The sequence below is a fragment of the Benincasa hispida genome, chromosome 9 (assembly GCF_027475165.1).
Source record: "Benincasa hispida cultivar pf3 chromosome 9, pf3_genome.v1.1, whole genome shotgun sequence".
NCBI lineage: Eukaryota > Viridiplantae > Streptophyta > Magnoliopsida > Cucurbitales > Cucurbitaceae > Benincasa > Benincasa hispida.
Genome location: NC_143486.1, coordinates 45,649,238 through 45,721,326, shown reverse-complemented (window position 1 = coordinate 45,721,326; position 72,089 = coordinate 45,649,238). Strand labels below are relative to the sequence as shown.

At 35.6% G+C, this 72,089-nt stretch overlaps 3 protein-coding genes across 3 annotated transcripts; 2 read left to right on the top strand and 1 right to left on the bottom strand.

Moving 5' to 3' along the window:
- The first annotated feature begins 15,596 nt into the window (after nucleotides 1-15,596).
- LOC120086068 (Homeodomain-like transcriptional regulator) lies at nucleotides 15,597-38,720 on the top strand. The gene is made up of 16 exons (XM_039042496.2): nucleotides 15,597-15,870; nucleotides 16,411-16,559; nucleotides 16,659-16,904; nucleotides 17,035-17,091; nucleotides 17,192-17,408; nucleotides 18,290-18,390; nucleotides 20,942-21,028; nucleotides 21,145-21,276; nucleotides 21,458-21,598; nucleotides 22,393-22,515; nucleotides 22,612-23,058; nucleotides 23,460-23,879; nucleotides 23,963-24,583; nucleotides 26,722-26,826; nucleotides 26,969-27,180; nucleotides 38,185-38,720. The coding sequence occupies exons 2-15, from the start codon at nucleotides 16,530-16,532 to the stop codon at nucleotides 27,152-27,154; spliced, it is 2,913 nt and encodes a 970-aa protein (XP_038898424.1). The 5' UTR covers nucleotides 15,597-15,870; nucleotides 16,411-16,529; the 3' UTR covers nucleotides 27,155-27,180; nucleotides 38,185-38,720.
- Nucleotides 38,721-45,733: 7,013 nt separating this feature from the next.
- On the top strand, nucleotides 45,734-54,867 carry LOC120087203 (DEA(D/H)-box RNA helicase family protein). Its single transcript, XM_039044111.2, has 19 exons — nucleotides 45,734-46,246; nucleotides 46,322-46,501; nucleotides 46,594-46,662; nucleotides 46,868-46,974; nucleotides 49,348-49,426; nucleotides 49,698-49,871; nucleotides 49,976-50,124; nucleotides 50,271-50,366; nucleotides 50,589-50,691; nucleotides 50,783-50,845; nucleotides 50,971-51,032; nucleotides 51,727-51,823; nucleotides 52,329-52,447; nucleotides 52,528-52,570; nucleotides 52,732-52,833; nucleotides 53,238-53,336; nucleotides 53,443-53,526; nucleotides 54,158-54,438; nucleotides 54,540-54,867. The coding sequence occupies exons 1-19, from the start codon at nucleotides 45,914-45,916 to the stop codon at nucleotides 54,553-54,555; spliced, it is 2,256 nt and encodes a 751-aa protein (XP_038900039.2). The 5' UTR covers nucleotides 45,734-45,913; the 3' UTR covers nucleotides 54,556-54,867.
- Nucleotides 54,868-56,323: 1,456 nt separating this feature from the next.
- Nucleotides 56,324-67,436, bottom strand: LOC120086212 (DNAJ heat shock N-terminal domain-containing protein). The gene is made up of 12 exons (XM_039042747.2): nucleotides 67,186-67,436; nucleotides 66,606-67,102; nucleotides 64,312-64,646; nucleotides 63,508-63,585; nucleotides 63,292-63,394; nucleotides 60,021-60,109; nucleotides 59,658-59,769; nucleotides 58,698-58,751; nucleotides 58,571-58,619; nucleotides 57,620-57,726; nucleotides 56,961-57,073; nucleotides 56,324-56,862 (listed from the first exon to the last, which is right to left on the bottom strand). The coding sequence occupies exons 2-12, from the start codon at nucleotides 67,017-67,019 to the stop codon at nucleotides 56,523-56,525; spliced, it is 1,794 nt and encodes a 597-aa protein (XP_038898675.1). The 5' UTR covers nucleotides 67,020-67,102; nucleotides 67,186-67,436; the 3' UTR covers nucleotides 56,324-56,522.
- Between the last annotated feature and the right edge of the window lie 4,653 nt (nucleotides 67,437-72,089).

Here is a 72,089-nt window from a genome sequence, read left to right as displayed (position 1 = left end):
AGCCATCTGTGAAAGGTTGTCACACTGCTCATTGGTTAAGATGGACACACAATATATTTGTAGTAAGGAGAGTTCAGCTGTCAATCTTTAGTGGAGTGCCTGGAAGTTAACGAATGGTAGATCCCGTGACTAAAGAGTTTAGTCAGTTATTCACGTATCGTTGGAACTTCGAGCTACAGGTCCATGAGGTTCCTTTGGTAGCTCAATGGATTCAGTTGAGGATCAGTTCTTGGTGTTGATTTGAAATGTTCAAATTGACAAGAAGTATTTTGATTATATATGATATAATCGGTATGATGTATAAGATACATCTAGTAGAGGATTGATGTAAATGAGATTTACATTAAGTACCATGGAATAGAAAAAGAACTATGGTTTATATGTTTCATGAGATGAAATATTAAAACTATAGGTTATAAATATAATATGATAAGTTGGTTATCATTTATATTTATAATAATATTAATTATTGGATAATTAATTCTTTTTATTTAATAACCAAACGAGTGGGTGGTTATTGGAATCATGGTAACCGTGAGTTTAAAAGGAAAGTGGTTTTCCTATTTTGAAAAAGAAGTTTTACAAACAATTGAAAAAGTTTTGAGTATTCTCTCTCGCACAAAAGAAACTCATGTAGTCGTCAAGTAAATACGGATTTACTAAACGACGGTTGGGCGAGCTAAACGATCATACAATGGCGAGCTAAAAGATTGTGCAATATTTACTAAACGATCGCATAGTTTTGCTAGACGATCGCTTGCCCAAAGTAAACGATCGTGTAGAGTCTATAGGCGACAGACCGAGCTAAACAATTGCATAGCTTTTGCTAGACGATCGCTTAGCTTTATCTAAACGATTGGGCATCGACCTATACGATAGGTCTCCACCATCTCCCACTTGCCCAGTCATGTACACGATCTTTGTTTCCTCCTTCGTTTGCCTCATTCCAAGTCCGAACAGAGCCCACCCTATGGATTCTCACACTGAGAATACCAAGGTAGCCTTGTTGGTGGTGTCAGACTCAACTCGATACCGTCATGGTTTTCTGGAGGCCGTTCGTGGTGCTGTGAAGGCCGTTCGTATTGCGGAAGAGCTCGTGGCCGAGGTGATCATTGAGGACGAGCGCGAAGTGTTCGTGTTGTGTTGCGGTCATGTAGATCGAGCGTTCGTGGTTGTTGATTGTTTGAGCGGTCGCGCAACGGAGTGTGGAGACGCATCTGCAAATGTTCGTAGGTTTTTCCTTTTGTGCATTTGTAGATATTCATGCTGTAATTTCTGTATGAATTGTATAACCATTTGTTTGAAGTCGACTGTAAATGTTTTGTTCATTCATGATTGTGATTTGGAATAATCTTGTTTCGCTGTTCATGGAAATCTCAGATTCGATTTCCTTCATCGGGATCGTAAGAACAAAAGGTTAGCGTTGTCTCAGGCATCGTACATCAATCAAGTGTTGATCAGATATAGGATGCAGGATTCCAAGTGGGGTTTATTACCCTTCAGGCATGTAATCGTTCTGTCTAAGGATCAATATCCTAAGAGATCTCAAGAGGTTGAGGAAATGAGACGGATTCCCTATGCTTCAACTATAGGAAGCTTAATGTATGCAATGTTGTGTACCAGACCCAACATTTGCTATGCAGTAGGGATTGTTAGTCGGTATCAGTCCAATCCAGGATTTGATCACTAGACGGCAATCAAGATGATTCTCAAGTATCTTCAGAGAACGAGGGGCTACAAGCTCGTGCATGGAGATACGTATCTGATCCTTACACAGACTCTGACTTTTAGACCAATAGAGATTCTCATAAATCAACATCGAGGTTAGTGTTCAATCTGAATGGAGGGGTTGTAGTGTGGCGAAGTATCAAGCAAGGATGCATCGCAGACTCTACTATGGAAGCCGAATACATAGCGGCTTGTGAAGCAGCTAAAGAGGTTATTTGGTTGAGGAAATTTCTTTCAGATTTCGAAGTTGTTCCAAATATGGATTTGTCTATCACTCTTTATTGTGATAACAGCGGGGCTGTGGCAAATTTGAAGAAGCCTTGGAGTCATCATCGGGGCAAGCATATCGAGCGGAAATACCACTCGATCAAGGAGATTGTGTATCGCGATGATGTGATAGTCATGAAGATCGCGTCAGAGCACAACATTGCTGATCCCTTTACAAAGACTCTCACGGCTAAAGTATTTGCGGGTCACCTGAAGAGTATGGGTCTGTGGGACATGCGGCATCTTGTCTAGGGCAAGTAAGAGATGATACTGGGGTATACCCTAGTTTATTGTATATTGTACATGTTTTTTCTTGTATTGTACATTAGTCTCCCGAGGCATTAGGACAAGTGGAAAATTGTTGAGATTGGTGTCTTAATTCTCCCAGAGTCTCGTTGTTTGTAATTATACACATTGCTTATGAATAAAATAATTGTTATTTCATTCTGACATTTACTCATATCCAATAAACAAAGCTCCATAGTTATCTTATGTAAACTTAAGCATGTATATGAGATATACAAATGGATCATGTCTTAAGTGATAACCTAAATAGGTCTGTAGTACAAGGATTAAGGAAGGATTCCTGATCCTGGTGACACTACGGATATAGCCCGCTTTGTTGGAGTTTGCAAGTGTTGTAAACTACTAAAGATGGTAGATCCTGACCATTCATGTGGAGACATGCGAGCAGGAGTGTCCTATACAAAGAGTTTGTATAAGACTAGACCATGAGATGACTAGACTCTGTATATAACACCGTTGATACTGGAGACTTACATCTCCCTTAAACGACCAGAGGTGACACGACATCAATCCTGAGTGTTTTGGGAACTCCTACCTTTGAGAGCGGTCCTTTGATTAGTATGGGTGAGAGCGGCCAAATTGCCAACTCAACATGTCTACCTTTTTGGAGACTTGTCTGATTTAAGAATTGGGAACTCAATACACAAGATGGAATTCACTCCTTCCCCAAAGCAAGGTAAGTGGATAGATTGCTCTCTTAAGAGCTAATTTCGGGGCTTGAACATAGTGGCCAAAGCTTCTCTTTAGAAGAGAGAACTCAGTCATAGTAGGACTATGACTTATGTTCATTAGAGGGGTCAATGGCACTTAAGGAGTTAGATGTAACTATAGGGGCATAACAGTTATTGGTCGAGTTGTACTTACGAGCGATCTGTGAAGGGTTGTCGCACTATTGATTGGTTAAGATGGACACATAATATATCTGTAGTAAGAAGAGTTCAGCTGTCGGTCTTTAATGGAGTGTCTAGCAGTTAACGGGTGATGGATCCCGTGACTAAAGAGTTTAGTCGGTTATTCACGTACCATTGGAGCTTCAAGTTGCAAGTCCAAAAGGTCCCCTTGGTAGTTGAATGGATTCAAGTTGAGGATCAGTTCTTGGTGTTGATTTGAAATGTTCAAATTGACAAGAGGTAATTCAGTTATGTATGATTGATCGGTGTAGTGTATGAGATACATTTAATGAAGGATTAATGTAAATGAGATTTACATTAAGAGCCATGGAATAGAAAAAGAGTTATGGTTTGTATGTTTCATGAGATGAAACATTAAAACTATAGGTTATAAATATAGTATGATAAGTTGGTTATCATTTATATTTATAATAATATTACTTACTAGATAATTATCTCTTTTTCTCTATTAACCAATTGAGTGGGAGGTTATTGGTGGTTTCATGGTAACCGTGAGATAAAAGGAAAAATGTTTTCCTAATTTTAGTAGGATTTGTAAAGTTGTTATTTTGAGATTTGCAATCTCTGAAATTACTCACGGATAGTTCTCAAGTAAATCAGATTTACTAAGCGACAGCTTGGAGTTAACTAAACGATCGTGGAGTGGTTTTATACGATAGACACTTAGCTAGACAATAAGCTAAACGATCGCATAACTTTTGCTATGATGAGTTAAACGATCGCATAGCTTTTTCTAGACGATCGCATAACTTTCACTAAACAATTGGGCATCGACCTATACGATAGGTTGTTTCATCTCCCACTTGCTCAATGTTTACATAATTGTTCTTCCTCCGGTTTTTGCCTCTAACCAAGTCCACACAGAGCCCACCCTTTGGATTCTCACACTGAGAATACTGAGGTAACCTTCTTTGTGGTGTCATACTCAACTCGACACAGTCGAGGGTCTGTGGAGGCCGTTCGCAATGTTTGGGGTGTTCATGACCTTGGAATCACTTAGTTCGAGTTCGCTGTGATCGTGCAGTGTAGCAATCGTGTTGGATGAACGTTCGTGTGTTGCTATGTTGTTATGATCGAGCATTCATGCTCAAGGAACTTGAAGATGAGTCTTCAAAGGTTTGTTAATTCCTTTTCTTGATCTTGTATAAAATATGCTGTAATTTCTGTTTTATGCATAACCGTATATTTCCGTTTGTGATTGTAATTGTAATGTTCATATACGATTGAAATTTGGAAAGATCCTTCTGCTGCTCATGGAAATCCTCATGTCCAATTTCCTTCATCATATGCATCAGGAATATTTCGTATTGCATCAGGGGCTAAGACTGGAGGATATTCCCCAATTAAGATGAAACTTAGGTTGTCAACCACAAAAATAGTTTCAAGTAAATTTTTCTATATTATATAATTATCTTTGGTCAACTTTATAGAGGCTAACATTGAAAGAACATTACTTGACATATTGCTAAAATAAAACAAATTGATCTATATTAGATTTTAGTATAACTCTTATAAATCCAATCAAGTTTACCAAAATTTTAATGAACCCTTTTACATCTAATTTTGAGATAATGCTTTACTGATTTGGGATAAAAGCCACCGAAGGGTGGTCAATCACCCCTTCACTGAACTAAGACACGCTCAACCAATTATTATACCAAAATACCTCTTACTCCTATAATAACTAGTCACCATTGATTTGAACAAAAAATTATTAACTTGTTTAATAATTTTCTTAAGTGTGACCCTCCATTTTAGATCCTAGAGTCTTGCCCCAATGAGTCTAACGAATGGAAAAATCAATTGGTGCAAAAACTAAAGTGATCCTATCTATTTTTGGAGTTCGTCTTGATATTGACATAATATACAAACCATCCGAAGGGGGACATCCCAAGGCGCCTCGAGGCCATGCAAATAGATCTCACCATGCAAACCAATGAAGGAGACCGTAGGACATGTTGACATACATCCTTCTTCCCCTTATTATAAATACTTTCTCCATTCACCTTGATATTGACCCATGCAAACACCATCTGAAAGGGGACACTCCCAGGGCACCTCGAAGCCAAGCATGAGTCTCACGGTGTGAGCTTTAAGAGAGAACGTGAGTGAAAAAACGACATATCATATACATATTTTTCCTCCCACTAAATATTTTAACACCTAGGGTTTATTACATAGGTAAATCTGACTAATAAATTTATCTAAGTCCATTGTTAAATTGACCCAATATAACTTTTATATTGGATAGTTTAACAACATATGATTACAATTTATTGAACTCTTTAATAAATTTAATCATGTATTGCATGCTTATAAAATATTTGTCTAATTCACCTTCGAGGTCGGTTCCCAGGTAGGGGTATTCCATTTCCATCAAGTTAAATACACCAACCTTAAACAGAACCGTCCTTAGACAAAGGTCCCTTATAGATAATTATTTTGTAAATTTAATATTTTATTATTCAAATTAATCCTATTAAAAGAAAAAAAAATAACCTATTTCTAATCATATTATAAATATTTTTAACATAAGCCTATGTGAATTAATTTTAAACCATTTAAAATTAATCAAGAGCTATGTTTGCATGCAGCTCTTTATTATAGATTTTAATCTAATTCATAAACTTATAACAATTATAAAATAACGAAAAAATAATACCTATAATCATGCATTTAATGATATTAATTTAAATATAACATTTATATTTACTAAGTAACGCCATGCTCAATGCAATTCATTTTCATCATATAATATAACATTTATATTATTCACTAATGAAAATGAAACAAATCCATCATTCAACCATATAATATAACATTTATACTATAGTATGATACATAGATATGCTTAATGATACATGATATCATATAATATAACATTTATATTCATGCTTATAATATCATGCAACTATATAATATAACATTTATATTAAATATGATGCATGATAAATGTTTATCCTAAGGTGAGATTTTTAAAACTATATGGCATACATTATGCAACATATAATTTAATCATACATCACATGTAAAATTAAATAAACAACAAAATTAGACCGAGTTTTGGCACTCTAAAAATTAGTTAAATCAATATAATCATATTAATTTAATTTAATTAATTAAAATCATAGATAATTACATATAATTCGAAAATACAAATAAAATTGCTACTGAAAACTGCTCCTAGGCTCGAACCTACAACCTCCAACTGTCTAGAAGGTGCGCGCTTGATGCTCAGAGCATTGCAACATTGGCCTTCTGTGTTGCAGTATAAAGGCCAGCGTTGCAACATTGTCCTTTTACGTTCTAGTACAGAATACTTGATTCTACTTCGTTCTAAGCCTGTTCTTGCTCCAATTTGCACAGATCTCTTCAGCAACACTTGCTCCATAATGGATGCGGACCTACAGACTCGATAGCAAGAATTAAATACTAAAAAACAACGGGTCCTTACAACTTTAAACAACTTTAAAGCAGTAAACTAAATGTTGATATTCAAAATTGTCCAATTTTTCAAACCAATATTCATAATGCAAAACACCCACCTTTTCTTTGAATTTCTTTTCAAAATTGAAAAATAAATGCGCGATCTAGCTCTGATACCAATTAAAAGAATTGAATTCCTCACGAAAGCATGTGAATGTCGTGCATTTGGAGTTCAAATTTGAAAACATGAAATATAAAGAAATTAAACATAATAAACATGTTAAGCAACTACCAAGAAGGAGAAAAGAGATCTTAAAGAACTTACCCTTGAAGACTCCTTGTCACGGTAATTTCTCTCCAAGTCATGAACAGCCACGAACGAAATTTCCCACCGAACTCTACGTACATCAATTCTCCCCTTGAATAGGTTAATACAATGATGAACTTCCTGCGACATAACCACTCGGAGCTTTTGCTATTCTCGTGATAAGAGATGAAGACATGTGGGCTTTTATAGTGTTCTTGGGAGTAGGGAAATGTAGATAGAATTGAGAAAGATTGAGAGAGAAATCCTTGTGGATTTTCACGTTATTTTCTTTTTCATTTGGTTATGTATTCTCAATTCAGGATATGCAGAGAGAGATGAAGGAGTTAATTAACTTCTAAGTGAAAACAACCCAAATAACTCTCCTAGGGAAATGTTGTTTTATAATAATATATAATTAATTAACTAACCCTTAGTTAATTAACTAACCCTTAGTTAATTAACTATATAATATGCATTTTAATCACATTAAAATGCAATTCTCTCTTATAACCTATAGTTTTAACATGAATCTCATTAATATTAATTTTAACCTATAGTATTTATATGAATCATATTCATATATTATATAATATTATAAATCATATTTATAATTAACTATAATGCATCAATATATAATATATTAATTTGAGTCTTATTCAAATTAATATGTTTGTCTATCTTATTAATTATGAATCATATTCATAATTGACTATGATGTATCAATATACATTATACTAATTCCCTTATCCATTAATCATAAATCGCATTCATAATTAACTATAATATATCAATATACACTATACTTTATATTAATCATATTAATAAAAAAAATTCTTAAATAATTTGAATAATTCAAATTATTCCAAAAAGCAATTATCCCTTGTTTTTATACTTAGTGAGCCAGCAAGAGAATCTTATGGACCTACAAATTAAAAGCTCCAGTGATACGCTTTAATTAATTAACTAACATTCATTAATTGTTGGTCACTCCACTAAAGACTGACAATTGCACTCTTCACACTGTAAATATATTTCTGTGTCCACATATATAACAAATCAATAGTAAGTCGACCCTTTACGAATTGCTCATAACTATAACTGGGTTAAATTATCATTTTACTCGTATAGTTACATCTAGCTTCTTAAGTACCACTAATCCCTCTAATGAACAATTAGTTATAGTCTAACTATAAACTAGACCTCTATCTGGCTAAAGAGGGTGAGGTCCCTCATTGTTCAAGACCTGAAATCAGCCCTTAAAGGAGCAATTCATCTACTTACCCTGGAACCGAGAATGAGTGAATTTCATCTTGTGTAGTTATGTTCCCAGCTCCCTAATTGGACAAATTCCCAAAATGGTAGGCATATTGAGTCGGCGAAACTGGTCACTCTCACCCATACAGATCAAAGGATTGCCCTCATAGATAGGAGTTCACAATTCACTCAAGATTAAGGTCGAGTCACCTATAGTCATCCTATTGAAATGCTAATCTCTTCAAGTAACGATGTTATAAAGAGAGGCTAATCATTTCGCGGTCCGATCTTATACAAACTGTTTGTGTAGAATACCCCCACTTACATGTCTCCACATGAATGATTAGGATCCAATCGTTTATAACGCTTTACAACAACTGTAACAATTACAAAGTGGGCTATATTCATAATGTTACCAGGATAAGGCACTCAACCTTATCCATATACTATAGACCATTTAGGTTATTCCCTAAACATGATCCATGTGTATGTCAACCACATACATGTTTAAATTTCATACATTAACATTGGATCTTAGTTTATTGGATTAAGTTAATGAACAAACAAAATAACCTTTATTTTATTAACAACAATTTTTTTATACAAGTTTACAAACTACAATAATGAAGAGATTTAAGACAACAATCCCAACAGTCCTTAGCTGTCGCGTGACTCTATGCGCGATGCCTACCCCTCATGGGAGTTTCCTAGCCCGTACCTTTCTAATGGAAATTCTCATGCATACCATTTTGGATGGGAAGATCAACCTTGGATGAGCTATGGAGGCCAAGTTAAGTAGCAGATCCCTCAAACTTCGAGCCAAGGTATGACACTTGATCAAATTATTTATGAAATTGCTAATGCCTTTTCTCAACTTCAGCGGGATTTCCTCCATATCATAGAAAAGAATCTCTAGTTGCACAGGAGAATCCTTAATTTTGGTGAGAAGTCCAAGTTGAGTTTCAAAGCATGGCTGACTTTGTCGCCAAGCTGACTGACTCAGTGCTTAGGTTGGAGAGAGAGCAAGAACGAAGTAATGTCTATACCAGTAAGGCCAAGTTCCTTAAGTAATTCTACCCTCCCACAGACGACGATGTTGACTACATCTGCCTTGTTCAGAACCAATATGTGAGGTTAAGTATGAGCCCGAGCTTCATCTTGAGGAGCCCTAGGTGAAAGAGTTAGAGTCTTCAAAGCCTTGTCTTATTCTTCCCTCAGGCATATTTTTTATTTTCTAATATTGCTCACCTCATCCTCACGAGTCTATCAAGTCTTTATTTCATGTTGAGTCAATCCTTGAGTCTTTTATTTTATTTCTTTTTTCTTTTAAAAAGACCAATTTGGTGCCTTTCAAATGCAGGAGTTCTTGCTGGGTTGAAGGCTCTATCGACTCAAGTAAGAAAAGACCAGAGAATCATGAGAATTTCTACGTGCCTTGACAGACGAATATGGCCAAACAAGTGACCTTAAAAATTACGCTACCTGGAGGCAACCAGGACTTTAAATTTACTTGCTTTCTGTTTAGCTGTTTTAAATTAGCTTTTTCTTTTCTCTTTCTTAGGTTTTGGAGGAAAAAGAAAAGCTTTTCAGGAGAAATCAACCACCATTATCTCGTGCGCTTCAATTTTCAAGGAAGTTCTTCTGTTTCTCTATGTTTTGTCATTGTTTTTCATTGTTTTATACATTGAGAATAATGTATACTTATAAGTTGGGGGTGACTGGTAAGGTTAGGGTTGGATATTTTGTGATCTAGTTGAGTCCTTAAGCATCTAAGCTCGGACTATATGTGCATGAACTACTTATTCGCTTTGGTTGTTTGATGCATGATTGTTTGTGAGTGTTTGCTTATTGGGAAGTTTGCAGCATATTCGTGATTCTGAGCCTTTTTTTTTAAAAAAAAAAAAAAATCTAGCCTCTCATACATGTTTAAGTCCTTTTCCCCTCTATCTTAGGTCATTTTAAGCTTAGAACTGAGTTATATAGCCTATATTTTTGTTGTCACTCTAAAAGACCCCATTGGCTAGAGAGCCTCATGCATGATAGGATGTAATGTAAAATTGAGGAAGAAAATGAGTGATATATGAATGTTAAAAAAAATTGAGCTAAAAAATGAATGAAAAAATGAAAAGGACGTAATGTGTATGCATGATTAGGGGTAAAAAGAGTTGTCCTCGCTATGATCAGTTAGAACACCCGCGAGAAAAGAATGAGTATGATTCCCTACAGTGAGTGTGTGAAAGCTAGTGCTCCTAGATAAAAGGAATGCAATTTTAGGGCTCTTGGAGTTTAATTTCCAGGCGCCTTAGTTGAAATATTACTGTTTTGAGTGTTTTGGTACTTGCTAGTTGGTGTTTGAGCCAAAGTGGGGGAAAAACAAATAGGGGGTCGTATAAAGCTTTTTCGGGTTTATTATGGTTTAAGAAGAAGGGCTTTGCATTTAATCTTTGCATGAATAGGTTAAGAATGTTTGTTAAATTGTCTTATTGAATGAATATGCTTGTGTGACTTTCTTGCTTACAAATAATGTTCTTGTGATGATGCATTGAGACTAAAGTCATGAATCGTGCAATTGAGCAAACATTTTGATTTGATTTATACTTTTGTCTTACTCGAGGACGATCAAGAATTAAGTCGGGGGTGTTTGATAGCAACTTAAAATTGTTATTTTCCTTAGCTTAATTCAGGATCTTTTTGCTATTTAATATATTGAATATATTATTTTGTAGATATCGAGCACCCAAGAGATAGAACCAAGCGTTAAAGAGGTAACAGAGCTGAAATGGGCCAAACGAAGCTCTAAAGAAGCAACTAGGTCAAACAAAAGAGAAAAAGCATAATGTCTATACCAGTAAGACTAAAATGCCTTTAATACTTGCTGCACCTAGCGCCCAAAGGCGGAGAGCACGAATTTGGGGAGCATAAAGGCGCTGCCTTGGAACATAGTGGTGCTCCATAAATTAACGGAAGAAGAAGTGTGTTTCATGTGCGTATTTGAGGGCAGAGTGTAACTACGCTCTGCGATGCACTACGACAAAGGTCGTGACATAACGACACTCTCCCTAAGCGTAGCGACCCTCCGACTTACTACAAATCTGATTTTCCTATTTTTAGGCAATTATCTCTCATGCTTTCAGCCCTTATTCTGATTTTCTCTTCTTCTCTTCTCATTCCCTCTGTAATTATTGCTTTTTAGGAGTATTTTATGGTTGTAAAACTTATATTGGACTGGATATAAGGCTAAGGTAAGTATGCTAGCTTAGGGCTAGGTGAAACCCATTGTTTTATTTTGAGGGTTAATGCTTAATTTCTAGTTTCTCATGGAATTTCTATGGTTCTTGGAATTGTTTTATGTGCAACGCTTAGAACGTATGCTCGATTTGGCCAATCTCCATGTATTCTTTGCTAAGTTAGAGTTTGATGCATGTTGTGCTTCATGTTATTGTGTTAATCTCGAGTAGTTAATCCAAGTATTTGGGTGTGTTTTAATTTCTTTTATGCTAAGGATTAATGCATAATATGTTTGTATGAATGTTTTGATTACGAGTAGCGATTCTAAGCATGCTTGTGAGTAATTTGAGGTAGTCTAGGATAGCCCATTTGCTACATTGCAGTGCTAGGATAGTCCAAAAACACAATCGATTCGTAATTTAAGGACTTCTCGGGTTATTAATCATCCTAGTGAAATCTCCTAGGCTTAATGCGAATGTCTTGGTATTTATGAACGCTATTGAACCCAGTTTATCGAGCATCCAATTTAATTAAGAAATTAATTAATGCATTAGGGTACTTGATTTAGTCTTCGAACAAGTATGCTATGCATATTAATTTATGAGAACTCTTTTATGGAAATCTGATGATTAAATCAAATAATTGGGTGAATTCTATTCTCTAAACTAGGCTTGTTTACTTTCTTGCACTTTAATTTTTCGTAATTTAAATTTCCACATTTTATTTTCGTCGCTTTTAACGCTCAATCCATTCCAACTCACTTTAGCTAAAAATCGTAATTAACTTGAAACTACATTCGAGCTTCCCTATGATTCGGCCCCGGACTTTTCGCTCGTGCTACTCAGTAGTATAATTAGTTCGTCTGGTGAATTATAATTTGTATTTGATTTTCGAAAGAGGTTTACGACGCGCATTCTTTCGTTGATCATGGATACATATTAAAACTGTAGGTTATGAAAGGAAAACACATTTGAATATGATTAATGAATATTAATTAAATATATGATATTTAATTAATTAAGGTTTAATTAATTGGATAAACTAATACTTATTAAATTAAATTAAATTTAAGTTAATTTAATATTAAATTAAATAATAACTCCTTTGCAGTTACAAGGGAGTTGAAGGGAGTTGGGTGAGGGGAGTTAACTCCCCCCTCTCTCATTATATAGAGAACTCTCTACATTTTGTGGGAGGAAGAAATTCTACTGACTCTTAGATCTCTCTCAATCTCTCATCACTCGCATGCAACGGTGGAAAAGTTTCTCTGTAAAATTTCTTCCCTTAGTCTTCCAAAAAGTTGGTTCCCACAAACCAAATCTTTGCCGGAGAATAGCCGGAAAAGCTTAGCGGTGGTGTCTAGTTCACAATTGAAGAATTCATGAAATAAGTGAAGAATTGGAGAAGGTTTGAAGAAGTAGTCTTCAAAGGTAATTTTCTGTATTTTTGTAATTCCAAAACATACGTTAAAGGTATAGGTGATCAATTTCTTCCGCGGGGAATTCGATCGCTTATGCACCGTAGGACATGTTGCGTCCATGAATATAATCCTTACACATAAGTCAATCCATCACGAGTTGTTCGTAATTACAATTGGGTCAAATGTCTTTTTTATCTCTATAATTACCTCTATATCCTTAAGTACTACTGATCCTCTAATGAACACTTTGTTTATGGTCCAACCATAAACCAAATTTCTCTCGAGCCAATGAAAAAATGGGGCCCCATAGTTCAAGTACTGAAGTCAACACTTAAGGGAACTACTCATGTACTTACCCTATACGAGAAGGAATGAATTCCATCTTGTGAAATTACTTTCTCAGTTCCTTATTAGGACAAATCCCCAAAATGATAGACATATTGAGTCGGTGGCTCGGGCCACTCTCACCCATACAAATCAAAGGACAAGCTCTAATAGACAGGAGTTCATAATTCACTCATGATTACATATAATCATCCTATGAAATAGTACTATCCTCAATTAACGGAGTTACAAAGAGAAATTAATTATTTCATGGTCTAGTCTTATACAAACTCTTTGTATAGGATACCCCCAATCACATATCTCCACATGAACAATTTGGATTACATCATTTGTAACAATTATAAAGTGGGTCGTGTCCATAGTGTTAGCAGGATAAGGTATCAAACCTCATCCATATACTGTAGACTCTTTAGGTTATTACTTAAATATAATCCACAATATATCAACTATATATTGTTCAAGCCTCATATAAGTAACCTTAGATTTTGCTTTATCGAATAGAGTTATGGAAATTCAAGAAACAAAATAAATAATAAAAAATTATTTTATTAATAATCAATAAATTATTTATTTATTTACAAAACACGAGTTTAGGGCCTAAAACTCAACACCTTTATGCTACTCCACTGCAAAAGTCCAAGGTTAAAGGAAAAAAAATACAAATCTAGGCAAAAATCCACCTCTTTGGAAAGCTATATAAAGCACATAAATTCACAATTTTGAGGGGAACATGATTCTCGGTAAAAATCATACCTACAATTGAAATAACCACTCTAACACTTCAAGAATAAAAGTTCCTCTGAAGTTTTAGCTTAGATTAGCTCCCACTAATGAATTAGAGTTATGAGGCTATATTCTCCTTAAAAGATATTGAATTGGGTAAGGAGAGAGAGAACATTTTGAGTATGTAAATTGTTATGAGGATTGTGGATCACTATTTTTCTAGATTTTCACTTTTTGTTTCTATCTCTTCTTGTTGTTATATTTCAACTTTGACAATCTTATACTAATGAATTCTATTTTGTGAAGGATTATTTTGTTTATTCTCGATGAGCTAAATTTTCTAAGGGATTTGATCTAGGGGATGCCCTAGAATGAGTCATCTTGACAAATATAGTTTGTATTGTCACCATGTATTTATGTTATTTCCTTTATTGATCAATTTAATGATTAACTTGTTAATTTGAATTGAATACTTAAATTATAACATGCAAGTTGCATCTTAATGTTCAGAAGGGTAGAACAACATCAAAGATTTCATAAAGAAATATGAGACTAAGGATTTATGAATAGGATATCATGCAACTTTATGAATAGGGCACTCTATATGACCAAAGGGAACAACGAATGATTTTGAAGATTGAATAGAACGAAAAAGAATATTAAGAAAGATTTAAAAAAACATTTATGATTTTTATGTTCAATATGTGTGATTTTAAACATAAATTTCAAATAAATCATTCGATAGTTTCATAAAAGTTTTTTGTTTCTTAGCCTATATCTGGTTAGTTCTATAAAATTTAACATTTGAATATGCTATATTGTAGGAAATTCAGCTTGAGAGGTCATTCTAATAGTTTCAGTGAAATTCGAGCTAAAGTGGAGTACTTATGGGTCAATTAGAGCAATTAAACTAAGAAATACATATAGTGACCGGATTGGCACTTGGGAAGAGCATTACAAGGCTAGGCAATGGTTTGAAGCAATGTTGCAAAGTAGTAGCACAACGCCGTGACACTAGCATGCAACGTTTCAATGCTATGAAGATGAAGGATGCTTAGTGTTGCTCGACATTGTGGTGCATTGGGGGCTTGACACTTGTAATGTCATAATGTTCTCGGCTTTAATATATATAGTTTTTTTTTTATAGGGTTGAAAGAGAGAGGAGTTTCACCTTGTCTCTAGAGCCACTTTCTTAGTAAATTCTTAGTGTTGCTCGACATTGTGTGTGTATTGTCTTTCACGACTTTCCCTGAGACACGTAGCTTGTATGAAATATAGGATTAAAAAAGAAATCAATTAATTAGCTAGAATTTTCTAATAATTTAGTCATCACAGTATTCTCCTAGACTTGAATGTGAGGATTAGATTAACGTAAAATGTTTCTAATTTCTGGTCCGTTTAACTCTTAATTTAATTAAAGTGCGAGCCTTAATTGATAAAATTGGATTAATTTGACATTATTGTGATTTTAATGGATTTAATCATATATCTATTTACCAAACACAAAAGACGTTTACGATAATCACTTTAATCCTATCCAAATCAACTTCAAACCCACCTTAAATAACCCAAAAAATTAAAACTAGTTTTGAAAAAATATGCAGGGTATTTTAGTCCAAACGTGGATAAAGTTATGATATTTCTTTAATCCGTTGAAATTACCGGGCAGAACGGGCAGAACGGGCAGAACGGGCAGAACGGGCTTAAAGCATAGAGATATTTCTTCTTGTAAAACCCAAAACCCTACTTCCTTCTTCTCTCTCTCTTCCACTCTTGTTACCCTGTTATCTCATACTATTCACTTTCTCAAAATTCTCCTACTCTGTTCTTTCTTCATCACACACGCACACTCTTCATTTCTCAACCGCTTCAATTCGACCATTCAGAGTGGAAACTCACTGAATTCAACCAACCTTAATCATGTGAGGAACCACTGTTGCACTTCTGTTTCAGAGGTAATTTTCATAATTCCTTTTCTTTATGCTTCTGGATTCTTGCTTGATAATGGACTGGAGCCGACACTGGAGTTGAGGCGAGGGACGCCAGCGTGAAACTGAGGTCGGCACTGTGAAATGACTGAGTTGCCAGCATATGGAATTATGATTTTATTCTGTTATTTTTTTTTGGAGAATATGCACATTGTGTGTATGGAGTTGCTGAAGAGTCTGATTTTTTATTTTATTGATTGTGTCCGGCTGCGTTGCCTTTTGATTTCCTTTGCTTGGGAATGTTTTTCTTCTTTGCTGTGTTCTATTTTTGGATGTATTGTCTGTCATAATATGCAGATGGTGGTGTGGATTTAATAAAAGTTGGTTTTGATTGTACTTACTTTGACCTGAATGTTTTCGCTAGCCTCAAGGAATGCTATAAACTCCAAATTTTCAACTTCCATTTGTTTTGACTTTGTTACTTTCTCTACAATGGTTGGATTGTATTTATTAATTAACACTCAGTTCTAGTCTTTTTGGTTGGTTGGCCTTTTGATTTCCTTGCAGAATCCACCTAGAGAAATGGAATTTAGGGGGACAATGTCTCATTGGCTTCTAGCCCTAAAATTATACTGTACATGATTTTCGTGGGAGCTGACCAAAGAAATTGATGTTTTACCTTCAAAATGAATCAAAGAGACACCAAAATGAGAAAGGTATTCAAAATGTTTATGATAATTGACCTTGCTCCGGCTTTTTTCTGCCATCTTTCATACCCTTATTTTTTTCACATCTTTTGTGCGGTAAAATTTTAGGTTTCTAAGCAAGCTAGTTCAGTCACTACAAATTGCTGTGGGAAGATAGCTGCTCCGATTAAAACTCATGGTATTGGAAAAGGTCTGATGACAGTGTGGCAGGCAACAAATCCTGATGCTGGGGATTTTCCCGCCGGTACAATTTTTGGTCGCCGAAAATTTATGGATGTATCTCCAGTTTCAACTTCTTCATCTGAACAATCATTGCAGCAAAGAAAATGGCCACCACGACAAGCTAAAGTGAAGGTAACTTGAGTAGTTCTTAATCCTGGTTTTTGTTTTTACTTCAGTATATCGAATTTAGAATATTACAATACTTGTAATGTAACCTGAAATAAAAATGGTTGCTGATGGGAAGTTTACTACTTATAATCAGGGAAGGCTGGGATCCAAAGTACAGGGAAAGAGAAAGCCACTAATAAAAACCAGACGGGTAAATTTGTATAGTACATATATTATTCATTTATTTCTGTTTGCTGGGATCCTTAGCAATTTTTCATCCTCTGTTTGCTTGGGTTCTTGTTGTCTTTCAGGTGGAACACAATGGAGAAAAGAGTCAAGAGCAATTATGCCATGAAAATTGTGAACTTGCTTGGGAAGGAGTGAAATCTCAAGGATGCATAGACCAATTTGCTATACTGGTAGATGATGAAGAGTTGGAGCTGAGAGAGTTGCAAGCAGGAAAACATATTATGGGTTCTTGTGATCACTTCATGACAAATGGTGTCAATAGCTGCTCACTTTGTAAAGGTCTTGGAAGAATCTGACAATATTTATCTATTACATTTTTAGACTTTTCTTTCAATGGCATCTTTGAGTAAAAGACTGAAGCTGAGGATAATTCTCGAAGAGTCCATCTCTATGGTTTTAATCTGCAAACTTGTGTGATTTTGAAAATTACTGAGAGAACCTCATTCAATTTTTGGACACCTTCTAGTAGAGCTTTTTGGGAGAAAATTCCTACAGATACTTGGCTTCCACTAGGTGCTTCCTGGTTCCGTTGGCCATCTTTTTTGTTAATTCATTAGTGTTCCCAAGCCCACGGGAGAATTTACTCTTAGTCCAGCTGGTTTTTAGTTTTTCCTTTTTTGGAACCTGAGGAAATTTAGGAGAATTTTTTAAGATTATGAAAGACGAGATTTGTGGTAAACTAACCTTAATGGTTGCTAACTTGCTTAGTAAGACATACTGAAAACAATCTAGCAGACTTCGTTTCTGGGAAGTTGGTGAATAATTGAGAAGTTCTAAGAATTTCTGTGTTGTCAGAAGAGGTAGATTGACTTTAGATTTAATCTTTTTTTGACATGCCACTATTATAATTCCTCACGAACTAATGGTGTTGTATCACTGGAAAGTTTGCAAGTCCTTTTGATTTTTAATATTTTTCTTTTACTGTTAATTTATGATAGCCACTCACCTGACAATCAATATTTAATTTGACTTTTGGTCCTTTTTTATGAGCTGTTTGCTACTCGGGTGAACTTCTTGTCCACCTGTTGTTGCATTTTTGTTCCTTTTCTAAGTTAATGACAATGAATGAAATATCTATTGATTTTGGAAGGAAAAAGTTGTTTCTATTTAAATACGAAGCTCTTTGGAATACCATCTCTAATAATATTTTATATTTTCAGATATGCTGGCCAAGTTTCCTCCAAATTCTGTGAAGATGAAACAGCCATTTGGCATGCAACCTTGGGATTCATCTGTAGACATCGTGAAGAAACTATTCAAGGTTCATACTAAAATTTATGGGGTTGATTCTTGTCTGTTTAGTTCATTGAATAAGCAGTAGGTGTCTCCAGTATGCCCCATTCTCTCCTCAATCGGAAATGTTTTAGTTTGCTAGCATTGATACTAATTTGGTTTTTTTTTTTGCCTTGGACCCATTGGGATGCAATCCTTTTAATCCTTGCCCAGTAATTATTTTTTTTATTTTGCTTTCACTTATTAAGATAAAAATATATAGGGTTTAGGGTTTATTAAGATAAGAATGTTAGCAATGTTATTTATTATATAGGCTAAATTATACAAAATACCCCTAAACTTTGTACTCTATTTCAAAAATGTTTTTGAACTTTCAAAAGTTCAAAAAATATGCTTAAACTTTCAAAAATAGTTCAAAAGTACCCTTGTCGTTAGTTTTGGATGGAAATCATTAGTGTTTTGTTTAAAAAATACCCTTGAATTTTCAAAAAGTTAAATAAATACCCTTACTGTTAGTATATGAATACAAATCATTAATACTCGTTTCAAATATCCTTGAACTTTTCAAAGTTGTATTAATACTCTTAGCCTTGCAAAAAAAAGGGTTTAAAAATGCACCTAACATTAGTATAATAATCAATTTCTTTGAAGTTTTCTTGAGTTCGAAAAGATCTAAGTTCGAAACAAATTATATAGGTATCATCCTTTTTCATATAGATACTCTAATTTTTCTCTTTTTGTTCAATTTTTACACCAATTTTTTCACAACAAAATTTAAACTATAACTTCAAGTTAAAGCATAAAATCCCACAAAACTCCAAAAATAATAATCTCCCCTTAAAACTTACCAAAACTATAAATAGCCAGAATCAAATACAAAAATTTGTATTTGGCTATTAAAACACACTCATCAACTACTAACGTATAATCTTATTTAAACATACTCAACAATTACTAACGTATAATCTTGTTAAAACATATAAGTCCTAAGATCCCCTTGGTACTTCCATTATCCTCTTTCTTTTTGTTATAATTTATATACCTTAACTAAATGGGGAAATTGTTTTTAATGAGATAAACCAATGGTTAAATAGTTAACAAGAAGGAGAGTAAGAGGGGAGGAAAAGACAGAGAAAATAAAGAAGTGATAGGCCATAGATTGAAGTAGAGGAGAGAAAGAAAATGGAAGAGGTGTTGAGGTGTAGATAAACGGCAAGGGCATTTTTAACTTTTCTTTTAAGTAAGGGTATATGCAACTTCTAAAAGTTTATAGGTATTTATGCAACGAAGTATTGATGGTTTCTGGTTATATATTAACAGTAAGGGTCTTTTTTTAACTTTCCTTTAAGTTCAAGGGTATTTGATACAAAACACTAACAGTCTCCATCAAAAACAATGGTAAGGGTGTTTTTGAACTATTTTTTTCCAAGTTTAAGGGTAGTTTTAAAACTTTTGAAAGTTCAAGGATATTTTTTACACGAAGTACAAAGCTCAGGGCATTTTGTATAATTTAGCCTATTATATGTATGTATATTTTGCTTCCTGTTGCAGTTTTTCACAACCTCCATGATTTTCTTCTTCATGGTATTTTCTAATCGTTAATTTCCTTTGCAACAGGATGTATTGTCCATAAAGTACCTGTCAGTCTTGGTCTTTCTTTTTTTTTTTTTTTTTTTTTGAAAGATGAGTCTTGGTCATTTCCATGTTTAGAAAAGTAGCATTTCTAACCCAACTTAGAGAGAATGAGTTGAAGTCATGATGGTCACCTATATACGATTTAACATCCTATAAGTTTTCTAGACAACTAAATATAGTAAGATGATTGGTCAGTGAGAATAGTTGAGCTGTGTGCAAGCTCTCTCAAACACTCACGAATGTCAATACAAAAAAGAAGAAAGGAAAAGTAGCATTTCTTGTACTTTCCATAAAGCTAAGCATCCCTAACATAATTTTGATTGGGTAGTGTTTTTATTTGTTCTATTGTTATTATCTTTTGAATATAAGAAACAAATTTCATTGAATGACTAATAAACAAGAAACCAAAAGCATTATAAAAAGTTACTCCAGTTAGCACAAATAATTACAAAGAGTTATTGTAACGGTTTTTCCTCTCGTTTCATATTTCTAAATAGAATGTGCTTTTGTACTTACTTGAGAATTTTTATTTTATCTTATTATATTATTTTTATATATCAATGAAATTTTTGTTTCTTATTGAAAAACGAGAATAATAATAATAATAATAAAAGCATGTGCGACTGCATTTGGAAGTTTTTCAAGTCAGTTGAAACGATTCTTCCTCTTGTTTCTAATTAGAATGTGTTTTTGTATGTCCTTAAGAATTTTTATTTTATTTTGTTATTATTATTGTAACGATTCTCCTCTTGCTTCCAATTAAAATTGTTCTTCCTTGAGTTTTATTTATTTATTTATTTTTGCTTTTGTGTATCAATGAATTTTTTGTTTCTTTATAAAAAAAACAACAGAATAAAAATAAAAGCTTGATGCTGATTGCATTTGGAAGTTAATCCAGTCAGTTGAAATGCGAAGATTAACATTTTGGTTTTTAATATTTTTAGGTCTTCAGTTTTCTTTGTACGTACGCTGTGACATTAGGCACGTGCACCTTCACCCTTGATGAGTTTGCTCAAGCATTGCATGACAAGGTTAAATATTCTATTTGATCTAGTCCTTTCCTATAAGAATGCTTCCTGGTTGGGTTTTTAAATTTGTGTCTTGACATTTACACCTTTTTGTGGTTTGGTTTTTCTTGCAACTGCAGAATTCATTCTTACTTGGAAAGATTCACGTGGCCCTTCTCAAACTACTATTTTGTGATATTGAGGCAGAACTTAGCAATGCATATTTGACTCCTCTGAGCAAGTCTTGCAAATTTCTTGCTTTAGTTCATTCGGTCAGTATTCATGATTGAATTTAGGCCACTTTGACAAAGAGGGCAACTTTTATTGAGAACAAATGAAACAGCTGACATTTGGTTATTAGCATGTTTCCTTAGTGCACTATGAATTTAGATTGCTTTTATGAATATGAAGAAAGCACATGTGCTTATATCTCTCATTTTCATCATTCTGAAGCTTGGAAGTCAAGAATTTGCTCTTGAGGTGTGGAAGAAATCATTGAACCCTTTAACATGGACAGAAATACTACGTCAAGTGTTGGTTGCAGCTGGTTTTTGTTCTAAGCAAGGTGCATTGCAGAAAGAAACACTTTCTAAGGTATTCAGTTTTCATACTTTTCTGCTTCAATGTCACCAGATGTTCCATATATTTTCATAGGAACCTATGGAACTTAGTTTCAAATGGTTGGAGTACTTCACAATTTTACTATTCTCAATATTTAGGTATCTTGTTCTTGTCAGTGATGAAAGTTCGGTTTGTTCATGTCCTATGTGATGCTTGTTCATGCATTGTTTTGTAACCATGCTTTTTCAATGAAGTTTTTAGATTTAGTATTGATATAGTCATATAGGTTGTATACTTATCTACAATTTAAAAGATATTGGACATTGGATAGGTTATGTAGGAGAGTCAGAGTCATCTTCACCCAGTTACTCCTGAAGTAAATTACCCATAAAGTGGCCACGAAGATTTGAATATTGGTTATATAATGCTGTTGTGTGGCTTTGGCAGTACATAATACCCAGGGATAAAATGCTTTTTATTTTGTAGCTTGACTTTATCCTAAATGCCTCGATTAGAACCTTGGAAGGATGGAGGTTCCATTTAGCTTTCTATCATATTTGATTTGATAGATGTGCAAAGATTGGAAAATATGCTCTTGGATCGATACAATTTTTAATCCAATCGAAATAATCCTACAGCTTAAAAATAAGGTCAAGCAGAGAACCTAAGAAATACGGCCCGACTGGAGATCCAGAACCTGAACCACTCTTATCCTTTTGTTCTGTTTTTTATAAACTTATGTCGGCAAGTTTGATTTTGTGAATGGTTCACGTGTTCTGTTTTATTGTAAACCTTCTTGAGTATCCTTCATACTTGTTCTTTTCTAGGAAAGGGACCTTATGTCTAAATATGGTGTGCAACGTGGAACTTTGAAGGGTGAATTATTTATAATTTTATCAGAGAAAGGAAACAATGGGATCAAAGTTTCTGATTTGACAAGGGAGTCAAAGGTATATAACAATTTTGAGACAAATGTGGATCACTTCATTGTCATTATTATTATACTTGTTAAAAAAGTGGAATTTGACATCGCTCTTGTCTTGAAGATTGTTGATCTGAATGTTGCTGGCACTACTGAAGAACTGGAGCGTCAAATATGTTCCACTTTGTCCAGTGATATAACTTTATTTGAAAAGATATCTTCATCTGCATACCGTCTCCGGCCTAGTTCTGCTTCAATGGATGTTGATGAATGTCAGTCGGACACTGATTTTGGAAGTGTAGATGATATAGCAGCTAGTACATCAATATGCAGCAGTAGTTATGATTCTGAATGTGATTCAGAAAAATTGTGTTCTCAAAGATTTAAGATTCAGAAATCCAAAAACGAAAATCCGACTGTTTCCACAGAGATTGATGTAAGCCATCCAGGTGAAGCATGGCTGTTAGGACTGATGGAAGATGAATATTCAGGATTAAGCGTTGAAGAGAAGTTGAATGCATTGGTGGCTTTAATTGATCTTCTTTCTTACGGATCAAGTATTAGGCCAAAGGTACATTATTCTATCTTGTAAGGGTCTTTTTTCCTAGTATTTTCATGTTTACATCATAATTTTGTGATATTTGGTAAATTGTGAAAGATATTGATGAGTGTTTGTATTTATATCCTAAGTTCAAAATCTGTTTTTACCTTCGTGAGATTTTTCTCTAAGAATCTTTCTGATATTTAGAAAATTAAAGAACATCTACTCTGCCTCCTATATGAAAATTTATTTTTATCTGGGAGAAGAAGTTATTCATTGCAGCCTGCAGGGACAGTTTTCGAGGCTACTTTATTCTATTATACCTTGGTGCTTGTGGGCAGTGATACTTAGAAGCCTATCTTTTTTATATTTCTTTGGTATGTTGTTTCATAGTTTAAGGTGTTGTACTCTAAGACTTTTCAATATGATAGGGTACATCTACATCCTGTGGCATTGTTGATTATGCTTCCAACACTCGACATTATGGTTCTGGAGCAAAAATAAAGAAGTCTTCTGTCAGGGGACACAACCTGTCCAGGTCATTCTTGACTAGTTCAGGACAGTTGTATGGTGCAAGTGTCAGATACGCTTCATTGGAACATCATCCTATCGATTCGGCAACAGCAATCTCAAAGTTTCAAGAGAATTCAGCAGGTCAAGGAACGGGTGCAGACAAGATGAAAAATGCTATTTACTTGCATCCAATGCAATCTATCTTTTTAGGTTCTGATCGTAGGTACAACAGATACTGGCTTTTTCTTGGTCCTTGTAATGCATCTGATCCTGGTCATAGGAGGGTTTATTTTGAATCTTCAGAGGATGGCCATTGGGAAGTGATTGATACAAAAGAGGTAATATCCTGACAATTTTATGTCAAGTTTCCCTATCATAGATTCAATATTAATTATTGTTCTGTTTTCTATTCCTAATGTAGGCTTTGTGTGCCTTGTTATCTGTGTTGGATGATAGAGGTAAGCGGGAAGCTTTCCTCATTGAATCTCTAGAGAACCGTATGGCATTTCTATGTGAAGCCATGAAAAATAATAGCACTAGGAATCTTGTGAGCAGGAGCTTTACACAGTCTGAACAATCCGATACGGATAGGATTAGAGAAAGCAGTTATTCTCCTGTGTCTGATGTCGACAATAGCCTAAATCAAGCTGAGATTACTGGTGATCCGTTGCGTTTAAGTAGTGCTATAGTTCTTGAAGCTAAAAGAAAGGGAGAAGCAGAAGAGCAAAGCTGGAGTCGTCTCCAGGCATTTGATTCATGGGTGTGGAATTTCTTCTACCATGCACTTTATGCTGTAAGGCATGGTAGAAGGTCTTATCATGATTCACTTGCTAGATGTGAAAGTTGCCATGATTTGTATTGGAGGGATGAGAAACATTGTAAAGTTTGCCATATTACCTTTGAGCTTGACCTCAACGTGGAGGAAAGATATACCATTCATAGGGCAACTTGTCGAGTAAAAGAGGATGATGATGTATTTCCAAAGCATAAAGTTTTATCATCACAGTTCCAAGCATTGAAAGCTGGAGTTCATGCAATCGAGGTATTTCATTTTATTTTCTTATTTTTTTATAAGAAATATTTCTTTCATTAGGATGGTTTGCATGTCAAGGGAACTGTGGCAAAAGGTCCAATCCTATTTATGTATGAAAGTTGAAACCACAAATAGGTTGTTTGGTGTGTGGCCATAAAAAAATAAAATTGGTTTAGATATTAAATATATATAATTGTTCTGTTGGTATTGGTCCGTATCTTAAAGATACACCAAAAGTTCATCTGTAAGTTAGTAAGTATATACGAAGGGGATAATACAAAAGTCTCTCCCTAGTGTTTGAAATTTATCTCAACTAAGAAACGAAAATTTTATAGTTGAAGATGCCTTCATCGAGGCCAAGCTAAAAGTATGATCTGAGCATTATTTAGTATCATGGGAAGATGCACTATGTGGTTCTAATTTAAAAAGGTCAGCAGGTGTCCCTCTGTAAGCTTATGCTTGTGTCGGATTTCAGTGTGTTTTTGGATGATCAACTAGTTTTCAAGTATTTGAGCCATCCTCCACCGACCATTTAATAAGTTGAGAGAACAAAGGAAAGTCCGAAGCAATAGTCCAAGGATGTTTTCTTGAATCGTTAATCCTACAACTTAAAAACCACAAAAAAACGCCCGGTTCATATTTGTTCACAATAACCTTACACCACAGAGCATTTCACTCTGTGAAGAAACGTCACAACCAATTTGCCAAAAAAGCCTCAATATGTGATCTCAGATTGCTACTGCCCAAGTCTCCAAGATCGATTGATTTTAACAAAACCTCCCACTTGACGAGATGGGCCCCACCATGCTCCTCCATTCCTTTGTGTTTGGTTCCACAGCTTTATCTTCTGTTAGATAAGAGGATGAATGTCTTACCTCTTCTGATTCTCCCTCACTGCTTTCCCTTTGGTTTCATCATCTCCTTACCGAACGAGAGGCAGTTATTGGCCTTCCTTATTATTGTTTCTGACTAAGGGATCTGTCATGGGAGAAGGTATTTTAGGTGTTGGATCCCTTAACCTTTTAAGGGTTTCTCTTGCATTCCTTTTTCATTTTTCTTTGCTTCACTTCTCCTTCTTAGATGCATCTGCTCTCTCTTTGGAAGGTTAAAATTTCAAAGAAAGTTAAATTCTTTGCTTGACAAGTTTTGCATAGGAGAGTGAAGATGCATGATCGTCTCCAAAGACATTTTTCTTTTGTGTTGCACCCCAATGGTGCGCTCTAGGAAGAGGATCTCAACCATCTTCCATGGGATGTCTCCTTTTTTCTCCTTTGAGAGTCGGATTTTCAGAATTTTTGGTGTTGTGTTGGTTAATAATAATAGAGGTTGTTACTCCATGATCGAGGAGGTGCTTCTAAACCCTCCTTTTTGTGATAAAGAGAGAGTTATGTGGCAGGCGTGCTTTTCTGCCATTTTGTTGGGGATTTGGCAGGAGTGGAACATTAGGATTCTTGAAGAGAGTGAGAGATTTGGAGTTGTGCTTTGGGAGTTAACCCCTCGTTATTGGGTGTCTGTTTATCGAGCTTTTTGTAAAGTCCAGCTTATTCTCATTTTTAGATTGGGATCCTTTCGTGTAATTGGAGTAGAGGCTTCTTTTGGCAGCCTTATTTTTTATATGTTCTTGTACATTTTTTTTTTCATATTTCTCAACTAAAAAAGAAAAGGTAAAAAGAAAAAAGAAAGAACTAGTTTTCAAGTATTCTCTTTTTCTGGAGGTGTTACTGACATGACTTCTATCTACAACTTGGGAAGAAAGTCGGTTTATTTTTCCTTTTTGGCTTTTTATATTTTTAATTTTTGGGATCGTATATTTCATTAAAAGATTGTCATTGGTATAACTGATGTTGTGTTCTAGGATATGGCACAATATATTACTGCAAAAAGTAGAACCATCTTAGGGCCAGGGTAGACGGTAGCCCCTCCCAAAGGCTAGAAAGAAAACAGAAGACTATGATAAGAGAGCGAAAACAGAAGACTATGATAAGAGAGCCTCCCAAGCATTCTTTAGTTTGTTTTTGCTTTCCACGTTTCCGAATATTTCTGTTTGCAATTCCACGCACTTGGAAGGTGCTTTTATGTTTCAGTTGATGTGTTTAACTACTTGCTAGTGGTTTGAAAATCATTTCTTCCGTCTCTTTTTCTTGTAGTCTATAATGCCTGAGGGCACTATGGTTGGAGCTTGGACTACATCTGCTCATAAGTTATGGATCAAACGGCTCAGGCGTACTTCCTCCATGCCAGAACTTATGCAGGTTTTTTAATTTTTTCTGGTTTTTGATATTGGCTTATATTTTTAACATTTCTTGTTATAAGTCCTTTTTGTTTGTGCTTGTAGTCATTAGGAATTGTAGTATTAATATGCAGTAAATATAATTTGGTTTTTGATTATAACAGGTGGTTGCTGATTTTGTTGGTGCCATCAATGAGGATTGGTTCTATGATCTCGCAGAAGGTTCTTCAGTTGGTATTCTAGATACTTTAGCGTCTTTTGAGTCCTTACCCCAAACAACCTCTGCTCTTGCGTTCTGGTTGGTTAAATTGGATGCCTTCCTTAATAGCTTTATGTGCGGAAGGACCTGAAAAGCAGCTAGAAGCCGCCTGCAGAGGTAAATGTTGATCCTTTGCCAGTTTCTATACCCCTTGTTTTAATACATATTACTAGCGTTTTGATAATATTTATTTCTTTATGTATACTTTAATAAATAATATTACTGATTAAAACAATTACAGAACAAACGACCTCTGGCTTGGTGAAATTCCTATTGGCTTGAGCAGAAAGAGAGAATTTTCATAGGGTTTGATCTAGCTCATTTAGAGAAGCTGAGAACACAATTCTATCTAGCAGCCAAATCATGAGCTTGGCCTAGTGGTAAATAAGGGAACATCCCCTTGATAAATGGCTAAGAGGTCATGGCTTTTCAATCCATGGTGGCCACCTACCTAGAATTTAATATCCTGCAAGTTTCCTTGACACCCAAATTGATGTACTAGAAGATTTACTTCTTTAATTAGCTATAGTTAGTTTGTTAGTTTTGAACAAATTTATAATCTTCCTCTGTAAATAAAACCTCTTCCCTTATTTTGAGGGGAGATTTATTGATTCAAAATATTAGACTCTTGGTTTCACACCAAAATTGGTATCAGAGCACTCCAAGATTTAGGAACCGATGGCGGGAAGGAGATCCCATCAACCAATCGAAGGAGATGTTCACGGGCAAGAACAAGAGGTGGAAGATACTCCCACCCTCTCTCCAAGAACCTCAACCCGACGCTTGCTGTCCGTTGAGAACTCATTGGAGGGAATTCATGGCACCTTAACAAACCTTCAAGAAAGCATGGAAACCCTTGCTAGAAGAGTTGAAATGCTTGCAACCGCACCTCAAAATCAAGAGAATATTCAACCAGCTGTATGGGGAGGAAGAGGAAGAAGAGGCGGCGGATGGGCAAGAAATGGCCAAAACCAGCAAGAAATATTTCAAGAAAGACATCCAAGAATTCAAAGATAGCACCATTAAAATCTAAGAAGATAACCAATTGGCCAAGAAAGATATCAAGAAAACCAAGATTGGGATTCATCTAGTGAATATGATCAAGAATAATAATTCTTTGTGCCAAGAAGAGGAAGGGGCGAGAGACGTGTGGACAATGATTTCAAGATGAAAATTGACTTGCCAAGTTACGATGGGAAGCGAGACATTGAAGCATTTCTTGATTGGATCAAGAACACAGAAAATTTTTTCACATACATGAACACTCCTAAGCACAAGAAAGTGCATCTCGTGGCACTAAAGTTAAAAGCTGGCGCCTTGGCTTGGTGGGATCAACTTGAGATCAATCGGAGAAGAATTGAGACCAATTCATTCGTGGGAGAAGATGAAAGGGTTAATGAAGGAACGCTTCCTACCTCCTAATTACGAACAAACCTTGTATAGTCAATATGAAAATTGTAGACAAGGAGGACGATCAGTGGTTGATTACATTGAAGAATTCCATCGACTAAGAGCAAGAACAAACCTTATGGAGGGTGGCAACATTTGATTGCAAGGTTTATTGGAGGTCTACACATGGATATCAAAGAAAAGTAAAACTACAACCTTTCCACTCTTTTACTGAAGTTATCTCTTTTGCTGAAACCGTGGAGGAGATGAACGAAATCCGAGTCAAGAATTCATCAAGAAGGTCCGCTTGGGAAGCCTCCACAAGCAAAAGGGTTAGTGCTGCATGTAAAGCACCAAATTCTCCAAATCCACCGGCCTTGACCAAAGACAGAGATAAGGAAAATCAAGAAGGAAGTGAAGAGAAGAAGACCGAGACCACATTCAAGAAGAGAGCTCAAAATCCCTACAATAGGCCTTCTTTGGGCAAATGCTTTCGATGTGGCCAAGTTGGTCATCTATCTAATGCAAGCCCCCAACGAAAAACAGTAGCTTACATAGAAGAGGAAGAAGAAATGATGGCTGAAAACAGTGAAGAAGAAGATGAGGAAGTCGAGTTCATTGAACCGGATGACGGTGATAGACTCTCTTTTGTTCTCCAAAGAATGTTAATCACTCCTAAAGAGGATTTGAACCCCCAAAGGCATTGTCTTTTCAAAACAAGGTGTACAATCAACAACAAGGTATGCAATGTCATCATAGACAGTGGAAGTAGTGAGAATTTTGTCTTCAAAAAGCTAGTGGCGGCTCTAAATCTCAAAGTGGAGACTCATCCAAACCCATACAAAATAGCATGGGTAAAGAAAGGTGGTAAGGCACAAGTAAGTGAAATTTGCACCATTCCCTTTTCAATTGGTAATAGCTACAAGGACCAAATAGTATGTGATGTATTGGAAATGGATGTATGTCACATATTATTAGGGAGACCATGGCAATATGATACTCGAACCTTACATAAGGGGAATACATACGAGTTTAATTGGATGGGCAAGAAAGTGGTCTTACTTCCACCAAACAAGAAGAATGATAAAGGCGTAAAGGTGAAAAAGGAAGACAACAGCCATTTGTTTATAACAATTAGTGGCAAAACTTTGATGAAAGAAAGAGAAGAAGATATATTAGGACTTGTTATTGTTGATAAGTTCGAGGAAATACAAGAGAATGGGAACCCTCCGGTGATACAAGAATTGTTTGATGAATTCCCTCTCCTTAAAGGAGAACTCGAGGGGCTGCCCCCCATTGAGAAATATTCAACACCACGTTGGCCTAATCCCGGGAGCTACACTACCAAACCTGCCTCACTATAGAATGAGTCCTAAGGAATACGAAATCCTTCACCAACACATCGAGGAGTTACTCAACAAAGGGCACATTCAACCAAGTTTAAGCCCGTGTGTAGTCTCGGCCCTACTAACTCCAAAGAAAGATGGAAGCTGGAGAATGTGTGTAGACAGTAGAGCCGAGCCATTAATGGCATCACCGTGAAATACCGTTTTCCAATCCCTCGTATAAGTGATCTACTTGACCAACTTGGAGGAGCATTGATCTTTTCTAAGGTGGATTTGAAGAGTGGATACCACCAAATAAGAATACGATCGGGTGATGAATGGAAGACGGCTTTCAAGACCAATGAAGGATTGTTCGAATGGCTAGCCATGCCCTTTGGGCTATCAAATGCTCCAAGCACTTTCATGAGACTCATGAATCAAGTACTCCATCATTTCCTTAACAAATTTATCGTAGTGTATTTCGACGATATTTTGGTGTATAGCAGGAACATTGAGGAGCATTTACAACATCTTCGAAGCCTTTTTCAAGCATTAACAACCGACAAGCTCTATATCGATCATAAGAAATGTCTTTTTCTAGTAAAGGAAATTACATTTCTTGGCTTCTTAATTGGTCACAATCAAATTAAAGTTGACCCAAAGAAGATTGAAGCTATTACCCGATGGCCAACTCCATGCTCAGTAAAAGACATTCAAGTCTTCCTTGGTTTGGCTTCATTTTACAGAAAATTTATCAAGAATTTCAGCTCTATCATAGCACCTATTACTAATGGTCTAAAGAAATGCAGTTTCCATTGGGGAGAGAAACAACACAGTAGCTTTGAATGTATCAAAGGAAAGTTGAGTTCCAGCCCTATTCTTAAGCTACCAGACTTCTCTTTACCATTTGAAGTAGCCGTGGATGCCCGTGGAGTGGGCATTGGAGGTGTATTATCACAACAAGGACACCCTGTTGAGTTCTTTAGTGAAAAACTCAGTAACTCAAGGTAGAACTGGACTACTTATAAACAAGAATTGTATGCCCTTGTTAGAGCTTTGAAACAATGGGAGCACTATCTTCTTTCTAAAGAATTTCTCTTGTTGACGGATCACTTTTCGTTGAAGTACCTGCAATCTCAAAAGAATATCAGTCGTATGCACGCACGGTGGATTTCCTTCATTCAAAGGTTTGACTTTGTGATCAAACACCAATAAGGCAAGGAGAATAAAGTAGTTGATGAGTCGAAAGATTTCTCTTTTTACTATCTTAGCCACCGAAGTAACTGCTTTCTCTCATCTCCCATGCTTATATAAAGAAGATGTTGATTTTGCTGAGATATGGTATAATTGTGCCCACTTTATAAAGACTAATGATTTTCATATAGTGGATGGTTTCTTATTCAAGGGAGAGCAATTGTGTATTCCACACACTTCCCTTCGAGAAGCTCTTCTAAAAGAAGCACACTCGGGAGGATTGGTTGGACATTTTGGTCAAAATAAAACTTTTGAACTAGTGACTGCTCGTTTTTATTGGCCATAAATTCGGAAGGACACAAATAACTTTGTTAAGAGATGTTCTATCTGTCAAAAAGCACAAGGCACAAGCACTAATGCGGGTCTATATTCGCCATTACCTATTCCCACAACCATTTGGGAAAACTTATCAGCTGACTTTGTACTTGGTCTTCCAAAAACCCAACGAGGGTATGATGCAGTAATGGTGATAGTGGACGGTTTCAGTAAAATGACTCACTTTCTTGCTTGCAAAAAGACAAATGATGCAGTTTATATAGCCAATCTCTTCTTTAAAGAGATTGTTCGATTTCATGGAGTGCCCAAGTCCATTGTATCTGATAGGGATGTCAAATTCCTTTGCCATTTTTGGCGTACACTATGGAAGAAGTTTGATACAACATTGAAGTTTAGCACTACCTCACACCCTCAAATTGATGGGCAGACAGAAGTTACCAACAGAACATTGGGAAATCTTATACGTTGTCTAAGAACTCAAACCTGAAACAATGGGATTTGTCCCTTACCCTGTTTGCCTTTAATAATATGAAGAATAGATCAACAGAAAGATACCCCTTTACAGTTGTATACACCAGAACTCCAAGACTAACTTTTGACCTTGCTAACTTGCCTTCTGTAGTGGATGTTAGCATTGAGGCTGAAAGTATGGCTGAAAGAATTCAAAAGCTTCATCAAGAAGTCCATGATCATTTGGAGAAGACTACCTTGTCTTACAAAGAAGACAGAGACAAGTCTAGAAAAGAAGTTAATTTTGAGGTAGGAGTCCTAGTAATGATCCATCTATGCAAAGCTCGATTTCCTACTGGTATGTACAACAAATTGAAAGATAGACAACTTGGACCATTTCAAGTATTAGAGAAATATGGCACCAATGCATACCACATTGAATTACCAACAGATTTGCACATCAATCCAGTATTCAACGTGGCTGACTTGAAGCCTTATTTTGCTCCGGACAGCTTCCATTTAGCATCCTAATTGCCTCGCGGACGAGTCCAATCTTGAGGGGGTGGATTTGATGTAACTAGAAGATTTACTTCTTTAATTAGCTCTAGTTAGTTTGTTAGTTTTGACTTTAACTGTAGTTAATTTGTTAGGATTTGAGTTTTGACTTTAACTATAGTTAGTTTGTTAGGATTTGATGTAACTAGAAGATTTACTTCTTTAATTAGCTATAGTTAGTTTGTTAGTTTTGAACAAACTTGTAATCCTCCTCTATAAATAAAGCCTCTTCCCTCATTTTGAGGGGAGATTCATTGATTCAAAATATTAGACCCTTGGTTTCACACCACAAATGTTGTAAGGTTAGGTGGGTGGTTTAGTGTCTAATTTTTAAAACCACAAAGACTAGTTTCTAACTTTTTTCAAACCATGGGGACGAAATTTATAATTTAACCTTATTCAAATTACTTATCACCTTGACCCTCATCTTACCCCTTACCCCTTTCTACCAAATAGGACCCTACCACGCTTTCTTCTGAATCGGATCCATCCTCCCAATCGACCCAACTTATTTCTCCAAAAAGCCCACCAACCCATTCTGAACCACTCATCGATCCATCGGCCCACCATAATTTAACACCTCCCAAAAGCTCATTGACTCAACCAAAAAGCCCAACACCTCTTCAGGAACCAAAAAGCCCTACGTCTCACCCCAACCCAAACAAACCAACCCTTTCTTCCACATCCGCCCTTCCCGATCCATCCATTACTGTTACCGTCCCAAATTCCCAATCCATCACCATTAAAGAAAACTATACTCTCATCGTGTGCCGGGTAATAAATTTTCCACAAATCCTTCGCTCTCTGAGGACATCAATATAGACAACTACCTCTCAAGCCCCATGTCTCTCACCAAAAATCCCCCTCTCTCCCACCTTCATCGCCCCTCTTGATACAGGGTTCAATTGTCAGACAAGCATCGATGGAAGCCGAGCACATTACTCCACCCGACCACGAAGAAAACTCTTTCGTGGACTCAAGACTTAGAAGACAGTATCGAGGATCCAAGTCATTATCTAAAGTTTCTCCTCCATGGCTTTTTTAAAAAAAGCTTTGTATTATGGCTATGCCTGCAGTAAAGAAGAATCATAAAACGCCAAAAAAACAAAAACAACTCAACAGGGAATTGGCGGGTCTTCATTCCTCTATCAATTATGACAAGTTTGCTTCCTCCTCATACACTGGCGGGCATCCTTCTTTATTATGATCATCATCTCTTGGAATGTCAGAAGCCTTAAGGAATGGGAAAAACGGGCCCTCATTAAAAAGGAAATTGTGAAACGCAACCCAACCATTGTTATCTTCTAGGAGACAGAGACTATCTAGTTTGATTGATTGCTTATACAATTTATTCAGAGCTCACGCAATATTGGATGGACTTTCCTTGAAGCAAATGGCTCATCGGGTGGTATTCTCATCATGTGGAATGATCCAACTTTCTCTATCTCGAATATCACCAAAGGTCAATACTTTAACCATTCTCATTTCTATTGTTGATGGTTTTAGTTTTTGGTTGACAGGGGTCTAAACAGTACAGGCCTTCATTTTGGCAAGAATTGGATGACTTGTCTGCTTTGTGTATGAACACATGGATTTAGGAGGTGACTTTAATGTATCCAGGTGGAGAAATGAAAAATCTTGAGACAGACCAATCATTAGCAGCATGTGATAGTTTAGCTCTTTCATTGACTGCCTTAGCCTCATTGATCTGCCTGTCAATAACGGTCTTTACACATGGTCTAACGGTTGAGATCCCCCAATGTTGACCCTCGTTGATAGATTTCTAGTAATAGATCCCATTTTGACAAAATTCAAAGAGGCCACAGTGAGAAGGCTTAATAGGCCTACATCTTACCACTTTTCGATTTTGCTTCAACTAGGATCTATCAAATTGAGTCCTGCAACTTTCCGTTTTGAGAATATATGGATGGAGCATAGTTCTTTTCTTCCTTCGATTAAAAACTGGTGGAGAGGAAATCCTTTGATTGACTAGGCGACCCATGGTATTATCCAAAAGTTGAAGGTTGTCAAGGGTTGTTAAGGAATGGAACAAATCCACTTTCGAGTGCATGACATTCTTGAAAAAACAGTTATTTTTATCTCGCTGGCTTAGACACATTGGAGGATCTTGGCCCTTTCAACCCATCCTACATGCAAAAAAGGAGACAGTTAAAGGTTCAGATCATATCCATCAACACAAAGGAAGAAATTTCTTGGAGACAAAAACGTATGCACAGGTGGTTAAAAGATGGAGATATGAACTCTTCTTACTTCCATCTTCTCATGATTGCAAAGAAGAGAAAACACACAGTGATGGAGATATTATCTAGGAATGGGACCAGCCTCCTCACTGAAGAGGATATTGTGGCTTAATTTGTTTCTTTCTATGAAGCTCTCTACACGAAAGATAATGGCCATAAACATCTGCCCTCGATTGAACAGTGGGATCCCGTAACCCCTTTATAGGCAAATGAGTTCGAGTTTCCCTTCACGGAATAGGAGATATTGGTTGCTATTAGAATCTTGGATCGAACAAATCCAAAAATATTGGAATATCCTCAAGAAAGATATCAAGAGTGTGTTCCAAGACTTTTTTAAGGAAGGTATTATCAACGCAAGTCTGAATGAAACATATACTTGTCTTATCCCAAAAAAGGCTAACGCTCTCGATCTATGGGTGACTATAGACCCATAAGTCTCATTTCTTGTCAAAACAAAATCATTGCTAGAGTTCTTTAAGAGAGATTCAAGAAGGTTCTGTCATTGAGGGAAGGCAGATTCTTGATGCATCTTTGATTGGGAATGAGATTATTGAAGAATATGTCAGGAAACAAAAATAGGGGCTTCTGGTCAAGATTGATATTGAGAAAGCTTTTGATAAAGTGGACTGAGATTTTTTTGACCTTATTCTACAAGCAAAAGGCTTCAGCACTACTTGGCGCAAATGGAATAGTGGCTGTATCTCCTTGGCAGACTTCTCTATTATGATTAATGGTCGTCCGACGTCCTAGAGGTAAGATTTGTGCTTTGAGGGGCCTTAGACAAGACAATCCCTTGTCTCCCTTCCTGTTTGTCATCATTATAGATTGCTTCAGTAGAACGATGAATGAAGCTAGTAACAAGGGTTAGATAAAAGGCTTTAGCTTGGGGACAAGCTCCCTACAGGTGCATCATCTTCTCTTTGTTGATGACACCATCCTCTTCACTGATAATAATGATGACTCGCTACACAATCTTTTCGATCTTGTTGACTCATTTGAGAGGGCCTCAAGACTTCACATAAATCACAAGACTGAATTATTGGGTATTTTTACATCCACTGATGAGTTCGAACAGATTGCTAGGAAGTTTAATTGCAGATTGAGTCCTTGGCCATGTACTTACCTTGGACTTCATCTAATTGGTAAGCCAAAATCAGAATTTTTTGGGAGGGTGTCTCATCAAACCGTGGTTCACATCTTGTTAGATGGGAAAAGATCATCAAGACTCAGGCTAAAGAGGGTCTCGGGTTACAAAGCATGGCTGATAAAAACCGCGCTCTCCTTGCTAAATGGGTTTGGAAATACTATCACGAGGATGAGGCTTTGTGGAAACAGGTTGTGGATGCTAAGTACAGGGTGACTTTTACAAAGTCTTGGCCTAATACTAATTTCCTCGCTTACATCAAAGGACCATAGAGTGCCATCTTGATGCACATGAGCCTCGTTACAGAAAAGGTTACTATAGAAGTGGGAAATGGGAAAAACACATCTTTCTGGTTTGATAGATGGCACTCCATGGTAAGTCTCATTGGGAGAACAATGAGAACAATCAGGTTGTGGATGCTAAGTACGGGGTGACTTTTACAAAGTCTTGGCCTAATACTAATTTCCTCGCTTACATCAAAGGACCATAGAGTGCCATCTTGATGCACATGAGCCTCATTACAGAAAAGGTTACTATAGAAGTGGGAAATGGGAAAAACACATCTTTTTGGTTTGATAGATGGACTGGAGCTTCTCCTCCCAATGAGACTTACCATGGAGTGCCATCTTGATGCAAATGAGCCCCATTAAAAAAAAGGTTACCATAGAAGTGGGAAATGGGAAAAACACATCTTTCTGGTTTGACAGATGGATTGGAGCTTCTCTTCCTAATGAGACTTTTGACAGATGGATTGGAGCTTCTCCTCCCAATGAGACTTACCCCCAATTGTTCTCTTTATCTTTTCATAAATGCCCTCTGTACAGGATATGTGGGATGCTAGACAGGGATGGTCTCTTTATTTTAGAAGAAACCTCATGGAGGAAAAGATTGATGGATGGCTTGATTTTATGAACACCATCAATGGTGTACAGGATATGTGGGATGCTAGACAGGGATGGTCTCTTTATTTTAGAAGAAACCTCATGGAGGAAAAGATTGATGGATGGCTTGATTTTATGAACACCATCAATGGTGTCCACCTATCCAATACTAAGGATGTTTGGCTCTGGCAACCAGACACTTCCGTGTCCTTCACAAAATCCCTATCTCGCAGACTGGGAGCCGATCCAGATTCCTCTAACCATCCCTTTTATGCTGCCATCTGGGAAGTTAGTCACAATACCATCAATACTTGTGACAAGTTACAGAGACATCTTCCCCACATGACCCTATCTCCCCACTGTTGCATCATGTGCAAGTCTGGACATGAATCTACTAGCCACCTTTTCATCCATTGTCACTTTGTCGGGAGATTTTGGAATGTGATGTTCTCATCCTTTGGTTGGTGCACTGCTCTTCCAAAGGACACTAAAAGTGCCTAACGGACACTTTCATTGGTCATCCTTTTACCAAAATCAAGAAGCTCATCAAGATGCATTTGATTTGTGCTTTCTTAGGAAATACTTGGAAGGAAAGGAACAATTGTCGAAGCTCTTTTGATATTTTTTTTGAACTCATTATCTTTCATGCTATGAGTTGGTGTAAATGCAATTCTCCTTTCAAGTCATAGACCCTTTCATCTCTTTTGTAATTCCTTTGGCTTGGGTTTCGACCTTTTTTTGTAAATTTCATACATCAATGAAATTTGTTTCTTATAAAAAAACATACTTATGACCAAACTTTCAATTATGTCTCTAGACTAGGGTTGGCAAAAATCTTTGTGGATCCCTGCCCCGATAGGGTTGGCAAAAATCTCTGTTGATCCCCGCCCCGATCGGGGCGGGAAATCCCCGGTTTGACCGAGGATGGGGTCAAACCGGGGATCCTAATCGGGTCCTCGGTCGAGGACGGGGCAGGGACAGGGAGGGTATCCCCGCTTCGTCCTCGTCCCTGCCCCCGCCCCGATTAAATTTTTTAATATATATATATATATATTTCGGGGATGGGTCCCTGTGGGGACCCATTTCCCCCGCGGGGACGGAATTTTGAATTTCCAAATTATTCAAAAAAAATATATCTTTTCAACTTTCATGGTAGTTGATGTAATAAAATTAGGGCATACGTGATATAAATTTGGTTTTTATCCTTGCAATTTGAAATTTGTTCTAAAAAATAACTTTGAGTTTCCAAATTGTTAAAAAAAAATATATTTTCAACTTTCATGGTAGTTGATGTAATAAAATTAGAAGGGCATATGTGATATTGTTTACAACTGTATAAAAGATTTAGATTCTTTTTACCATTTATTTCATCTTTAAAAACTTTGTTAAAATCACGTATAATTTCAATTTTTACACATAAATTGTCATACAAGTTTACAATTTAAAGTGAATTTTTAAAAAAGAAAATTAGAAACATAATTGAAACCTACTCCAATGTTCGAGAGTTTTTTCGTATGTGATTCTTCATTCTAAGTCCATTATAGCTAGGTTGCTCATCCTTTTGTTTCCTTTACTGGATATTTCAGGTAAAAAAAGTAGAGCCTGGAGATAGTTGATAATCCCAACACACCAAGCCCTTGAAGAATTTGTACAGGTTAAACCAAACCATATGTGAGCACTGGACCAAAACATTTCATAATCTGTAGGCTAAGCGGGGTGTCGATGGTTCCCGCTCATCACAGGTTCAATCTATTTCATTACAGAGAAGATAGGGAATAAACACAAATATGGTTACGATCTAATGTTCGAGGTATTATAAAACCATATATGAGCACTGGTTATCACTTGCAATGGGAAGGAAGGCAATATCTCATATTAGGGCAATTTAAGACAGATTTTTGCTGCAGCTGTCTTGAGCATTCATTTATAGATTCATTAAGTTTTGACATTGCCTTGGCCCCAAACAATGAGCAAATTGTAGTGTTCATGTGGCCATATCATTGTATGTAACACTCACCTCCAATGATGGAAAATATGGAGGTAAAGGAATTTTGTCGAATGTGTATCTACCACTTGACTAGTGGATCCTTCCTAATAAGATAACCAACATGATTCCCTCTAATATTATGCAGGTTTTTATTTTCTTAATTGATTACTCGGACTCCGTTTTATAATCATTTTGTTTTTGGATTTTGAAGATTAAGTCTACAAGGTCTGTTTGGTAAGAAACTCAAATTTTATTTTATGTTTTTATATTCACAGAGTTCGACGAATGTGTTTGATTGATAATTTGGATTTTGTTTTTGGATTTTGTAATCCAAATAGTGCAAATTTTGAAAATAATTTTTTTATGTTTTCAATATATTCAGATTTTGAATTTAAAATTTTAAAATGTACAATTATATTAAAAATGATAAAAACAATAATAAATATATGGTTTCATGTTATAAATTCAATTACTTTTGTTAAATTAAAATATTTAATATATTATATATTATATGATATTTAAAAATAATAATTATACAAAAATTTTAATATAAAAAGTTCATAAATTAATTAGTCAAATGGTTTATATTCCACCTAATATTTAGTGAGTAACTAAATATATTTTAAAACATATTTTGAAAATTTGTTTAAATTGGAATTTATATTTTGAATCTGTTGGTAACACATTTGAAAAACATGAAATACAATTATGTTTTATTAATTCCTTGTACCAAACAGGCCTTAAACATTTGTTGCACTTCTGGGTTTCTTTGCTTTTTTATTTACTTTCTACCAAAGTTTTAAGAAATCAAGTCAAGCTAAAACTAAGAAAATAGTTTAAAATTTTGTTTTTGTTTTTTTGAATCTAGCTGAAAATTCAAGTCTTTTACTTAGAAAAAGTATAATCATTATAAAAAATTGAGAGAAATCATGCATACTTTATTTCAAAGTCCAAATAGTTATCAAACGAGTCAAGTCTTAATGAAAACTATTAATTTCTAGGTTATAAATCACTATTGGTTTCTAAACTTTCATCAAAGTGACAATTTGGTCTTCAAACTTTCAAAGGTAATGATTTAATCTATTTACTTTAAAAATGATAATAATTTAGTCCTTGCATTCAAAATTTCTTTAACTTCTCTTCCTTTCTCATCATTTGTTTCACTCTTCTTAGTTGCTCTACTTGAAATAATTTGGAAAAATGGATCTTATAGCACAGGTTACAGTTTTATTTGCAAATATAGCAAAACACGGAATCTTTCTTAATAGTAGCAAAAACACATGAATATCACTTGAAGCTCTTTTCTTATAATCCTAAAATGCTTGAAATAGTTCCTTTGATTACACTATAATTAATCGACAGCTTCGTTAATTGTACTGCAATTAATTTATCAAATTCATAATTTTGGTTCTATCAATTTCCATTCAAATAAATTAACTTCCTCTTTTCATGCATATATTTTGGCACAAATTTTGGTTCTTAATTTTGAAAACTTTTCATAATTGTACATAAAGAATCTTTCATCTTTCCACGTTGATTTGAATTTTCAAATCTTATAATATATTACTTTTCCTAAATCTGATTTTTAATATTTATCTTATCTCTTTTGTTAATTCAAACCAAATCATATGATTTTTAAATTGTTTTATCATTGTCTTTATTATAATTTTGTTTTAAACATGAAATATATAGATATTTCTGACCGATTCTTCTTAATTTCTAAATTTGGCGTTAGCATTATCTCTATTATATAATTTCGTTTTAAATATAAAATATAAGGTTTAGTTCATAATTCCTTGTCTTTATCAACAGAATCAGCCTCATATTTCATCAAATTATACTACAAACGACCATCGTCAACTCTCAATTTACTATCCATTAGCTCTTTCATTATTTCATTATTTCATTGTTCTCAACTCTCCCCTTGCTATGGCGATTCAACAATTAAAGATTTTGTTCAATGGTGGGTGGGATGAAAATAACCACTATTATGGCTTCTTGGCTACTTTGTAGATTTTATGAACTTCGATCTTTCTTCGAATCCCTGATGCATACTTTTCAAAAGTTTGAAAATTGTATACTAAACTTCCCTTGGAAAAGAACGTTTGAAGCAAGACTATCACTCTCAGTTCATAATAAAAATCTTTTTGTGGTGTGTTTTATTGAGCCCCTTCCTTAAAAGGAAAATCTTTATCATACGAAAATTTGTGATTCAAACTATTATCCTCTATACAAAAATGCATTTAAAACGAAGCTCCATGTTATATTGATTGTTAACAAATGAGGAGAAGTTGGAGAAGTTGGTTCCCTATGTTATCATACATGAACACAAACCATGCTAACTTTGCTTCTCTTTTTTATAAGCTCACCCAATGCTCTAAGTTCGGTGGAAATGTTTATTTTCACAATAACTGCTACTACCTGTTGGGGTTGATGTTCTAAATCTCGTAGGGTCCTATAGTTTGTAAATTTTGTATGAACAAACTCTTTATGTGATTAAAAATATATGATATTTTATTCACTTTGTCTATAAAATATGTGATATTTTAGTTGAATTAACCACAAACCAATAAACTAACATCCAAGGTTATCATTGTAACTTAAACATGTATGTGAAGACATAAAGGTGAATCATGATTAAGTGATAACCTAAATGGTTTGTAGTATATGGATAAGGTTGGGTACCTTATCCTGATGACACTACGAGTATGGTCCGCTTTGTAGGTGTTACAATTGTTATAAAGTGCTACAAATGATCTGATCCTAATCATTCATGTATTAGACATGCGAGTGGGGATATTATATACAGAGAAGTTTGTATAAGACCGGACCACGAAATGCTTAGTCTCATTATATAACACCGTTCATAATAGAGACTTACATTTCACCAGGATGACCATAGATAACATGACCTGAATCATGAATGAGTTATGAACTTCTGCTTATGAAGGCGATCCTTTGATTTGTATGGGTGAGAGTGACCAGATCACCGACTCAACAAGTTTACCATTTTGGGAATTCGTCTGATTGGAGAGCTGGAAATTTAGCTACACAAGATGGAATTCACTCCTTCCCCGAAGCAGGGATAAGTAGATAAATTGCTCCCTTAAGGGCTAATTTTGGGTCTTGAACAATGTGGTGCCACACCCTCTCCTGGCCCGAGAGAGGTTTAGTCATAGTAGGACTATGATATATTGTTCATTAAAAAAATCAGTGGTACTTAAGGAGTTAGATGTAACTACATGGGCAAAACGGTAATATGGCCTAGTTGTACTTACGAGCATTTATGAAGGGTCATCATATTGTTGATTGGTTATATCCAATGGACACAGAAATATATCTGTAGTGCGAAGAGTGCAACTGTCGGTCTTTAGTGGAGTGCTCGACAGTTAACGGATGGTGAATAATGTAATTGAAGAGTTTAATTAATTATTCATGTACTGTTGGAGCTTCAAGCTACAGGTACATAAGGTCCTCTTGGTAACTTAAAAAGATTTAGTTGAGAATCAGTTTTTGGGTTGATTTGAATTGTTCAAATTAATAAGAAGGATTTAATTATATATGATATAATTAAATTGTTTCTATTATATATGATATAATTGTCATAATGTATTTGATACATTATAGTTTAATTGGAGGAAATAAATATTTGAATGAGATTCAAATATATTTTCTATGAATGTGATTCATAGTTGTTAAATTTAATATAAATATGATTTATATTAAATGTCATAAAATAGGGAAAAAAAACTATAGTTTATATTGTATGTGATATAATATTAAAACTATAGGTTATATGTTATATTTGATACAACATATAATTTAATATAAATATAATATGATAAGTTAATTATCATATTTATTTATATTATTTTATTATTATTTGAATAACAACTTCCCTCTTTTCTCTCCAACCACCTTAGTGGGTGGTTATTGATTTTGTGGCAAGAGGAATAAAAGAAAAGTTTTTTCTCTTTTTCCTCTACGATTGAACGTTGTATTTGCTGAATGATTGAGTTGCAGAAAAGTTTTGTGTTCTTGATTTCTTGAAAGAACTCCCAATCTACTTCCTCCACCCAAACAATCCCTCCTAACCAAGATAGTCAGAGCCCACCACTCCTAGGTTCTCACCTCGAGAATACCAAAGGCTCATTGTGGTAGTGTCCAGTTTGTTTGGTACAAGAAAATCTTGAAGAAGGTCTTCAAGAGTTGTTGATTCTGTTCGAGGCTCGTGATTGTTCGAGGGAGTTTCACGAAGAAAGATTCTTCAAGGGTAATGTATCTTGAACCTTTTTTTTCCTGTAAAAAAGCATGTTGTAATTTATTTTGAATGCATATCCTGTATGTTTACTGTAAATTATGTTTTCAATAATTAATGGAATTTGGACGATCCACTTCCGCTCAAGGATCTCTTTAATACGAGTTCCTTCACTACCATCTAAAACCAACATAACTTGAAGGTGTTTGATATGACCAAGAAGATGCAGATCGTGAAGGAAATCGAACACGGAGATTTCCATGAGCAGCAGAAAGATCATTCCAAATTACAATCGTATATGAACTTTACAATTACAATAAATAAACAGAAGCATACGGTTATACATTAATTACATAAATTATAGCATGATAATACAAAATATCAAAGACAAAAGCTACTCATTTTTGTAGACTCATCGCCAAGCTCCTTGATCACGAACGCTCGTCCACAGCTACACAACAACACACAAACACTCATCTAACACGACCGCTACACAGCACGAACACTGCACACTCAAACTCATCGATCGCTTAGGTCACAAACACCCCGAGCAACACGAACGGCCTCCACAGAACCTTAACAATGTCGAATTGAGTATGACACCACTAAGAAGTCTACCTTGGTATTCTCGGTATGAAAATCTAGAGGGTGGGCTCTGTGTGGACTTGGTTTGAGGCAGACGAAAGGAGGAAGCAAAAATCGTGTAAACGATTGAGTAAGTGGGAGATGGCAGAACCTATCACATAGGTCTGCCCAATCGTTTAGGAAGAGCTAAGTGATCGTCTAGCAAAAACTATGCGATCGTTTAGCTCATCGTTTAGCTGAGTGTTTGTCGCTTACTAACACTCCACGATCGTTTACCTTACTCCAAGTTGTCACTCAGTAAATTCAATTTACTTGACAACTTCCGTGAGAGTTTTTCCGAGATTGGAAATCTCAAGCCTTTTCTTTTCTTCCTAAAATTAGGAAAATATTTTTTCTTTTATCTCACAGTTACCATGAAACCACCAATAACCTCCCACTCAATTGGTTATTAGAGAAAAAGAGTTAATTATCCAATAATTAATATTATTATAAATATAAGTGATAACTAACTTATCATATTATATTTATAACTTATAGTTTTAATATTTCATCTCATGAAACATACAAACCATAACTGTTTTTCTATTCCATGGTACTTAATGTAAATCTCATTTACATTAATTCCTCCACTATATGTATCTCATACATTATACCAATCATATCATATATAATTGAATTACCTCTTGTCAATTTGAACATTTCAAATCAACACAAAAAACTGATCCTCAACTGAATCTATTTAGCTACCAAAGGGACCTTATGGACCTGTAACTTGAAGCTTCAAAGGTACGTGAATAATTGACTAAACTCTTTAGTCATGGGATCCACCATCTGTTAACTGCCAGGCACTCCACTAAAGACCAATAGCAGAACTCTCCTTACCACAGATATATTATGTGTCCATCTTAACCAATCAATAGTGCGATAACCCTTCACATATTGCTCGTAAGTATAGCTCGACCAATAACCGTTATGCCCCTATAGTTACATCTAACTCCTTAAGTACCACTGAATTCTCTAATTAATATAAGTCATAGTCCTATTATGACTGAGTCCTCTCTTCCAAATAGAAGTTGTGGCCACTATATTCAAGCCCCAGAATTAGCCCTTAAGGGAGCAATCTCTCTACTTATAACCTGCTTCGGGAAAGGAGTGAATTCCATCTTGTGTATTGAGTTCCCAACTCCCAGATTAGACAAGTCCCCAAAAAGGTAGGCATGTTGAGTTGGCAATCTGGTCACTCTCACCCATACTAATCAAAGAACAGCCCTCAAAGGCAGGAGTTCCCAAAACACTAAGGATTGAGGTCGTGTCACCTATGGTCATTTAGATGAGATGTAAATCTCTAATATCAATGGCGTTATATACAGAGTTTAGTCATATTGTGGTCCGGTCTTATACAAACTTTTTGTATAGGACACCCCCGCTGGCACATCTCCACATGAATGGTCAGGATCTACCATCTGTAGTAGTTTACAACACTTGCAAACCTCTACAAAGCGGGCCGTATCCGTAGCGTCATCAGGATCAGGACCTTAATCCTTATACTACAGACCTATTTAGGTTATCACTTAAGTCATGATCCACTTGTATATCACATATACATGCTTAAGTTTACATAAGATAACCATGGAGTTTTGTTTATTGGATATGAGTAAATGCCAGAATGAAATAACAGTTATTTTATTCATAAAACAATGTGTATCATTATAAACAACGAGACTCCAGGAGAATTAGGATACCAGTCCCAATAGACCGATCCTATCCAATGGACTTGAGAATTCTATTGGGGAGATGGTTACATATCCTGCTTAGAAAAGATTGAATTTGTCATAACCCTAACGTCCTCTCTTTCGATTACTGAAGACGTTTACATCAACCACTAGAAGCCCTTAGAGGGTAGCTTGTATAAGCTTAACTCTGATACTTCCTTCACCATGGGAGTGGTGGGCTTTAAAGTCATTATTTGCTAATGGAGAACTTATGATTTTGATGCAAAAACCTATAAAGTTCGTTGATATTGTTTAGCTCGTCAAGACTGCTGCTCTAGATAAAATTATTACAACTGAGGAATTAGAGATTTGTAATTTATTAGTTGAAACATATTCGATGATTCTTTGAAACATACTTGAAGGTTGGGTTTGTTTTAACAACGAAGTCCAAGCCTTTGTTAATGGCATCGAGGGATTATTTTAGGCTTCACTTTTTGCCGACGAAATGTAACTCCATTCTCATTATGGCGTGTAATACACGACAAACCAATGCCTTAGGGAATTGTTTGATGTTGTTTGTGTAATAATTTGATATCCTTTAGTTCCTTTCTTCTTTTATAAACCGAATCGAATGAGTCGGTTTAAATTGATTAAATGCCAATGTGTGAGCCGCCAAACGTGGTGAAGCAAAACTTCAAAACCCTAAACCGATTCCCTAAAACCCTTTTCTCAGTATAACAAATTTAGGAACTCTTTGAAGAGCAAAGGCCACCATGGCTCCCAGCTTTGTGTTCGAACCCCCCAGCGACGAGGAAATTGATCTCTCCGAAGAAGAAGAAGAAGAAGAGGAACAAGAAGAACAAGAAGAACAAGAAGAAGCGGAACAAGGAGGGGAAGAGGAGGATGATGAACCCCTTTCTCACCGTCGCACCGAGTCTCCTTGGGATTTTGCCTCCTACTCCGAGTCAGTGGCTGATGAACATGCCCGTAGAAGCACCACTTCTGTTGATTTCAAAATCTCTAAACTGCTTGAGAATCGTTCCGCAAGCTTCACTCCTACCGCCGATGATGATGGTCAAAGTTCGGAAGAAGAATCTGACAGACAAGTAACTTTGTTGCTTTATCTCTTTTGTGCCAAATGCGAATTCGTTTGATGCTAATTCTGCCGTTTTGTTTTTTAGGAAGATTATAGACCGGAAGACGACGACGATGGAACTAGTAATGCTGATGACAGTAAGTCGTTTTTTGCGCCTTCTGATGGGGCTTCCTTTCATGCGAATTCGTTCATGGAGCTCAACTTGTCGCGCCCACTGATTCGAGCATGTGAGGCTTTGGGATATGCAAAGCCGACGCCAATTCAGGTTTTTTTTTTAAATGTTTTTCTTTTCTGTATTTATCATTATAAATCCTTTTTGTTCTTGAATTTGATTTTCTTACTACCCTTGTTGGGTAGGCGGCCTGCATACCGTTGGCATTGACTGGACGTGATATATGCGGAAGTGCAATTACTGGTTCTGGAAAGGTGGGGATTTATCTTGACTTTCTTGGTAGTAAATTGCCACGAGAATTAGAGTTGTTGGAATAGGATGGTAGTTTTGGCTTTCGGGGAATTAGTTTTATGAACTATTGCATAAACTCTGTGAGCTGGACAACGACGGAGTTATTTGGAAAATAAGTGTGAGAACACCGGTATTGCTATTATTATTGATTTTATCCTTTTATGACAGACTGCAGCCTTTTCACTACCTACTTTGGAGAGGTTACTCTATCGGCCAAAACGTGATCGGGCAATCAGAGTTCTAATCCTAACTCCAGCAAGAGAATTGGCAATCCAGTAAGTACGTTGTTAAAGATTAAGTATTTTTCCTCTCATGTTTTCATGTAATCAACCAATTCAGATGCTATTTTAGATTTAGTCTACATATATGTCTTGTGGGAAAGTTGTTGGATATCTTTTAATGAAGTGCCCATTTTTAGTTCTTGTGGCTCCTTAGGCTATGTTGTAGGAAATATCGCTTGAAAGACATTGAATAAGCTTATAAGGGCTAGCTTCTTAATAAGAAGCTATAAAGGGTTAGAATGGATTAGTGGAAGTCTCAGTAATGGTGAAAAGGTTTGGATGCAGGTTAAAGTAAAATTGATTCCAGGAAGTTGTGGAAAAAGAAAGAGAGGAAAGTACATGGAAGTAAGAAGAGAAAGAGATGAGAAATAGATAGTAATGTGAAGAAGAGTGAAATAGTGTGGTGTATGTGTATCAAGTTAAGGTGGAAAAAGATATTAGAGGTAAAGGCAAAAAAGTGTGTATTTTGAAGGAAAAAAGAACATAAGATGAAAAGAAAAGGGAGAAAGAGCCTGTTATTGAAAAAGAAAGTGAAATAAAAGAGGAAAAAGAAGAATAAAAAAAATGCTTGTGGAAAAAATGTGTCTAAGTGAAAGATGAAAGAGTGAAAAAGATAAAGCCTCTAAAGGGTGTAATCTCTCAGATTCACGAAGTCCATCTGTTTTGGGTTTCAAGATGTTTACATGTTTGTCCATCGATTTTGGTTTTTCTTTTCAATCTGAATTGTAATGTTGAAGTTTGTTTGGAAGAGATTATTTAAATGTGGGATAAAAGAAAAAATCAGTGAATTAAACAGAATAACAATGAAAAAGAAAAAGGAGGGACAAAATCCCTTAGGTCACCTTTTTGTCTCCTTATGCCAGAATGGAGCAATCAGATTTGTTGCATTGAGATGCTAGCACTTTGGAAAATCCAATCAAAATATTCTATATCCAGATTTTGAGTCAAGCGACATTGTAATTGTTTTTTTTCCCCCTTTTTTATTGATATTATGAAAAGTCACCAAAACAACTGAAAGACGAAACCAGAAAAACTATCTGCCAAGATTTTGGAAACTCTATAAACCCAAGAGAGAACTTGCATATTGTAAAACCACTTGAACGAGTACGAACCACGACCCACCCTTTGCAGAAGCTAAAGGAGAGGGTAAATCCTTTAACTTTGAAGCCTAAAAGAAACCTAATTGGAAGCATCAAGTTTCTGACCTTATGATAAGCCTCTATCAACAAGAAGATGCTTTTGAGAGATTGTAAAACCCATAGTTTATGCAACTATCATGGGTTGACATAGTGGTAAAAAAAGGCCATGGGTTTAATGAAAGACTTAAGGGGAAATGTGTTCAATCCATGGTGGTCACCTATATGAAGCATAGGTACTTCATGTGAGGCAGAAAATCGGTACCGATACTTCTAGATATTTCCTAGATACATATCTGATACACTATGTGGCATATCTGTTCTTTTTTTTTTTAAAAAAAAAAATCAGATATGTGTCTCCCCTTCTCAAACTAAGTGGCCTATGTAAAACTCACTAAATAAATAAATAAATAACTGAAAAAACAAAACCCTAGAATCATGTAAACTTCTTCTTCACGCCCGAGTCCCCACGAAGTCACACAAAAAATAACCTACTTGATTATCTTCAACAATTCAATGAAGAAGTTCTTCATTATATCTTCCTACTTCTCCCACTAGTCTTCTTCTTTGATTGATCTGACTCCAATTTGCCACCAACCTTTTCTATTGTATTTTATTGACTATTGTATTTCAATGTTTATGATGCTGCCTTTTGTATTGTATTTTAGTGTTTATATTATATTTTGTATTATTGTCATTAACTTTACATTTTATGCTTGTAAGCGATTGCATTTGTATCTTTATGTTAAATTTACATATATCCTAGTTTTTTTTTTTTTTAAAAAAATGTATCCGTATCCTAGTTTCTTAAAAATTGATGCATCGTTGTATTCTATCGTATCCATATTTGTGTCTGTGCTTCATAGGTGGCCACCTACCTAGCATTTAATGTCCTACGAATTTCCTTAGCACCCGAATGTTGTAGAGTTAGGCGGGTTGTCCCGTAAGATTAGTCGAAGTGTGCGTAAGCTAGCCTAGACACTGACAGATATTAAAAAAATTATATTCCTTGAGCATAGCAACTTTTCCCTAGGGAAAAAGAATCTTGCAACATTATCGTCTGACCACCTAATTTATCCGGATAGAAAAGGTATATTCATTTAGTGCCCAATTAAACACAAAGCTAACATTGAATATGCTTTGGAGGATCTATTTTGTACATGCGTTCCTCCTGTACATTTTCATGTTAATACTAAACGAATTAAGGCACTGTGCTGTTTTTTTCCTCCAGAGTTCACAGTATGGTAGAGAAACTTGCTCAGTTTACTGATATCAGATGTTGTCTGATCGTTGGTGGGCTTTCAAGAAAGGTATGACCTAGTATGCTTTGGTGACATTATTTCCATGATGCAGAAGTTTGAATTTTCTACATATATAACATTTACTGGAATTCTTATTCTATATTCCAATGTATTTTCTAAACAATCTGTCATGTGAATTCACATGATATATCATGCTTGTTTCGTCATAAATGTGAGGATTTAGTAAAGAATTAAAATGCGTTACTGCAGGGTTGTTGACTTGTTTTCCCAAGAAATATGTTTGATTTTCTCTCCTTTCCTTAAATTTAATTTTTTTCAGGAGCAAGAGGCTGCCTTAAGATCAATGCCTGATGTTGTTGTGGCAACTCCAGGACGCATGATTGATCATCTACGTAATTCCATGTCCGTAGATTTGGATGATTTAGCAGTTTTGATACTGGATGAGGCAGATCGTCTTTTAGAACTTGGATTTAGTGCTGAAATTCGTGAACTGGTATACTTTTGCCTCCATGGGGCAATTTTAATGATGGAGATTGTATTCTTTGATACATCTATTTTTTAGTATTTGGTGTAAATAGTTCTATTTTTGTGTTAAAGGTTCGTCTTTGTCCAAAAAGGAGGCAGACAATGTTGTTTTCTGCTACCATGACAGAAGAAGTTAATGAGCTTATCAAGCTTTCCTTGACTAAACCATTGCGCCTCTCAGCTGACCCAGCTACCAAGAGGCCAAAAACATTGACAGAAGAGTAATTTGCAACTTGATTTCTCCTCTGGAGTTCATTAATTAGTTTATTTTTGTAAAAAAAAAAAAAAAAAAAAATATCTTAACCCAACAGTGTTTTATCTGTTGGATGACTTTTTTAGTTATCAATAATGTGTATTGTGCTTGCAGGGTGGTCAGGTTACGTAGAATGCGTGAAGTGAATCAGGAGGCTGTACTCCTTGCTCTGTGCTCAAAGACATTTACTTCTAAAGTTATTGTATTTAGGTACTAGAATGGAAAGTTCATTACTTTGTTTTTGGCTTCTTTTAAATGGAGGGATGCATCTAATTCTTTTACTGAGTAACGTATCTGACAGAGGTCCCTTTTTCAGACCCTTAAAAGCAATTGCCTTCTGGATCAACTGAGTCTAGTTAATTTAATATTTTATTATTTTTTCTGTATAACTAGTGAATTTTAATTTCATCATTCATTTTGGTTGACCCGTAGTGGAACCAAACAGGCTGCTCATAGGCTAAAGATTTTATTTGGATTAGCTGGCTTTAAAGCTGCTGAGCTTCATGGAAATCTTACCCAAGTTCAGCGTCTTGATGTGAGTGATTTCCTGTTCAATGCTGGAATCATTAAATCAAGATCCTCAGTTTTCCCTTCTGTATGCTGATCGTTAATTTTCTTTTGTATAGGCCTTGGAACTCTTCAGGAAACAGCAAGTTGATTTTCTTATTGCTACTGATGTAGCTGCTCGGGTGCGAACTCATTTTTTTTTTTGTTTCTTGTCCAATAGATATAAAATATAGGTGAGAAAAAATCAGCTAAATTAATTTTACTAATATGTTTTTGCAATTTATGCTATGGTTGAAATGTTGTGTAGGGCCTGGATATTATTGGTGTTCAAACTGTTATAAACTTTGCATGTCCTCGTGATCTCACCAGGTAGATATTGGGTTCTGATTTGTGGTATTTGTCACCATGCAACCGTATTTACTATTATTGGCTTCGCATCCTTATTTGCTCTTCATGGATTATTCACTCTTTATTTTGTTTTAATCCACATTTATTTTGTATCTTTCTTCCTGGTTAAATGTTTCTCATAAAAAAAGTAATAAAAAGTACATACACATTTGTTTTCCTTTCTGGAGCAATGGGTATGGCTTTCTAATACGCTTATTGGGTTGGAAGTTCTGCGTATGATTTGTGCCCATCGATCTTATTGGCTTACTACATTCTTTATGCAGAAGGGAATGCCTGTGATTTTTCCCCATAATATTTTACCTTCATTTCCTTTCACTCTTCGAATATCTTTCTAATTTCAGATTTTATTTGAAAATTTATGTTTTTTTTTTAATTACGCTTTACGCTATTCTAGAAATTTTGGATTAAAAATTTTCCTTCAGAATATTCTATGCACCAAAATGTATTAATGCTCACAAGTACTACATTTCCATTCATGTTGAGACAGTTGATTTTGACCATCTAATTTTTATCTGCTACCTCATTTCCATTCATGATTCCTTGAATCAAATAACCCCATATAAATTTATAATAAGGCATGCATCAATAATTTTTATATTTATTATATTGGATTAATGGAATTGATTACATTCTTAACTTTCATTTTTTTTTGTAGCTATGTTCATCGGGTGGGTCGTACTGCAAGAGCTGGTAGAGAAGGATATGCTGTTACATTTGTGACTGACAATGACCGATCTCTTTTGAAAGCCATAGTGAGTAACAATTCATTAGGAAAATAAAATCGAAAATTGGAAATTATTATGAGAGATCTTTTGGGACAAGGGGGGTTGGTCATTTTGTGCTGTCTGGAATCTATTTGCAAGAGCGTTCTCTCTTAGGTTCATGCTTCTTGAGGCTGCAGTTAGGTTTTTCTGATATCTCTGGTCTTTCAACCAAAAGCTGAAGTTAACTTTAGGTGCTTATTGGTATTTACAATAAGAAATAAGAAACTCCTTTATATAGAACAATGAATTCTTTAGGTATAATAAACTATTTCCGTTGTACTGTTAGGATCAGGGGACTCCACACAACATTCTTCAGCTGCTTCTTCCTCCTTTTTCAGGCTGCTTTTCCTGTTTATTGATAATTGGTGTCATTTCTTGTGACTTAGGGTTGAATTTTTTTGCATCACCTGGTTTTTGTTGGACATTGTCTGCCTTATCTTCATTCAAGTTTTGTTTATTCTGAATTAACCGTGGATCTTGATTCAATTGACAGGCTAAGAGAGCTGGTTCCAAGTTGAAGAGCAGAATTGTTGCTGAGCAATCCATAAAAAAGTGGTCTGAAATAATCGAACAAATGGAAGACCAAGTGACTGTGATTCTTCAGGAAGAAAGGTTTCTTCATATGGCTGTTTCTCTGCTTGTTTGTCCAATTTCCCTTTCATTTTGCTGTTATTAATTTTGAAATTTTGTAGAGAAGAGAGAGCTCTAAGGAAAGCTGAGATGGAAGCAACAAAGGTACTATTGTTCATACTTCTCTGTTTCATTTTCATCTTTACGTTGTATTATGAATTGGCAGTTTGCATCATATATTTCAGTGTAACATCACATACCCTCTATTTTTACTCGAACCTTTTACCAACTATGGTCAAGATTTTGCTCTTTCTTTGTGTACCCAGGCAGAAAACATGATTGTTCATCAGGAGGAAATTTTTTCACGCCCTAAAAAAACCTGGTTTATAACTGACAGGGAGAAAAGGCTTGTGGCAAAAGCAGCCAAGGTCAGTACTTGTTGATGTATATGCTTGAAAAATCCAATGTTTGCAACAAAGTTTGGATGATTGTGTGATGTGGACTTGGGCTCTTAAGCTTCAGCTTGCCTTTATGATAGTTTTGTTTCCTTGTCTGGAACATGTCTTGTTATACATGCACTATTTCAAGTTTGCTCAATTTCTTTCCATGATTTTCCTCAAATGAAACATCAAATTTTAACTTTTACTTCTGTTGAGAAAGAAGGAATTGCTCTCTTGTCAAATCCAAAAAGATTTTTGTTCTATTTGCTTTGAAATAGTAGAAATGGTGAGCATTTAGTACTGACTTTAAATTACGTACGCATCAGATTCCTCGTCTGTTTGCAAATTTTATAATGAATAATTGTGCTCTTTCTATTTTTTTCCTCAACTAGGCATCTCTGGAAAAGAGAGAGAGTTCAGGGAATGAGGCCCTAAGTGCTCAAGAAGCCGAGGACCAAAGGATGAAAGAAAAAAGGAGGCGTGAGCGTGAGGTGTCGTAACATTGCATGAATTAAAACATTCTTTATATACTTAAAATTTATTAAGTTTAAAGTAATAACCCTGAATGGTACTTGATGAGATCTATGATTTGAGCAGAAAAATTTGCCAAGGAAGAAGCGTAGGAAATTGGAAGCAGCTAGAGAAATGTTGGAGGAGGAGAAGCAAAATGACAAAACAGGAGTATGGCTTTTTCTCTTTCTCCTATTATGACATTTAAATAGTGTATTTTTTATCCAAGCTATTATATATTAAGGAACAAGTAAAAAGATCAACTTATACTGCATGTGAGAAGTAAATTTTAGATCCACCCATCATGTATCTTATTGACTTTTCTGTAAACTTTGCAATTATAATATAAATGCAGCTAGAGAAATGTTATTGGGCGAATTGCAAAATCACCCCCGAAGTATGATGGAAGTTGCAATTGCACCCTCAAACTTTCAATTGTAAAAATTGGACCCAAAACTTCTAAAAGTGTTAAAATTGGACCCTTGAACTTACAGTAATTATAGGAATTGGACCCACAAATGTTAAATATTGAACTCTCAAATTTATACAATTATTACAATTTAATAAATTATGTAAGTTTGAGGGTCCAATTTTAACATTTGTATAAGTTTGAGGGCTTGATTTTTAAAATTGAAAGTTTAATGATATAATTGTAACCATCACATGCTTTAGGAGTGGTTTTTGCAATTTACCCAATGTTATTACTCATTACGTATCATTGTAATTCGAGTATATTAAGTCTCTTTTTATTTCCTCAATGAAAAGTATTTTTTTCGTTTTAAAAGAAATAATCTAAATGCAGGGTGGTGGAGAAAATAAGAAAGGCAATTCTGGATTGTCACTTGTGAAGCTTGCCTACCGTCGGGCAAAAGCAGTGAAGGCTGTGAAAAGGGCAGTTGACTCGGGCAAGATTGTGAAGAAGCAAAACCAAAAAACTAAAAAGTCTTCCCACAGAACTCAATCGAGGTCCGAGGAGATGCGAGAGATGTTCCAAAGCGATATGAGCGAGCAGAAGCAGAAACGACGTGGCAGTGGCGGTGTTGGAAAGAAAAAGTCTAAGCATTCCTTCAAAAGCAAGTCAAGGTACAAACTTATTATTCAACCTTCCAAGTTATAATAGAGGCATCTAAACTATCAGCTATTCTCTTAATATTATCGTGTCGATGTCGAATGTATTCTTCTAGGTACAAGCGTAAATAGAGACTCTCATCAGAAGCCGATTGGCAATCTACATTCCTTGTTCCAGTTTTGATGGCAGATGGGGAAGAGATAGCTTCAGCAGTTATATTCCAAAATTATGGATGGCTGTATCATTCCCCCCCCCCCCCCCCCCCATAGTTTATTGCTTTCGGTTGTGATGTGCATTGAGAGTCAAAATGCACCATGCAACTTTGAAGCATAACCAACTAACACAACATTTCTTTACAGAGACTACTTTATTACTAGGACGTTTATTATATCAATTTTGAAAGTATATTTCTTTATAAAAGTTCGATATGTTATTTTACTATATATATTTGATATTATGTTGTACTATTCATTCTATCAATCTATTATTTTACATAGAGGTGTTAATACATTACTCCAATGTAATGATCACAGTATACAATGGATTATTAATATATCATTAAAAGTTTATGATGTCATGATTAAAAGAAAAACTTTTTCATTTCACACTAAAATCACTCTAAGTTCTTTAAAAGAAACTTCTCACTTATTTGTAAAACAGAAGTTTACTTAAACTTATAACTTTCCTTTGCAATATATTGTATCATGTCAAGAGAAACAACTTGAATGAATGGTTATTTGTTTTTTCCAAATTTGTATGAATTCCTAAGATTTAGAAAAGTATGCCTAAAAGAAATGACGCCATTGAAGACCAATTACATCAATTGATGAGATAAATAAACTCCACAAGGAAACCTTAAATTGTAGCTTGCTGTCTTCTCCAAAAGATCTCAAATTAAAATGAAAGAGCATTTTGATACGATCATCATCATCAAAGGCAATAATTTGCTTGTAAGAAATGCATTATCACTAATAGCACCATGAGTTTAAATATCGCAAATTTTCTGAATCAGATGAATTTTGAACTACAAACTTGAACATAATTTAACTAGTTAAAGTAATACCAAGAAGTCAAATGTTCGACTCTCCATTCACGTTTTGAACTAATAAAGATAAAACACAAGTATGAAAATAAAGATAGAAAGATAAGGAATCTTAATCCTTTCATTATGAAACTTGCTTTTTCTTCTTTGTCCTCATCCTAACTATTCTGCTAACTTGGTTGAATCAATAATATGAAAATTCTGAATTAATAATTGTATCAATTTAGACTTTTTTTTAGTATTATATTTTTAAACCGTTACTATTAAGACTTATTTTTTACCAATGCTGTACCAATGCTGAGACTTCTTTAAACACAAATCTAACGTAATATTAGAGAACAATCAAGAGGGTAGTGGTGACTTCCAATAATGAGTTTTTGTTTATCTTCTTTTCCAACATCTTTATGCTTTATGTAATGAAAAATAGAGACCTCACAACATAAGGTTAAAGCACAAAGACAGTCAAACAAGATAAGAAACAAAAACTAGCACACCAAAGAAAATGAAATTACATATAATTTTGTTCATTCTATTTCATGCAGTCTTTGTACTTATAAAAAGTAACTTTTTTTTTATTTCTAATTATAAAAACTTAACACAAAGTTTATATGCAATGAAAACATTTTAACACAAATTTGTACTAAAAATGAACTGTCATACTGAAAATTTGGTTAAAACAAATTAGATAAAAAAAGAAATTGAAGAGGCCATAATTATCGCTTATCATAAAACAATGATCAAAATGAACATTGCAAAAGTATATAGACTAAAACGAACAAAAGTGATCAAAATTTAAACCTGTAGTTTAAAAAAAGGTACACTAATTATAAAAATAAATTCATATCATGGAAACAAAATTTCATATTCAAAGCATACCCTCATTTTTGAACAACTTGCATTAGAAATTAGAATGCAATTACACTAAAATAAAATGAAATATAATACAACATAGTTAGACTTGTGTGACAAAAGATGGCAAGAGAAGGATTTGCAAAGAAAGTTTCTATCCTCAGTTATCCCATATTGCAGATACAAATGATTCTAACATTCGGTGATCTAAAGAAAATTCCTTTGGTAGCTTCCTGAGGAAAACCTTGAACCTAAGCCTTGAGCCATGTTCTCAGGATCAAAATTTATGGTCTTCCTACCAGCAGTTAAATCCTTCTCACGATCCCAAGGCTTCCATGGATGTTTTCCCACCCAGTCGTCTTCTTTCTCCACCACCTGCTTCGATTTTTTCTTTCCACGGCTTTTTGCACCTTCACGGTGCTTCTCTACAAGCGATTTAGAGCGTTTTTCTTGATTATATTTGTCCACTAAAGCTGACTCTGAACTATATTTCTTCGCTTCTTCATTTGAAGCAAGTGCAGCGGCTTCATTGTATGCTTCCAAGTAACTGATGGATGAAAGATTGAATCAACAATAGTTTGTGTTTTGTTATGGATGGGAATTGAATTTTTAAACTTTTGACTCTTCAAGGTAACGAATGCGCACCTCATCTTTGCTTTCTGAGCTCTGTCAAAAGGCGTATCAGTCCAAACACTCGTGTCGCCACGACCTTCCTTGGAGCTCTTGCTGAATCTAGAAGATTGCATAGTCATGCCAGGCTGGAAGAGAAGGCACAAAGTTCAAGACGCAAGCTTGATGTTAACCATATCAAGAAGTGTTCAGGCGTAACATCAAGTAGACGTGCCTACATGATTAATGGTTTCAAATGCCGAACTATTTAACGTTCGGTTCGTTCTTCTACCTCTAAACGACAGTTTTGAACCTTCAAATGCTAATAGTAGTATAAAATGAATAAGATATCAATCATGTAACTTTCCTCTATTTTCCAAGACAAAAACCTTAATTTTATTTCCCATTTTAATGAAAATTTAGCAAGGATACTTGAATGAAATGCTACAGCTCAGCTACCTTTTTCAGAAATTTAAAACATCTAATAAGAAATCACTATTTTCCTTAAATAGTACAAACATCTAATATATATAATATATAATTGCTAACTATACGGTTATATATATATGTATATATATGACACGGAGAGGGTGAGACATGACTTGAGAAAAGTGTAAAATGTAGATTATCTGAAACAGTATAAGTAGCAGATGTAAAAGAGAATTAGGACCAACAGGGAGAAAAAGGTGCCTTACCTTTCTTTCAGGAGGAAGGCTGGTCATCCATTCATCTCTTTTGGGTTCTACTTTAACTTCATCATCCATGTTGGCAAGGAGTTCTTCATCACCCTCCATTGATATTCCTGCAGACAAGGAAAAAGTTTCACCATGAAACAAAGACATAGTTCCACTGATTGCAGCCCCCAGAAAACTGCACTAATTTCTAATGGCAATATTCATGTATAGCTTCCACAGCAAAAGCGCACAAACTGAAAGCAAACACAATTCATACACTACTAATTCACACGACAGTAAGTTATTCGTGAATAGCTGCAAAAATTGGTCACTATTTTATTGAACATTTATTCATCGGAATGTGATATTCATTATAGTAGCAGTTGTTAAGTTTTTTCAAATACTAAAATGTAAATAAAATTTCAAGGATAGTGATAGGCCTGGGTTTGATGCCATTCCCCATCCTCTACTCCAAAATAATATTAGGGTGAAAGTTCCATCCATACCCGTCTCCATCCCCAGCAAACAAAGAAAAATGCTAATCTCTACCTCCTTTGTGTACCTTCTTTTAGTTCCCCAAAATCCCTCCCTCCTCCCTCCCTCCCTTTCATGGACAATTGGACAAATAGCACAAATGAGAAGATAACTTAGACCCGAATGAGGATACACACCAATTTGTATTACACACATCACTCCTCTTTAAAGATTCTTAATGACCTCAGACATCTGAATTTGTATTTCACTCTCATTTGTATTGCTCAAGATGGTTCAGTTTTACCCTTATTGCATCATTGGTTAAAAGCTAATGTGATCTTCCGAATTATTAGAAAAACAATAAAATAAAAATAAATAAATAAATAAAGATGTCTAACAGCCTAAAAATAGGAGAAAAGAAGAGTAAAACGAAGTAGAATTCCACTATCAATGTAGAAAGAGAACATAGACCTCATGAATAGACATCGATCATCTAACCTTGTGATTTTCTCCATTTTGCAGCCTCACGCATCCCTCTTAATTCAACCTATGCAAGTAAAAATATTAATTCAAAATTGACCTTTGCACTCATACTGGTACGTAGAACTTGAATCAAGATGCATACTTTAAATTGCTCCTGTTCCTCCTTGAATTTAATTTTGTCATCCAGTGCCTTCCGCTGCAAAATTGGAACATTACATGTAAGAAGCTGGTCCGCTTTTTCAAGTCATGTTGATGCAATTACCAATGAAGTTTCTTTGTATTGAGTGGCAAACATGTTTCTTTGTCAATTTGACCTTTAAGTGTTTCTTCTTAAGAGTACCAGTGCAATCAGATGAGACTATAGACATTGAAATTGAAAGAATCAGCTTTCTGCCTGCATCATCTTATGAAGCATTTTTCATTTGTTACATTTGGTAGCCCTTCATTACATATCAATTGTGCATTTAATGAACAAGAAATTTCTGAGATCATTTAACGTTCATATTCATATAAAGAACAGAAAAACCTCAATTGTCTGATAATATTAAATTTCTAAAACAGTTTGAATTGACAAGTAGTTATATAGCTTTTCTTCTAAATCCCAGAAAAAAAAACAAAAAATAACGAAAATTTTACAAGAAAAGCAAGAGAGACTCCAATTAATCATAAAGCAATGAAGGTGGGCATCACAAAACTCTTGGTGCCAGAAAACAGAAACATGCATGAATACACGTGTCAATTGATAATAGGTTAAACAAGTTCCCAACTAAAATTCCACAGTACCACCGAGAAGCTCAAAATGTAGCTAGAAACTTCAATTCTGCAAAACATTTTGAGTTTTTTTTTTTTTTTTGTATGTTATGTTGGAGAATGTTACGAGTCAGCAACCTCAAAATTTCCCATTGATCTTTCGTGTATAAAATTCTCTCTCTAGACATCTGATTTGCAAATACAAGCTATACATTCAGGTTTCTTATTTAATCAGAAAAAAAAGAGTAAATACAAGCTAAATATTGGTTGCAACCACAAGAAGAGATCGTGCAACTAAAAGATTTCTCATTGTCAAAATCAAGTTCACATCAATGGAGGAGAAAAGAATTACCTTATCAGGATCTTGTAATTCCTTGAAAGCATTATTTAATCGAATAAAAGCTTGGTTAGCCTGAGGATGAGAGCATTTGTCTGGATGCACCAAAAGTGACATTTTCCAGTACCTGAAGAAAGATGCACCAGAAATTATTGAAATGCCACTTAATATTATGGGCATTGAGGAATAAATTCATGATTTTAATTAAATCTCCTATAAGGTTACAATCATAGATTCATACATCAATGCCTTGGACATAATCTACAGTAGTTGATCATAATACTAGTTAATATGAAATATACAGGTTTCAAGAGCTAGAAAGTACCCATATTTTTTTTGGACAAGGGAATGTACTTCATAAATAACTCAAAATCATACCTCTTTTTAATATTTTCAATGGAAAGGTTTCGGTTCAATCCCAATATGTCGTATGGACTATCTCCCTCAACATCCATAATTCTTGTAACCTGAGATGAAAATATTATTGGTTGAAATATAACATTTTTCATGAAATGCTTCTGCATCAACCTATATGCTAACATTATAGAACCTTTGTTCCATTTTGAAAAGAGGTTTTTCACTTCATACGAGATCCTTTTGTTTAAGAATTCTCGTCTCAATGTATTCCTTTTTTTATTGTAAGAAATCGAGATTTCCTTGAGAAAGTGTAAGAATAACAGGGCATACAAAAAAACAAGTCCAACAAAAAATGGAAGTCCAAGAACTAACTATAGAAAAGGACTCCAGTCTCAGTTTATCCATCTTGTAGCCAGTTGATATAAAATAAACTTGACTACTCTTCTCATCAGACATCAGGACAGCTTTAATTATGTAACATCCCGAATTTCAGAGAAATTTAAGTTAGTTATCTCAAATTATTGAGTTTTAGTTTCCCTTTTATTTTTGGAAATTGGGATTAAATTCAAACAATTGAAAAGCTTTTATTGATTAAGCTGAATTTAATTGATTAGAGATTTGAACTAATTATCTTAAAAATATTGAATTTTGTCTCCCTTTAATTTCGGATTTTGGAGCCAACTTAAAACAATTGAGGAGATAATCAATTTTATGTGGTTTTAAATTGATCTAAATATTTGGAATGATTTAATTTGTATAAAATTGATGGATTTTACGTCCTTTAATTTTAGTTTTTGGAGCCTAAATTAAGCTAATTTGAGAAATTAATTGATTTATTAATTTGATAAAATCTTTGGAAATTTTGAAGATATTGTGATAAAATATTTGATTTATCTTTTTAAAATTTGAAAAAAAATGAAATAATTGGGATATTTGAAATTAAAGGAGAGTGAAAAGAAGCAGAAAATCGAAGAGAAAGATAGCAGTTCAGTTTTTCAGCGACAACTTCCACAAAATTTTCGATTGCGAAGTTTGAACCGTTGGATCATGTTGAAATTTGGTCAGTCTGTTCGAGACATATAGGGTCTCGTTTTGAACGGTTGTATCGTTGTTTGAAGCTCTGATTTATCCATAATCACAGCTGAATAGAATCTTTAAAACTGAAAACCCCCCTTCTCTCTCACTCTCGCAAACCCTCCTCATGCAAGACCCTCACTACTAGCCGCTAGCCTAAACAATTTGCGCCTACCGACAGCAACACCCGCCGCCCGTCTATGGTTGCTGCCGCCACTAGTGCTATTGTCGTCAGAATTGATATTTTGGGTAAGTTATTTGGGGTTTTATGGGTTTTCTTGGAAGATCTTGAATACCTATCAAATTTTGGTTTAAGTTTTGGCTTACCCATATTGTTTTGATGTTGCAATTGAGTTTTACAGACTCTCAAGGTGCTTTCCGACAAGATAAAATTGTTCGGCGTCCTGTTTTGTAAGGTTTGAGGTTTTTGTTGAAAATTTTTTGATACCCATTAAGTGTCAGCTTAACTTTTGTTTTAATTGTGATTTTTGGAGTTTGGATTAGAAGGTCTAAAGCTGCTGTCCATTAGAGTTAAAGGTTGATTTTGGTGATATAGTTGTTGGATCGTGTTGATTTTGAAGTTTCGAAGTGGTTTTGGATCAAACCACGTGTTGGGTTAAGTTGTTTGGAAACATTAGGGTTAAGTTGTGATTGGAATTATGTCCTAAATGATGGAATTAATTTTGATTTTTGAGATAGGGTTTGATTCAAGAATTGAAGGATTTTGAGGTGTTGTCCACCAAATTTGAGATCAATTTCGATACGGTTTAGGTAAGTGATTGGACCTTGGAACGGTAAATATTTGGCCTTAATGGATAATGTAAATTGGGTGATTGAGAATTTTGGCCTTATTTGAAAATCCTAATTTTGGTTTGTGACATAGGGCTTGGTTCGTGTTCTTTTTGGGTGTACAGGAGTTAAGATTGATTGAACTTGTTTGGGCTAAAATTTGAGGTAAATGTCTTTCTCTTAGTTCGCTTTCGAACGAGTCGTCCTTCACCGCATGATAATGATTGGATTGTTTATTTTAGACTGATTGGACTATCTATTTTAGATTGATTGGACGGTTTAATTTAGACCGATTGAACTGTTTATTTTAGACTAATTGGATTATTAATTTCATGATAGGGATTGATTGGACTGTTTTGACTGTGATGTTATGTAAGATTGACTAAGGGCGTACTAGAATTACTTTTTTCCCTGAGATAAACGACTGTGATTATAGCAAATGAGTTATATGTGAACTGATGTATGCTAAGTTTATATGGTTCTTGTTAACCTTTTTTATTTGGGTAGGAGTACACATACGACTGATTGTGTGCTCCTTTGTGTCCACACCATGACTGTATATGTGCACATTTACGATTATTCGTGTACCTTCGGGATACACACTATGGCTGATGCGTGTTCCCTTCGGATTACGTTTACGACTGGTTTGTATACCCTTGGGTTACACACTATGACTAATGCGTGTTCCGATCACATTTACGACTGGTTTGTGTACCCTTGGGTTACACACTTGACTAATGCATGTTCCTTCGTAATCGCGTTTATGACTGATATATGACCCTTTGGGATCACCACAACTGATATGATATGGATGTACACCAATGTCTAGATAGATTGGTTAACAGGTTACCTAGAGGGCCTAGTAGTGGGTCACTTATTAAGTATTTCATACTCATCCTTTCTTCCTTTATGGTTTTCAAGCAATGACAGGAATAGGCTGGCGAGTGACCGACGAAACCCGTGATAGAGCCATATGGGGACAAGAGAAATTGCTTCCGCTCAATCTATGTTTTTTTTTTTTAGTCATTTGAATGTTTTGAAACTAGAATTTGATGTCAGACAGAAAATTTTAATGTTTTGAATATTTTCTTTGTAAATATTTTTAGGGGATCCTGAATAAATATTTTATTTATTGATTGAATAAATTGATTTGAAAGAATCTTCCCTGTTTCAATAAATTCATGCTTTAATGATCAATATGGTTTGAATGTAAATCTATAAATATGAGTAACGGTCATTGTCAAAGTACTCAAAAGGTTGGGGTCGTTATAAACTAACTCCTGAGAAGAGGGTTGACAATCAACTCAACAAATGCCATATCCTCCTTTTCCAATAATAATGGAAATTTGAGATTTAGCATGAGAGATTGAATTTTTTGCCCCACCAAACTTATTTTAGCATATATTATAACGAGTCTGATAAAGCATACCTCTTCAAACCGTTCTGCCTCATTGGCTGTTTCAGCTTCTGCAACCATAGCAGGTGGTGGAGGCCCGACAAATAACTCATCGTCTTCCTCCAACTCAGCTTCCCTGGAAATATAGAAAAGATGGAAATAAGTCAGTTTCACTGATATGTCTGTTCAAAAATTTCAATCTAAAGATTTACATGATCAAATAAATATTCATAACATTTAATGGAATACCTAAGCTCAGTTTGTGCTTCGGTTAGTTTTGCTGCAGCAGCAAGCAGCTCAGCTGATGGCATTTCAGGGCCAAGCATCCTGAACCAAAATATGAAAGGACAACAACAATATCAAATTGAAAATTTCAAAGCAATACCTAAACAACGAGAGGCTATCAGGTTACTTCCAAGATGATTGAGAAACCATTTGACATGACACCATGTGACGAAATCAAGAACCATGTCCCAAGAGTCAAACATTATGTTGTTTATACTACGTTATTGGGTTATTTAAAAAAGATGATTGAAAACCAAGTTCAGACCCATGTGAACATAAGGAGAACAGATAATGGGCGTTCTTCACACATCTTTAGAACTCTTTTCACATGAAAAGGACTGTTCAGCAATCCTTTTGTGGGGATATCAAAAGAAGAAATAGAAACCTTGAGGCTCTTAAATGATTGGTGTTAAGCACTTTTGCTCCTAAGATTTTGGGGAATAGCCACCTCTTCGAGAGGGTTGTTCTCTTCCAAAAACGCCCCACAAATCCAAAAATAACATACCTCAACCTTAGGTCTCAAGCTACTAAAAGGGTAAAATACTTCTCACTCCCTCACTTTCACTCGATTTCTTTGTTTAGCCTTTCTAAAGCGAACATTTACTATAGAAGGCATAACAGGTACGTAAAAAGCTAACAAGGGTAATACTTCTAAAACACAAATGTTGACGACTGGTTGATTCATGCTCCAATTTCACACTTCCAATCAAGTTTCAAAGCCATTTAAGTATTACGACCTATAAATAACTAAATGGAGAAATTAGTTACCTTCTTTTAGGACCACTGGCTTCACCATCTGGGTATGCCAATTCTGACATATCGTCCTCTCTTGCTTGTGTGGTTTCCATATTCAAAGGTGGTGACGACTTATCATCCACAGTTACAGAATGGTCAACCTGGTTGCTCTTTTGTTCCATATGAGTCTCAATAAGTGGTCCAATAACTTCCAGAGTGGGACGGACATTGGAAGGTAGTAAGAATACCCTTTCTTGAGACTCTTCAAGATTTAATGAAACAAACAGCTTCTTCAAACGCTTGGCCAAAGACCTTTCAGAAATTCCGCTAATATCAACAGCTTGTCCATCATCAATCATCTTGAGAAGCTATTGACAAATAAGATTAGAAAAAGTATGTCATAAAAAAACAAGGAAAAGTAAAAACAATTATTAAATGCAATGTAAGAGTGTTGTAGTAAAAATAAACGGCAGTTATAGGTTAGTTTCCTACAGCGTGTCTATCATCAATCATTCTCAGTAAGAAGATGTTGTTTATGAAAGAAGATCATAACAAATATCAACCACAAAAGTGTCACAGGAAAAACAGAAAATATATGCTGGTAAGTTGTATCAAGAGTGTAAGATAAACAAACAATCGAATAAAATATTTGGCAATAGAGAATATTTAATTCATCACATCAAAATACTTGATTTTATCCCCTATAAACGTGATGATCATTAATATCTTTGGTTCCCAAAACACCAGATGACTTTTTTGCATAACAAGTTCCAGAAAGGAAAAAATATATATATATATATTACAAACCTGAGATATATTAAAAGAAAAAGGTACAGATTAGGGGCAGTGAGGGGAAGTCCCCCTCCCAAGAGAAACTACTTGCAAGAAATTTTTCCAATTGTCGAAAAACATCAAAAAAGAATAATTACAAAAGAATTTACTGTTGCCACAACAGCACCAAGAAGTATCCAGTTGTAGATTGCTTAAAGGATCCTATCCCAAGGCCACCTTTGGAATAGAGAGGGAAGTCCCTTTCCAATTTACAAGGTGGGTACATTTTTTAAAATCACCGCCATCCCATAAAGAATCCCTATCCAAACAATCCATCTCTGTTTCCACATCCACCCGACATTTGAGAAGGGAAAAATAGTATAAGTGAAGTATTTAACATTAATTGAGCCAAAGATAAACTACCCCCTTTAGATAAGAGAAGGCCTCTTCATTTGCTCAACTTAGACCTAAACTTGTCGGTGATAGGATCCCAAACAGCAAGGGGAGCAAGACCCAAGTAATTAAAAGGCGAAGCTTCAGTTTTACAGCCCAACACCTCAGCCAAGTCCTCTGTTTTTCCTACTCTAACATTTATCCCAATAAATGCTGGTTTCCTAAGATTTAAAGTTAGACCAGAACATCAAATCACATTCTAACATCAATTCTCAACAATTCATGTAGAAAAAGGTCATTTTTCTGTGTCCGTAAGTCAAATTTCTTTCTTCATTTTTCTCTCATAGATGAAATCTGATTAAAGTAAATTCTTTGTGAACAAAAATTCAAACATCTTCAAATTTACTTGTTAGATTACATTGAAAATAAAAAGTAAAATAAGCTCATGTAAATGACACGTTACTCAGGAAACCAGAGGACCTGTTTTAAGATTTTGGAATTGCATCCAACAAAATTTATTCTGGGTTAGAGCATAAATGTAGCAAGCGAACAGAGCATGACAATAGCAGCAACTTTGGATGCTCCTTTGGTAAATTACCATACTTGGAACGGCTTTTGAACTAGTCGGAAAAACAAGCTTTCTAGAAGCCTGTTGAGGAAAGAATTTTGAGAGGACTAGAAAAATGGAAGAATTATGCTGCTATCTCAAGCACTCCATCAAGGGTCTATTAGAAAAAAATCGCCTATGATTGAGAGGTTGAAAGAAGGGAAGTTTGCTCTAAACAAGTCTGTTTCCATAAGAGATGAATCACTTGATTCATATCAACAACCTCCCTTGCCTACAAATTTCGAGTCGAGCATCAAGAGCTTTTGGAAACTTTTTCCTTATCTTGTTCTTTTTCTGCAGATACTTTTAACTAGAAGCTTATGCATAGTTTTGCCAATTGACAGTTGCTTTTGCAACCCATTGGTCTTGTGGGGATATCTCATCTCCTCTTCTCTGGTATTAGTATACATTTCTCAATTTCAAACCCCCTGCCAACAAGCCATCCAACTTTCATGAAACTACCCTTCCTAACTAGAATTCAAAGATTCAACAAATATGCACAACAATGACAAATGAGAAACATAATCAGAATAAGCTAAAAATTCAAGGCAATGACCTGTTTTAAGTCGTTCCCAACATCAGGAAATTCCTTCAGCAGCTGGCGTACAATCACTTCAGGCTCAATAATTTTCACCTTCCGTCTATCAGACCTGCTATCAACAGAATCCCCTGAATGGGGTGATTCATTATCACTCTCAGATCCATAATCATCCCTCTTTCTCTTGCTCTCCCTTCTCAATTTCTTCTTTCTCCTCTTTCTATCTCTCTCCCTATTCCTATCTTTTCTCTTCCTCTCCCTATCTCTACTCCTCGACTCTCGTTCCTTGTCCTTCTCCCTTCTAGAACTGCCACTGCGGTGATGGCGGCGCGACCGCATAGAGGAGCTGTCGGAGTCATCGGAGGAGGACGGTGACGATGAAGAAGGCTCGTCTGAATCCACAGTACGCTTCTTTTTCCTCCGACTGCCCATTGAAAATTTGTAGTGAACTTTTCGATGGCGAAATTCAGAAACTCATCCAAGGACTGGGGGCTTGGAGAATTGCAATTCGATCGCTGCAAGGTTTCATTCATCATTCCAACAACTCTTATAGTTGTGTTCCTAAAAAAAAATAAGAAAATAAAACAAAAATAAAAACCTTGGGGTCTGATGGAGAAAAGAGTGGTGGCGCGATCTCTCCAACGGCGGGGGGTTAGCAGCTGAACCACTGTTTCTGTGAGGAAGCGGCGGCGAGGTCGTCGGGAGCCGAGACAAATATTTCAATTTTAGGTTGGAAAAATTTCACACCCAAAAATCAAAAAATTTTCTACCAATAACTTTTTTCTAGGACAATTAGTAAAAATGGCAATTTGGAAGTTTAGAACTCCTTCTAAAAAGAATGTATTTCTTGACCCCTTATAATAAGAAATTATCATTATATTTTTTTTTTTAGGAAAAAGATTCAAAACTACAATCCCTCCCTCCATAATCGTTTTTTTTGCAATCCTTCAAATTCCTTTCAAAACTCCTCATATTTTTTCGATTTTTCTTAACATTTTGGTTCATCATCTTCAAGTTCATCCATTCATCTTCATCAAGTAAGTATTTATGCACATTTTAGGAGGGTTTTGGTTTGGGATTTTTTGACATTGTTCTTGATTTTATGGGTTTTCATGGGGTTTCATGATTTTTTAGATTTTTTTTTTTTTTTTTTTTTGTAAAAAACATTACATTTTAGAATGATTTAAGACCTATAGATAGTATATGAGTTGATTTGTACATTAGAAACTAATTTTTTGCTTTAAACTCCGATTTTCTAATTTTGAGACTCTACAATTCGATGCAACCCGACCGGGCTTCTTTAGATCTTGATCAGGTGGGATGGGTTGTGAGAAATTGGGACCGAAAAGGGGGGCGGGACCGAGAAGAAGAAAGTGGGCTTGACTAGGAAGAGGGCGGGCCGGGTGAGATGGGGCGGGACCGAGTGAGAAGGGGAAGGGACCAGGTGAGAGGGGAGTGGACGATTTTTGGCCCGGTCTCGGGACCAGCTAGGTATGAGGCTGGGAGACTTGGGAAACTGGGCAGGACCGGGCTAGAAGGGGAGGGGACGTTCCTTTTTCGCCCGATCCCAGGCCCCGTCGGGTATGGGGCCGGGCCAAAAAATAGGAACGGGGACTGGGTAACTTGGGACTGTGAAGAGGTAGGCGAGACCGCTATTGAATTTTGGCCTGATCCCGGGCCCGACCGGGTATGAGGCCAGGCAAAATACCAGTAGTTATATGGTTGGGACGGGGACGACTCGGGACTAGGAAGGGACCAAACCGGGCAATCTTCGAAGCTAGCTACTTGTTTTTGGCCCAGTTTTAGGCTTGACCGAGTATAGGGCCGAGCCAAAAACCAGTAGCTTACATTTTTTTTTTTTTTGTATTTTTAAATATTCTGATGCATTTTTGTGTTATGTTGACTTCTAATTTATCTATTTGATAAAATATGTAGGTTATAATGGAACTAGAAATTAAGATTCATCTTAATGATCATTTTTCTGTAGTCATTTCTTGTTGTTCCCATATAGGAAAGGCTATCCCTAAAATTGAGAAAAAACTAACGCCGACACAATTAACCATGTTTAGACAAACATGTTTTGGTCCTCTCCTTGACACAAACATCATCTTCAATGGACCACTGGTTCATTATATTTTTCTTCGAGATGTAGAGGAACCTAGAAGAGATGTTACTAGTTTTAATCTTATACAGAATAAGGTATCATTCAGCCAAATAGAGTTTAACCTTATTACAGGACTAAAACATCAAACTAAAACTGTGAGGGGAGAAAATTCTTTTGTAAGACTCAGAGCTAAGAATCTAAATGATAATGAGGATATGAAGGCATATGAGTTGGACTCAATTTTTCTAACACTTGAGTTTGAAAACGATGTTGATGCAATGAAAATTGCATTGTTTTATTTTATTGGGTTCGCTATGATGGGTAGAGATGGGAAAAAACAAATGGATTTTAAAAATTTAGCGATCATAAATGACTAGAATAGATTTTGTAATGAGGACTGGAGCAAGAAACTTTTTGGAAATACAATCAAACGATTTAAACAAGGATTGAAAGATAAAGCACTGGCATATAAGGGTAATGTAGATGGAAAATAACAGACGTACAATCTTTACGGGTTTCTCCATGCTTTTCAGCTAATTTAGTTAATTTGATTTAATGAATATTCATTTAATTACACCACTAATACACACTTACATTTCATATAGATATGGGCATACGAAATGATTTCATCATTATCCGGTCACGTTACAAACAGATTGAATGACAATGCGATACTAAGCATTTTGAGATGGCCGTGCTCACATTCTCCACCATATGGAATGATTAGAGATGAAGTCTTCAGGTCAGTTGCAGTATGTTCTTTTTTAAGTTTTTTGAGTTAGAATTTTTTTCATGATTATAGCTTTTCAGTTTATTTATTCATTATTACAATTTTTGTAGGTAGGGATCACATTGCAACTCGTTCCATCTGAGGAAGAGATTCAGTTTATGAATCGGGCTATGAAGCCACTCATTCTTTCAGTTGTACCACCTGCACCACCTCTACCCACAAATGATGGCGATGTTGCTGGACCACTAGAACCGCCTCTACCCATAAATGATGGCAATGTTGCTGGACCTTTGAACACTAAAGAGGTTAATCATAGTAATAGTGAACAAAGGCATCACGGGAAAACCAAGAAAAAGCGGAAGAAGTATCGCAAATTGATTAAGTTAATCAAAGGTCTTGATCGTCGCATGGAAAGTTTGGTTCACCAGGTTCTACCACAGTGGGGCTCAATCATACTCAAAAGAAGAGTTTGATCCTGGCTCAGAAGGAACGCTTCAGGGAAGAGTGGATGATCTGCCAGCTCTTGCAGAAATTTGTCAAAGTTGTTGTTGAATTGTCAGCTAGCTCTTCCCGTTTCCCGGCTCACTCATTATGCAAGCAAGCAGCGGTTCCGCTTAACGCTCTGGCGCTCTGAATCTCGAAGGTCTTGGTAGGATTCTGACTTGTTGGGGCGACCTACCTGCGAGCCATGACTGCAGGTGAAGCGTCGGTCGGTCCTAGAAACGGCGGCAGAGGCGCCTTCACTTGCTGATCGTTCGCGAGTCGAACTCGCTCTCTTGCCACGCTTTTCACTCACTCGCTTTAAAGGGATCGTATTGACCCTCTTCATCGCCTATGGGAGAAGACTGGGTAAAAGAAGCTTTTAGCCTTTGGAATGTGACCTAAAGAACATTAAGAACTGCTTGCGACGATTATCGAAGGTAAGGATATATTATTATGGTCCTATCTAATAGCTATGCATGCAGGGAAAATACGTTGATTGCACTAGAGGTGGGGACCATGGAGGTACGAGTGATTATGCTATGACAAATGATGGTGATAGGGATGGTCATTCTCATGGAGCTCTAGGTGCTGTAGGTGGTGATATGGTACATGTGGTTCCAGGTGACGATGTTATAGATGAAGGGTCAGACATTGATGGATAGAAGGACGAGGTATGACCTCGTTGAGAAGTTAACGATCAAAACTTTTGATGTAATATTGTCGTTGAGAAGTTAGGATATATCGTCATGATCCTTGTTGTCTGTTCTTATCGTCGTTGTCTTTCTATTTAGTATGTAGGTAAATTTATTGTTGTAATTCTGAATAATAATTGAAATTTTATTATTTCTTTGATCGATAACACTATAATGGACATAGAAGTATAACCATCATCTATAAGTTCACAAGACTTTATTAATTGTGTAGATTGATCGAATAACACTATTCTTATTAATAATAGTAGCCATTATTTATTGTGTAGGCTATCGATATAAGTTCACAAGACACAAAAAATCTAAATATAATAAAAGGTCGTAGTGGCCGAATGGGGAAAATTTCTTAGAAATTAACTACACCGTGGAAAGACACAAGGAAGTATGGGAAGAGGCAAAAAATGCAACAGAAGTACGATCCCCTCGTTGACATACTTGAAGATCTGAACATTAAATTTCAAAAGTGGATGGACAACGTAGACCCTGCTGCGATGATATGGAGGAATGCATATGCTCAAATGGATAAAAGAAATGGTTTAATAGTCTATTAACATCGTTCAAATGGATGAATGACGAGGAAGAATGGATGCATTTTCATTGTATAGACGATCACTTACCTTTTCCTACACGATCGTATACTTCACTTAAATGATCAAGCATTTTGTCTATATGATAGAGGAGACTTTCTCCCACTTGCTTGATCGTTGTATATGATGTCTCTTCCTCCTTATCTCTACCAAATCCGAACAAAGCCCACCCTTTGGATTTTCACTCTGAGAATACTGAGGGCTCCGAGTGAGGGTGTCGTCCCCATTTCCTTCTGTTTGTGTGGAGACTGTTCAAGGTAGACGATTGGGAGTTGCTAAACAATAACTTGTCGTTCCAGCAAAAGCAAGATTTGCTACGAAGAAAAGTCTTCAACTGGTATGATCTCTCGGTCTCTTATTTATTGATCCTTTAAGCATGCCAGTTATTTAGCGTTGTAAATGCATATCTATATGTTTGAATGTATATGTGGAAATTTTGTCACAATGAATTGGAAAGATCCTCTTCCGCTCATTGGTACTCTTGAATAAGAGTTCCTTCAATTGGTATCAAAGCTATAATTTCAAAGTTAGTTTGAGTCTTGAGTCGTTCGTGAAGAAGTTCGGAGCAAGGGTTGTTGTTCTTCAAGGAAGAAGACGATCAAACGTTGGTCGAGTCGTGTAGACGATGAGGTAGACGATGTATCAGATGCTCAAGTTTCGCTTAACGCATATGCGCACTAGACGATCGTATAGCTCAACAAGCCTCATCGCTTAATTACTGACTATACGATCGCAGAGTAAATGCGTGGTAAATCGTTTACCTTTCGCGTGTTAAGCGATCATTTAGACGATCAGGCTTCGCGGCCTCGTTGTCATCTATGCAATCGTTTAGCTTTTGCGCTATCGTCTAGTGTGCTCTACACAATCGTTTACCTAGAGGTGTTTACT

Coding starts and splice junctions, on each gene's coding strand:
- LOC120086068 (XM_039042496.2), top strand. CDS start 16,530: ATGAATCAAAGAGACACCAAAATGAGAAAG. Junction 17,409..18,289: donor TAGCTGCTCACTTTGTAAAG/GTCTTGGAAGAA, acceptor TTATATTTTCAG/ATATGCTGGCCAAGTTTCCT. Junction 18,391..20,941: donor TCGTGAAGAAACTATTCAAG/GTTCATACTAAA, acceptor TAATATTTTTAG/GTCTTCAGTTTTCTTTGTAC.
- LOC120087203 (XM_039044111.2), top strand. CDS start 45,914: ATGGCTCCCAGCTTTGTGTTCGAACCCCCCAGCGACGAGGAAATTGAT. Junction 50,692..50,782: donor CCCAAGTTCAGCGTCTTGAT/GTGAGTGATTTC, acceptor TCTTTTGTATAG/GCCTTGGAACTCTTCAGGAA. Junction 52,834..53,237: donor TTGTGGCAAAAGCAGCCAAG/GTCAGTACTTGT, acceptor TTCCTCAACTAG/GCATCTCTGGAAAAGAGAGA.
- LOC120086212 (XM_039042747.2), bottom strand. CDS start 67,019: ATGGGCAGTCGGAGGAAAAAGAAGCGTACTGTGGATTCAGACGAGCCT. Junction 64,647..66,605: donor TTGGGAACGACTTAAAACAG/GTCATTGCCTTG, acceptor ATTTGTCAATAG/CTTCTCAAGATGATTGATGA. Junction 63,395..63,507: donor GAAGCACAAACTGAGCTTAG/GTATTCCATTAA, acceptor CTATATTTCCAG/GGAAGCTGAGTTGGAGGAAG.